Genomic DNA, 70,864 nt, shown 5'->3' on the forward strand with positions numbered 1-70,864 from the left:
TCATGAGGTCACTTTGACAGATCACTGAAGCAAGGCATACCTTTCACCAAACAGGTTTGTTTTCAGAGTCACCTCTAAAGATGGAAGGAGCCTCAAATCCTCCACAGCCTTCAGCTCAGATTTGACTGAGCTTGATGACTTTGAGAAAAAAGTTGGAAGATTTTTAACCGACAATATTGAGGCTCCGCCCCCTCCCTCTTTGCTCTAAAACCTGGTCCTTAGTTTCTTTCTACCTATTTAAAGAAAGCAGGTTCATCTCAGACGAGTCACAGGGTTTTTTCCTATCATCCCGACCAGAACCTGAAGCGGATCTCCAGATGTTTGATTTGCTCCGTCAGGCTGCTTACTGACATTTCTCCTTCATGTTTTGGTGACAACACAAACGGACAAATTCTCAACCAAACCGACTTTTTCTGCGCTTGTGGCCGTGAAACCTGTTTCAGACGACTTTTGCATCAATGTGATGAAGTACCGGTATTGGTCCAAAAACAGCTGCATCCAACGATCTCCTCTGGCCTGTCTGCAGTTCTTCTACAGGGCAGAACACGTGACAGTTTGAGGGACTGATCTGAAGAGTTGAAGCCAAGCATGCACTGCTCTCAGAAGGTTCAGATGGGAAATAAGAAACAATATTCCTGATGCAACAAAGCAAAACCTCATAAGTCATTGAGCTGTTGAGCCGACCAGCTGGAAAGGAAACAGACGTTTGCTAACAGTCTCCATGTTTTCCACCTGGGCCAGTCAATATTAACTATTCATATGTCAAACTTCTACAATTTATTACATTATACACGTAAAATATTTCCTGAAAGGTAAAAAGTCTGTGATTCTGTACAGTTTTTTTAAAGCACTGATCTTCTGTTGACAAACATTTGTGACCCCCCCCCCTCCCGTTCTGCAGGAAAAAGTAGAAGGCGGTAAACATGATGTTTGCTCGTTCATTTCCTGTTTGATCCAAAAAATAAGTCTCTTCTGGTCTCGTCATTTTATCAATAAATACTAGTCCTCTGTGGATTTACTATGTGGATTCTCTTTCTGCTGTAGAACGGAGCGTTCAGAGGCACCGGCTCGTTTCTGGTATCCGAACAGTCATGCTGAAGTCAAGCTCTCCACTTCCTGTTCACTCTTTGTCTCCATCCTCACTGCTTCCTGCAAAACAAAGCAGTAATACCGTTTTAAACATGAAAAGCATCATATATGCAGATGACACTCCGATGTAAACCAGTTATTCTGTCATGCTCAAACACTGAAAACACTGATCAGAAAAAACACTGCGTGTGTCATTGGTGTTTAAAGAAAAGCTCCAAGCTGAAGCTGAAACCAACCTCCAGCTGACTCCACATCCGAGTCAGAGATGTGGGTAATGGAGAAGCGTGAGAAACGGGACACACTGGACGGAGACACCGTGAAGCGGGACAACTGCACGGGCGGTTTTGGGTCTGGGGTTTTGGTGAAGGACTGCGGTGGGGGGGAGTCATTGACGGTGGAGGATGTCGGCAGAGGGTGGAGGGTAAAATCATCATCCCACTCAAAGCCTCCGCCTGACAGAAAAACGGTGAGAACCGGCCGATGTTTCAGAAACCTTTACAGTGAAAGTGAAAAAGTACTCACTCTCCTCGGAGATGTTTCCGTCTGAGGAGTCATCAGAGGCGTTCAGCTTCTCCTGGGTTTGTCCTCCAGAGCTTTGGTCCTCCGTCCCTGAAGTGAGGATGTGCTCAGTCAGCTCTTTCGTCGGGCTCTCCTGGTGGTTCCACAGTAGAAAGGTTGAGTTTGAGCAAAGAAAGAAGCATATAAAAGATGCTAACGGACAGAAACTCTTCATTTTTTCCAAAGTCTTCGGTCTCACTCAAGATCAGTCAATTTATCCATAAAGTCAGAAGAAAAATAAGTGTTTGGAAACCATCAGTGTGGGGCTGCATTTACTGCACAAGAAGAGAAAAAAAAAAGAAAAACAAAAGGTTGCAGTTTTCCCAAAGACCACTAGAGGAAGGTTTCACAATACGACAAAACTCCTTTGTGGTGTTTGCCTCTTGCTTGAACATTTTTTGCTGGAATATTCATGTAATACATGAATCATTGGCTCAAGCTGAAACTATATGACATACAACATGGAAATATTTGGAATGTGGGCGTGGTCAACAAAAACAAACGTCCTTTGCCAAGGTGATGCAAAAATATACTTAGCAAGTTCTTCTAAAAATGACATAGACCTGTAAATAAACCAAGGTGAGCAAAAAGTAAAATGTTGCAATGAAGATAAAACTAACAGAAAAGCCGTTGGTGGGGGTGGGTAGCGTCTGCGATGCAAAGCCACTTACAACTTTAATTTGTCATTGTACATTCCTATTTTCTCTACTCCCCACTACTTATATATTTGTTCCAACCTGTGTGAGATTGTATACTTATTCCACCAAAAAAAAAAGAAAATAGCACAAAGGCTCTGTACTGCCTGATGCCAAATACATGGAATACAAGCTTTGTTTCTAATGACAAATGTAGTTAAAGTAGTGTGCTCTCACCTGGTCAAACAGGTAGACGGTAACGTTGTCAAAGAAGGTCACTGTTTTCGTCTTGCGCGCCAGCTCCTCCTCCAGGTTGTCTGCTGTCAGCGGCGTTGGCTTCCTGAGGAGGCTGCGCAGCCGGGCCTCGCTGCAGTCGCTCACCACGATGGGCACCCTATGGCACTCGTCCTCGCTGTCCTCCCCCCCACTCTGCTCCTGCACGCTGTACGTTCGTAGCTCCTCGTCCGACTCGTCGCTGTCTTCCGTGTCTCCGTCCTCCTCGTCAGCCTCTTCTCCTTCAGCCGGACACGTTCTTCCCTCTGTTGCAGGAGGAGTGGACGGTGGCGGCGTTGATGAACAGAGGAACCGTCTGGCATGTGCCGTGTGCTGCAAGGCCACCTCGTCTTTGGGCAGGACGTGGGGGTGTTCACCGGATGTCCCCGACGGCCTGTTTTGACTTGATTTCACGGGTGTCTCCTCGTTTGTTTCTGAAGCTTGAATGGATGTTTTATGCTCCTCTTTCTTTCTGTCATCAGCTTTAAAAGCAGTAGAACAGTCTCCGTTCAGGGCGCCGATGGCTTCCTCCATGGCTCCAACGACCTCTGCTGCCCAGTCTCCCATGGACGAGGTCTCCTCGTGGGACGGCCATTCATCCAGTAATCCCTCTGCTGAGGAGTCAGAGAGCCCCTGAGGGGACCCCTCTTCTTCATGCCGGGGGTTTTCCTCGAACAGTTGTTCCCGGATCTCTGGAGAAGAGGATTCTGCTTGGAGCTTCAGGTCAACATCGACTTTGGGTTCCTCCTCTTTTATTTGCCCCCCCTCTTTCTCGCTGTCATTCTGTTCACTCACCTCTTCCTCCTCTCTACTTTGTCTATCATTCTCGTAATCTGAGAAGTAGGCAGAGTCTCGGTATGGAGTCTTATCGCTTAGTGGTTGAAGAGCGCCTGAGGCTTTCAAATCGTCATCGTCGTTGAATAAAGCGTCTTCTGGGTCATGCCCCTCTTCATCCTCCTCCAGACTGGTTTCAAGGGCTGGCTTTCCCTGAGATGAAGGCCATTGTTCATGGGACTCTTTTGGGACGAACTCAGGACTCTCGTTATTCTCGGTGTCATAGCCGCTGTCCATGGCTTTAGGTGAACTAGAGGGACGAGAGGATGCAGGGCTGAGACCTTCACAAGAGCCAGCAACAGACAGCAGGTCCATGGAGTCCATGGAGTCTGGAGTTCCGATTTGCTTCTGCAGGGACTTGATGGCAGGAGAAGAATTCAGCTCTGAGCATTCGTCGACAAAGATGCCGGAAGTGACATCCGTGATTTCATCCGTGGTGTCATCTTCATCGCTGCAGTCCAGGATGTCAGCAAGGCTTACAGTTGAGCCCCGCCGCTCCATGCCGCTGTCCGCACTAGGACTGATCTCTGACTGAGGATCCATAAGGGCCACCATCACATGCATGTTGTCTGGAGGAGGTGGAGTAGCTTTGGTCATGGTCAGGGCCACCTCCTCTAGTCTAGGCTCTGGTGGTTTCTGCATTATCTTTTCTTTGATTGGTCCATCCCTATTCTCTTTGAGCGGTGTTTTATCAGCTGAGAGATCAGCGTATTGCTCTTCACTGTCCTCCGGCTTCTTTGGGGCAGGTTTAGACACAATGGGACCTCCAGGAGCCGGTGACAGATTGATCAGCTCTTCGTTGTTTGGGATGTCCGTGGCTTTATCAGTAAGGTAGCTGCTGTGACTGTAGCTGGGACAAAAGCTGTTGTTTCTCACCAACAGGCCAGTGAGAGGGTCTACAAACTGAGGGTGGCAGCAATCTCTAGACTCTGGCTGAGTGTCCACTTCACGGCACAAGTAGATGTAGGCGTTACAGTTGTCAGATGGTACCATGGGGTTGGTCAGACTCAGGCAGGCACTGTTGTCTTTCACCTGATGCGGCTCAAGGTAGTCGATGGGTTTTGGCAGAGAGTGGAAGACCAGGTTGTGGTCCTCCGGCCAGGAGTCTTCGATGTCCGTACTTGGCATGGTGTAGTGGAAGTCGGCATAGGCGTCCTGTCTGCAGCTGTGACTGGCTCGCCTGTGGTGACTCGCACTGGAGTGGCGGTGCTTCGAAGGCCAAGTGTTACAGCTGTGTCTCTCGATGAAGATGTCATCCTCGTCCTCCTCTGAGTCACTCTCCCTGTGTCCAATGAAGAGAGCCCCCTGGGTCTCCATGTTGATGCTAACAGAGTGGCTGTTGTGCCCGGTGTGGCTGGGCATGGTCTTCCTCAGAGAGCCCATCATGTCGTAGTAGCCCCCCGTCACGGTCTTTCCCAGGATAGACGTCTGACTTGTGTCCAAGTAGGAATCTCTGTAAGTCCGTTGGCGTGAGCTGACAGGTGAGGACTCCATCTCACCCAGAGCCTGACGGAGACTTCTGGACCCCCAACTTTCCTGATGATGCTCATTTCCAAGCAGATAGTGGTCTACTCCTAAAGGCGGTGAGGGCTCATAGTAGTAGCCCCCATCTTGGTTTTTGTAGGACACATAGTGACTGGACTCCCAGGGTTGTAGGGGGCTGCTGTCGGACACTTGTCCTAAAAGTGGCTCCATGGTCAGGGAGATGGCTGGACTTGAGTCGTTGGAGTCGTACAGATCGGTTTTGTGGACCTCTGAAGACCAGTATGGACCCATGTTTTCTGTCTGCAAGGGGCAGGTCATGCACTCACCTGACTCTGCACTGCCAGTCATGAAGCTCCCGGCACTGCCTGGATAGTCTGGACTGTAAGAACCCATGGTATATTCCGGATCAATGTTGCAGTCTACCGGCTCCTCAATGCGGATGTAATATTCACTGCTCACAGAGGGGCTGTGAGCGCTGAGGACCGGGAGCACACTTGGAGCATGGATGTGTTTGGCTTGATAGTAAGAAGGAGAAATTCCACGGTTAAGGCTCTCCAGAGGACAGCCTCCAACTATGCCCCCTGGTGGGTAGAATGCCTCCTGACAGTGCCGACTTGCCAGGCTCAAAGAACTGGAGGAGTGGGAGGCTATGAACGGCTGCTCTGCTCGAGCTTGTTCCCATTTGTACTCAAAGTTCAGGCCTTGGCTGGTCTCTGTGACTGTCAGGACGTCGTCTCCTGACTCGGAGTGGTACCCGTCACCCGACACAAACTGCTCCAGCAGAGGAAAGGAGGAGGAGTTTGACACACAGTGTTCTCGGCTCATTGCAGAGGTGCTTCTGCTGCATCCAGTATTGGGGCGCATGGAGTTCCAGCGTCTCTCAAAGTCTTCCTCGGCCTCGTTGGCCCCCTTGGCACACAGGTAGCTGAGCAGCAAGTGCACTTCCTCTGCATTTGGTCTCTGATCAGGCTGAAGCCAGCAGAACTGCATCACCTCATACCTGGGGGGCCAAAGAACGAGACACTCAAAAGGTGCAGATTTATTTTACAATAGGACACCTGAAAGATCACAATCATTAAAGTTACCCGGGTTAGGTTTGTCAGACTATGTGTTTCTTCTCAGATGTCAGCGTGTGACTCACCAGCGCTCGGCTAGCGGTACTTTGAGCAGCGGTTTGGGCAGGCGCAGCTGCTGGTCCCTCACCACGTAGGTCAGCACCTGTCTGTCCGAGTAGTGTCTGTAAGGCTGGTTTCCCAGTTCAAACATCTCCCAGAGGGTCACGCCAAGAGACCTGGACATACCATCAAAAATGGACGAGTATGCGTCAATCAACAACGATGCAAACATTTGACTCAACGGTGGCCTCTAGCATGTAACGATGGTACTGCAGCACCGTTTCCAATTAGCAGCATGCTTTGCTCCTTTATGAATGCTGGTTAACACTGTTTATGTTAAAATGAGCGGACGAGATCACTCCACAACTGTATGTGTTTTTCTGTTCAAACACCGTCTGATGAGATGTTTGCCAACATTGGTTTAATGTTAGCCAGACTAATCTGACTGAGAAAAACAGAATTGTTCGCATTTATACAAAGAAAAGGCCTTCAAAGCTCAGATCAAAACATTTCCTCTGTCTACATGATTGGCGTGTGGCCCGTGTACCAGATGTTGCTCTGTTGGTTCTGATCAGCCACCAGCAGGTTTCCATGAACCTCGTCCAGCAGCTCTGGAGCGATCCATCGCAGCGGAACAAACACTTGATCCGATGTCACAAAGTAATCGTCCTGAGGAAACATTTATGGTTAAATATGAACGTAGAGTCAAACGTTCTAGAAAAGCTCATCAGGTCTACCTTGTACTTGCTGTGTGCCAGACCATAATCTCCAATCTTCACAGAGACGTCAGCAGTCAGCAGGCAGTTCCTGAGGGCCAGGTCGCTGATGAAGCAGATACAAACCAGTCAGCACCTCCTCACTGTTTGCAGAGCATGTTTATGGGATGTAGATGCAACAACAGACTGACTTCAGACTAAACTAACTCCTGTGTCTTTGGTGGACCTGGAACGGAGGCGTGGCCACCGCCTGCAACAAAATCACTGATGCTGGAGTCTGTGAGCCGCACTCGGGCAGCACCAGGATATTGTTTCAGGAAGTGGCCGTGAAGTTCCCGGGTTCCCGCCTCACCTGCTGCAGTGATGTTGGCGTGTGAGCAGCTACCTGTGGGTGAAGTTGTGTTTGTGCAGATGCAGGAGTCCCGCCGCGATGTCGCACGCCATCCGCTGCAGGATCAGCGGCTCCGGGGCCATGCTCTCGTTTGCCCTGCAGCTCCGGAGGTAACCCTTCACGTCGCCCTGGAAACCAGAGGACAGGAGTGAAAGCTACCACCTCTGACCACTAGAGGGCAGTGTTTGCCAGGACTTCATGAAAGAGCAGCAGGTCCTCTGATCTCTAGCATCAGTTTGAAGACAAACGGTGTCATCGGACCATCTGAGCCGGTCTGTCTCCCAGCAGAGCCTCCATGTCCGATCGGCTTTAACACGGAGGATCTCACTCATAGTGGCTAAGCTGCTTCTCCCCCATCTTTTTAGAGGAACTGAATGCTGAACTTAAAAACTCCTCCAGCTCCAAAGAAGAAGCTCAGACTGGATTCTGAAAAAATGGTTTCATATCGTCTCCTCCTCCTCTTTTCTCCGTTCTTCAATAAGATGCAGGAAGACTAAAGGAGTTCATTAAATGTTTTATGGTTCCCATTGTTATATTTCTGAGCTGGTCTCAGTGCAGGTCCAGATCTAGGCCGTTAGAAGCAGCAGACCCCTGACCTCCATCCCTCTGTGTGACTTTAGTAAAGAAACAAATGGTTTCCAGTTTGACCATTGAAACAACAGAGTTTTAACCTTTTTCTGAAAATGATCTCAAATCTGATTCTATGAATGTGAACAAAAAACTCTCAACTGATTCAAACCTCAAAGGGGAAAGTATTCCGATTAATTTATGGACAAAACTTCCTTAAAGGCAAAAAGTAATTGTAGTTGTTCCACTAAAAAAGATTTTTTTTTTTGGTCTGTGATGTTCACACTAACTGTCAGAGACAAAACTGAAAAAAGAATTCAGGAAATCCCATCATTTGATTTAGAATGAATGAATTTGTTGAATGGAGCAGAAAAGAAGGATTTGCACCTGCAAACAACAAAGACCAGCTTCTTCTTCTTTAAGAAGTTCTTCTCTCCTCCACTGGTTACCTGGACAGAGACACCTGTCCACAGCCTGAACAGTCAGACTGTAACTTCTCCACTACAACAAAAACCAAAGAGCTGTCTAAGGACACCAGGGTCAGATTGGGATGAACCAATCTACAACAAACCAACAGTTTGGAGAGAAGAGCTCAACCATCTGAGCAGTTCTTAGAAACGAAAGACCTCACCTGCTGGAACAAATGATCCGTGAGGAAACAGACCAGAACTACACGGTGGAACTGATCAATGACCGGATAAAAGCTGGAACCACAGCAGCAAAGGTTACTATGGTAACGCATATCAATCATGGATTCAAACCCTGCAGAGCTCCAAAGGTCCTCTTGCTTAAGCCAGCTCACCTCCAGACCGTCTAAAGTTCTCCGGAAACAACCCAGATGATCCAGAGGAGGATATGGAGAAGGATCGGCTGTGATCAAATCGAACTCTTTGATATAAACTCCACTCACCATGTTTGGAGGAGGAAGAAGGCTGAGCTGCATCCCAAGAACACCATGCCCATTGTGAAGCATGGGGGTGGAATCATCATGGTTTGGGGAAGTTTTTCTGCAAAGGGGGCAGGACGACTGATCTATGTGAAGAAGAGGATGAACGGATCCATGGATGGAGAGATTTTTGACAGAAATCTCCTCCCATCAGTGAGAACACAGAGAATGGATCTCCCAGCAGGACAATGATCCCAAACACATCGCCATGACAACGAAGAAGCGGCTACATCAAAAACATTTCAAGGTTCTGGAGTGTTTTAGCCAGAATCTGGACCAACAGAGAATCTGCAGAGGGAGTCAAGAGTCCCAAAACATGCCAGCCCTGGAGCAGATCTGCATGGTGGAATGGACCAAACCTGCTGAAGGAGACCTTTGACCTTTGACACCAGCGTAACTTTACAAAGCATCGAGGTTAACTTTTGTTATATTTTCTGCTCCATCAACTGTATAAATCATTTAAAAACCATCACTGGGATTTTCTGGATTCTTTTTTCAAATATTCTGTCTCACAGTTGAAGTTGACTGACTGGAGTGGGCGTGGCCAAAGAGGGGCCATGAGTCAGTGGTTGAGTTGGGATGTGAGTGGAAGCTCACCAGTGGGCAGAACTCCATCACCAGCAGATATGGCGTCACCTCAGTGCACTGGGCCAAACACTGCAGCAGCGCCGGGTGCTGGAGGGCGCTGTGGAGCGGACGACCGGGTTTTTACACAAAACCAGAAAACACAGGAGGCTGAAATCTGAACCGTCTATGAAAACTTCCCAGCTCAGGTTTTTACACCAAAAAATATAATCCAGGTTTTCCTTGATTTTCTTTAGCTCTAAAAGTCAAATCTGCATCTGTGAGTTTTGCAGTGTCATCTGGTTAAAGTCACGAAAAGTGTACCGATACGGCTGAGCTTCATCCAGGAAGTGCATCTGATCGTGCACGCCGGCACTGGCTTTCAGCTCCTTCACCACCACCTGAGTGGTGGTCGGGCCGGAGGTCACCTCCCCCAGCAGAACCTGTAGAGAACACACAACGTCTGCTCTGGATCCACTCCATGGTTCCTGCTGGTTCTGCCCGGTTCCAGACCCAAAGTCCCAGGTGGACTCACCTTCCCGAACCAGCCATGTCCGATCTCCTTCAGGTACAGCAGACTGTGGCGGCCCACGTCTGCGGACTTCAGGAGCTGAACTGGAGACGAGAACAGAGCGGGAAGGAGGTTAGCGACCAGATTCACGTCTGAAATGATCAAAGTCTGAAAGAAACAACAGGATTTGGAGCAAAATAAAGTTAATTAAATAGAAAAACAACAGAAGAAAAGCAAGAAAACAACAGTCAAAGATAAGAAAGATGCTTTAGATTATTATTATTTTTATCAGTCTTCATTCAAAATTCATGTTCAACAAGTTAAAAGGTCATAAAATGTATGAAAATTGTAAAACAGAATAAAATATTTAATTGTTAGGTTTCCTAGTGATTTAAATATAAATACATTTGTGAGTAAGAACTAGAAGAATATGAAGTAAAAGTTTAAAAGCATCTCTGCAGGAACCAGAAGCACAAAAATCCACCATTTGGTTTTTAACCTCTGAGACAAATGAGACCAAAACCTCAGAAACTCAGATTTTTGCTCAAAACACCTTTTCCTGCAATAAATACCTAAAGACGGAAATCATCTCTGAGAACAAGACGATTGTGAAAAATAAAACTTACAATTTTTTACCTTTCTAAGCCCCAAACATCCATTCACCTCCGTCACCCTCAGACCTTCAGACCTCCAGACCTCCAGACCTTCAGACCTCCAGACCTCCAGACCTCCAGACCTTCAGACCTCCAGACCTTCAGACCTTCAGACCTCAAGACCTTCAGACCTCCAGACCTTCAGACCTCCAGACCTTCAGACCTCCAGACCTTCAGACCTTCAGACCTCCAGACCCTCAGACCTTCAGACCTCCAGACCCTCAGACCTTCAGACCCTCAGACCTTCAGACCTCCAGACCCTCAGACCTTCAGACCCTCAGACCCTCAGACCTTCAGACCTTCAGACCTTCAGACCTTCAGACCTCCAGACCCTCAGACCTTCAGACCTTCAGACCTCCAGACCTTCAGACCTTCAGACCTCCAGACCCTCAGACCTTCAGACCTCCAGACCCTCAGACCTTCAGACCCTCAGACCTTCAGACCTCCAGACCCTCAGACCCTCAGACCCTCAGACCTTCTGACCCTCAGACCTTCAGACCCTCAGACCCTCAGACCCTCAGACCCTCAGACCCTCAGACCTTCAGACCTCCAGACCCTCAGACCCTCAGACCCTCAGACCTTCAGACCTCCAGACCCTCAGACCTTCAGACCCTCAGACCCTCAGACCTTCAGACCCTCAGACCCTCAGACCTTCAGACCTCCAGACCCTCAGACCTTCAGACCCTCAGACCCTCAGACCTTCAGACCTTCAGACCTTCAGACCTTCAGACCTCCAGACCCTCAGACCTTCAGACCCTCAGACCTTCAGACCTCCAGACCCTCAGACCTCCAGACCTTCAGACCTCCAGACCTTCAGACCTTCAGACCTCCAGACCCTCAGACCTTCAGACCTCCAGACCCTCAGACCTCCAGACCCTCAGACCTTCAGACCTCCAGACCCTCAGACCTTCAGACCCTCAGACCCTCAGACCTTCAGACCCTCAGACCTTCAGACCCTCAGAACCTCAGACCTTCAGACCCTCAGACCCTCAGACCCTCAGACCTTCAGACCTCCAGACCCTCAGACCTTCAGACCCTCAGACCCTCAGACCTTCAGACCTTCAGACCTTCAGACCTTCAGACCTTCAGACCCTCAGACCTTCAGACCCTCAGACCCTCAGACCCTCAGACCTTCAGACCTCCAGACCCTCAGACCTTCAGACCCTCAGACCCTCAGCTGTTGGAGGCGTTTCGTTTGAAGAGGATCTAACCTCCGGAGGACAGAACCGGCGTCCACCAGCGTCTGTCCTCCTCCCCCCACGGCGTGCTCCCATCCCGACTCCTCCCTGCTCGAGCCCCCCCCCCCCGCCCTCCACATCTCCTGCAGCGACACTCTGATTCCAGCTGCACCCCAGCAGACAGGCAGCTCTTTGTGCCCCCCCCCCCCCCCCCCCCCCTCCACACAGTCCAGTCCCTGTGAGGAGAAGATGCTGGACGCCTCGTCCTTCTGTCAGACTGGTCATTCCTCACCCCCCCACACACATTGTCCGGCCCGAGGCAGAATGGAGCGCATTGTCCGGCAGCGTGGGCCGGCACGGCACCAGTTTGGACCGGTTGGTCTGAACACACTGAACCCATTCTCTCCCCCACCCCCCACCCCTCCAGAGACATGACACAGGGACAAACAGTGGCGGGTTCCACCCACACTGCCGTGCTCAGCCCCCATTCTCATGCCGAACAATGACACTGGGGGGGGGGGGGGGGCAGCCAGAACATCGGTTCTGGAGCCGAAAACCCAAACAGGGAGAGAACGTCAGCAGAAAGACGAGACTGAAGCTCCAAGAAAACAAACAAAAAGAAAGTATTTTCACTTTCAAACTACAGAAAATCTGTATGAAAGGAGGGGCGGGGGGGGGGGGGGGGTTGCCTGTCGTTGCCCTCGACCCCAAAACTCCTCAGGTCCACCCCTGCATCGGAAAAAAGTCTCTTTTTTATCTGTTTAAGTGTTTGAAGAACGTAAATAAACAGTTTATCATCTATTCTGAGGCGTATTTAAGAACCGGATGGAGACGAAGAGCAGAAAGATTTCTCTGGTTTGGACTCAGAACCTCAGAACCTAGAACAGCAGCAAAAGTCATTCAGTCACTTTTCCAAAGGAGACCAAAGCTCTGCAAACGGGACAAACGCTGCTTTCATGATGATAAATGCTGCAGAGCGTCTCTGAGGTCAGAGCTTTGGCCCCGCCCCCATCATGAAAAGTCGAATATTTGATCGGTGCTAAACTTTCCTCACCTTCGCTGCTTTCTGCCAAACAGAACCAGAACTAAAAACAATTAATACAAGTTTGCTCAAAAACAAAAACGGCAGAAAAATGATTCAATATTAGTCGGTTTCTGTTTTTAAACCGTTTAAAATGTGTTTTTTATTCTTCAGGGTCACATAAAGCAGCAGGAACTCATTTATTCAGAAGCTAAAGGCTTTTTTTCCTTTCCTGGTTTTTGTTAATCTCTTGTTTTAATGAGCAGAACATCTCTACGTGGTTTAGATCTTCGTCCAGGTTTCCACAGATGGACTCTGGGATTTTAAGACGTTCATATTTAATCCTCAGTTTGCTTTCAGCAATAGTTTCAGATCCTAAAGGTTTTATTCATATCATATTTGTTGCTGATTGAAGGACTGACTGAGAACGTCTCAGCAGACGAGGAGCAGATGTGGAGATGGGGGGTGGGGGGGGTTGGACAGGAACCTGGGATGATGGGAGCAGTCGGGAACGAAGCAGCTGAGATGTTTCCTGTTGGGTCCGGAGCCTGGAAGGCGTTTGGGCTTTTGTGAGAGAACAGCTGCATCAGGGCGGCTCCTCAGAACCGGGCCTCAACAGGTCCCACTGGACACCCCACCCACCCACAGGAGCCCCCGCCCGAGCACGGCGGGACGGAGGCAGGAACGCCGAGCTGAGACCCAAATGGATGACTGGTTTCTGCACTTGAGTTGAATCTTCTCTGTTTAATTTTAAAGCTTCGAACTGAACTGATGAAAAAAAAGAGTAAAAATGCAGTGAAGGAAAAAAGTTTCAGGTCTGAGTGTTCTAGAAAGGCCTGTGACAGGCTGACGACCTCCAAGGTGAACTCCGCCTTCACCCACGAGCAACCGGGACTCACTCTGGCAACCCAGTGACCCCAAAAGATTACAGCGGTTAAGAAAATAGAGGGAAGGATGGAAGGATGGATGGATGGATGGATGGATGGATTGTTCTTGACAGATCTATTAGTCAGTTTTTAACTTTTCCCTGTAAAGTTTGTCCCGCCCATTTTTTTGCCATTTAACTGTCATAATTACAAGTTCATGTTCAGATCATTGACCGTATGTGAGAACTGGACTGAGAGACCCCGCCCACCGGCGTTCCAAACAGGAAGTGCCTGCAGATCTCATCAACTTTTATAGAAGAAGAAACAGCTGAGTCATTCCATTGGTCAGAATAAACATTCTGACTCTGATTCCTGTCCATCAGGTGCCTCAGTAAAAGTAGGTGGAGCCTGCTGGCCCCCCATCTCCAACAGTCAAAACCTTTGACAGATTTTGTGTAGCCCGCTTTCAAGCTCACTCCTGATTGGTGGGAGTGGTTGCTATAGAAACTCAGACCAACATCGTAAAGAAATGGTGACTGAATTGACTGGATTTGGTTTGATCCGGAATAAACCATTTTCTAGGGGCGATGTGATCTTTTCTGACCGTACCGTTTATTGACTTTGTGAGCTTTGAGAGGAGAAACGCTTCCAGCCGACTTTTCTAGAGACAAAGATCTTTGGATCGAACGTGATCCACAGAGTCAGGATTAACCCCAAAAGAGTGACCTCAGGAAGGTCAGAGGTCAAGTTCACAGCTGAGATTGTGTCTGGTCTTTAAGTGAAGAAGGTGGATACCAACTATAACTGTTAGATGAGTAAAGTAATGCCCACAAACATTGAAAAAAATGCTGTTGCTATGGAAACAGCTTTGAGGGGCGGAGTTTGGGTTTATTTTTGCAGTTTTGCATCGTTTTGTCATCATTTCTGTTCTGAAGTTTGGATCCAGAACTTTTGTCATCTTTGCAGACAAATAACCGGCTTTATTTTTCTCTCCAGAAACATGGATATCTCCCGGATGATGTCAGTGGGCGGAGCCTCCCTGAAGTAATAGATCTGTGGACGCCACTGCTGCTCTGCCACATGTTAGCCATTAATCACTGACGGCTCCGCCTGTTTTCCTGGAGGTAAAGACTCCTTTGTCTCAACCAGCGGTGAACAGATTTGGCTTTTAAACTTGTTTTGTGGTTTTTTGGCGTCTCACATCAAACGCCGGAAGTGAACATCTGCTTTTTGAAGTCCATCGAACACACAACAAACGCCACTGTTCCACAGAGCAGGCAGAGACGGCGGGGCTGTGGAGGAGCGGCCTGCTCTCTGGGGTTTCGTGCTCCCGCATGCCTAGCATACCAGCAGACGGCGGCGTGGGCCAGCAGCCTGGACGCCGTTACGCAACCGGCAGATGTTTGTGGGAAAAAGCTGAGGGGTTCATCCTGCAGGGACCTGCAGCAAGGCATTGTGGGAGAGGTGGAGGCCCTGCTGACCAGCAGCAGGGTGGAGCAGACTCCAGGGAGCTGCAGCGCTCACACGCTGGAATCAGCTTGTCTGAGTCAGAATCTGGCATTCTGCAGAAAGGGCTTTGGTTCAGCGGACGACCCGAGACTCGAACCGCAGCAGAAGGAAACCTTTCATCCCATTTTTAACCATTTTGTCCTCCGATGCCGTCTCAGCACAACAATGTGAATGCAAAATCAAAACCCTCACGAGGAAAAAGTTTCCTTTTTCACCAAGGCAACCATTTTTAAAGTGCCCCGCCCACAACGTTAGCCGTTAGCCTGAAGTCTTGTGCAGTTCAAATGAAGAGCAGTGAGAAATGTTTGATTTCAGTTAGTGACAGAAATCTGTCAATCAAAGAAATCAAAGCGTCGTTACGTTTAGAAAAGTCCAGCAGAAACTAGAGGAGAGGCTCGGTTTCTCTGCTGCAATGCCTGGTTTGGCCAGCAGGCGGCACTCTCCATAAAACTCAAAGGTTGTGTCTGTCCTTGTGTCCGAATTCCTTCCCTACTCGCTTCATAATTCACTATCTAGTGCGAAAAAGCAGTGTGCATCGATGCTCACTAGATCGGCCCAAAAAAGTATTTAAATGTATTCTTTTTAATAAACCAACAACGTTTTTATCTTCATAAAACAGTGGACTAATAAATAATCGTCTCAAAACTCTCATATCTATTAGATTTTAACTTTGTGAAATCGATGACGTCATATCCGCCGTTTAAAATAAAAATAGTGAGCTTTAAGTCTGAATTGCTTTTACATGGTGCTTCACTATATCGTCTTTTAGTATTTAGGGGTTTTGGCCGGTATTCGGACACAGTCTGTGATTATTGTATGGCTTCACCTGCCTTCATCACTGTAGCTTCTTCTCGTTGCTGTTGCCATGGCAACATTATGGGGCGGAGTCACGGAAGTGAAACTTTTCATAAATTCTTTTTTTTTTTTTTTTTAATGATCACACAGTAGTAATTTGGTACTGTAATCTAGTAAATAACAATTAATGTAACAAGTCAGTAAATAACAAAACCTAGCGTGGACTCACCGGACCGCGCCGGCTGTTTGGCCGTCGGCAGGGAAACCTCGGTGAGGGGGAGGATGTAGACGTCCGGACCGCCCTGGGAGGCCGGCGAGGCCAAGGTGGACAGGTCTGCGTGGTATTCGTCGCCATCCGCATTTTTGAACTCCTGCAGCACAAAACGCAGAACTCTGAGTCGTGAGAGAAGCTAGCTGAGGCTAACGCTAGGACCTGGAGGGGAACCATCAGACCGGGTTCACAAACTCTAGATGATCATTTCCCCCAAAAAAAAACTCTGTTAGAAGAAGAAAAAAAGATTCTTACTAGATGCGAAAGAATAAATTCTATAAAAACCATTTTTAAAGAATTGGAAATGTATTTGGATCGGTTTACATTTCAGTGCTATTCATGTTCATCATTGAACTGTTGCTTTTTGGCTCCATTTCTTTATGAGACATTTATGAATCACATTTTGAGATTTTTGGAAGTCAAATATATTTGAATGAAGTTGATCTGATTTCAGATCTGCTGCTGAGATTCCAGCTGTGTCCCTAACCTGCATACTTTCCTCTTATTGGCAAAAATGCAGGGAGTCACCATGGCAACACACGACCCAACAATCATTAACGAGCAGAAGATTTCACGCTTTGGTTCTGTTTCTGGTCAAAACCTGAAAGTCAAAGAATTCCATCAGAATCTGCAGACTAAAACCGAAAGGACAGAAGCGGCTTCTGGTGGAGTTTTAAGGTGGTATTTCTGGAGGGTTCCACGTCTGTCGGAACCGGTTCCGGCTTTTGGGTCGTGTCTGTAAACGAAGCGCCTCCAGAATCCAGAGATTAGCGGCTTTAGGTTTGTTTGTTTCGACTCGCCTCAGCTTATCCGCTCAGATGTCGTCTGGAATCAGGCGGGAACAGAAGAGCTGCAGCAGCCAAACCCTCCTGAATGACCCCCCCCCACAAGAAACGGGTTGGGTTTGGTGGAAACATGGAAATGAGTACTGATCACCTGGATCAGGTGTTCTACCGGGCCCTTTAGAACTGGACCAGAACCGATCTGGACATCCCACAATGGGGGCCACAAGTCAGAAAATAAGTCTCTCTGCTGGAAATATGTGACACCCCCCCCACAGCCTAGAGCAACACACACGCACACACACAAACAGACACACACACACTTTCATCCTAATGCGCCCCCCCCCCCTCTCTCCTCGGTAACACCCTTGTTGTCCGGTTTCCCTACAACCCCTGAACGCATCTTTTCATTGGTTTGAAATTAAGATAAAGCTTAAACTTCAAAATCCTCCTTAAAATCGTCATGACCCCCCCCACCCTTACCTTCACTCAGGGCTCATAACTGACCCCCCCCCCCCTTTCAGGTGTGAGGGGGGCAGCTGGAGGAAGAGTCCGGATCCTTCATCCTCCTGCAGACGCTCACAGAAAGGAGGAGGTCTGCAGCTGACCAGAGTCTCCCCAGGATGGAGGGACGGGGGGAGGGAAAGGGGGTCAGGAGGAAGTGGGAGGAGCTTAACCTTGGGTCACCAAGGGAGGGAGAGGACTGAATCTGAGCTGAGAGCGAAAAACACTGGTTTCCTTTTTCTTGGGGGGGGTCACATACTACTGGTGTGACATCAGCGCTCCTCATCCTCCCGTTTCCCAGAGGAGAGCATCTGTGGGTGACCTTTGACCCCGTGGTCTGAACGGACTTGTGGAGGGATCTTGATCTAGAACGGCCGTGTTCAGTCAAAGAACTGTGTTCAGAATGACAGAACGTAAGAACCCCCCCCCCCACCAGTGTTAGAAAACATCACATCGCTGCTGTTTCAGGCAGAGGTGGATTCTGGGAAACCTCCGCCTTATCGTAGGCGTGTCGGTCAGGTGACTCTGTAACTTCTGGAAGGACATCGGATTTTTCTGTCTGTCCGGCGTAAAAAACCAACAACCTTTTCGTCAGAGAGTCACGTGATGATGTCACTTCCCTGACCTCCAAACACGCCTGTCGGCGGCGAGATACAAACTTCACGTCCCACTTCGCTTTGCTCCATTCATCCAGGGCGGAAGCCGTTTTAGGGTGGAGGCCGTTTTAGGGTGGAGGCGGGTTTAGGGTGGAGGCGGGTTTAGGGTGGAGGCGGGTTTAGGGTGGAGGCGGGATCAAAGCTTCAACAGTCCATCACATTTGGTGAAGTTCCTTTTTTAACTGTAGTGAATGGGCGTTTCGGTTTCATTGCAGTGAAGATGAAATGCGTTTCAGGAGCATCAGGTTCTCCCCTCAACTCCTCGTGTCGGACTCGACACGAGGAGTTGAGGGGACTTTAACAGTCCCCCCCCCCCCCCCCCAAAAAAAAGAGGAAACCGTCGACTCTGCGTTTTAGCTTAGCAGAGGCCTCTTCTCTTCTCTTCTCTTCTCTTCTCTTCTCTTCTCTTCTCTTCTCTTCTCTTCTCTTCTCTTCTCTTCTCTTCTCTTCTCTTCTCTTCTCTTCTCTTCTCTTCTCTTCTCTTCTCTTCTCTTCACTTCACTTCCTCTGATGTTCTTCATTCCAGATGAGGCCCCGGGGGGCCGGATGTGCTGCGGACTCTCAGGCTGACCCTTCCTCACGCCCTCTCGCCCCCACCCCCACCCCAGTGCTGCCTCCAGGCTCCTCAGCGTCCAGCTGGTCCCTTCAGCCAGAAACGCACAGCAGACGTGTGAAACGTCCGTTTCCGCTCTGATCTGAAGGAGGTTTCCAAGAAAAATGGATTTACCCCACCAGCTGTGTGTGTGTGTGTGTGTGTGGGGGGGGGGGGGGGGGTCGCAGGGGAGATGTTTTTTCCTCAGAACATGTTTAAATAAAACTCAAACTTCCTACAAACACTGCGGGTGAAGAAGAATCCAAGAAGTTTGTGAAGGGATCAGAAGATTTGAGCTTTTATTGTGAAATTTCCTTTAGTAATTTTCTCAGAAACAATTATTAAAAGTTTTCCTGAATTATTGTTGGTAAAAATAAAAGTCTGCTCATATTTTAAAGTAAAAGGATCTATTTAAACATTTATTTTAATAGTATGTTGGTGAAAAGAAATCTTTTTGCTAACACAAAGACAAATGATGGGCGTGGCTTAACCTCCAAGAGAGTTAGCATTGTTTACCTGCAAGATTGTGGGCGTGGTTAAATGCCAAAAGGATGGGCGGGGTTTGACCCCACCAATAGGGTAGACATGGTTGAGCTAACAATATGGAGGGCGTGGTTTAATCTGATCTATTGTAGGCGTGGTTTAACCTCCAAGGATCTTTCAGTATGTCAACGATTCCAACTCACATTGCCAGGACAATGGCAACAGGAAACGTCTACGTGAAAAGTATTTCACTTAAACAAGGTTCTGAAGCGTTCCAGACCCACCATGATGGAGCCCCGCCTCCACCATGATGGAGCCCGGCCTCCACCATAATGGAGCCCCGCCTCCACCATAATGGAGCCCCGCCTCCACCATGATGGAGCCCCGCCTCCACCATAATGGAGCCCCGCCTCCACCATAATGGAGCCCCGCCTCCACCATGATGGAGCCCCGCCTCCACCATGATGGAGCCCGGCCTCCACCATAATGGAGCCCCGCCTCCACCATAATGGAGCCCCGCCTCCACCATGATGGAGCCCCGCCTCCACCATAATGGAGCCCCGCCTCCACCATAATGGAGCCCCGCCTCCACCATGATGGAGCCCCGCCTCCACCATAATGGAGCCCCGCCTCCACCATAATGGAGCCCCGCCTCCACCATGATGGAGCCCCGCTTCCACCATAATGGAGCCCCGCCTCCACCATGATGGAGCCCCGCCTCCACCATGATGGAGCCCCTTGCTCAGAGGCAGCTGCTGTGGGGAAAGGACGCAGAAACGCACCTTGAAGCCCATCCTCCTCCTCTTGCAGCAGAGGCAGGCCAGCATGAGGAAGACGAAGGTGAAGAGGCCCGAGAAGGAAATGGCCACCACGGCCAGGGAGGAGGACCAGGACAGCTCGCTCAGCGGAGCGCCATCTGCAGGACAGAGACAGCAACACCACATGAAGCTCGAAGAAAAACTGTTTCTGTCCAGGAAGATCCAGAGCAGGTCTGGTTTTCTGTCGGGCTGCAGAACTTCTGCTTTTAGGAGGAAAGAAATGCTTCTGATGGTGTCAATGTTTAGAAAAAGACTATTTTAAGATACTTTGAAGATGTTTTCCTGAAGCTGGAGCTTCAGCTGCTGAACGACGATCTACCCGGAGTCCAGGCTGTTTTCATTTTGACGTTCATTCAACCAGGAAGTTTCTTTTTCAGCCTGGGGGCCTCAGCAGTCCTCCATGGGGGCCACACACACACACACACACACACACACACACACACAACTTCAGAGAACCATTCCACTTATTCATCACAAACTCCTTCTGCCTCCCAGATGAAGCGGTTACCACGGAAACGGGTTAGACAGACAGAACTCCAGCTCCACCGTAAATCTGTCACATGACAGCATCTGCAGCCCCCCCCCCCCCCCCCACACACACACACACACCCAGCGTCCACCTCTGCCCCACACTGGGACGTCCTTTAGCTGCTCGACAGGACTGAGAGGGGGCGCCATTGATCTGACAGGAAGAACGCCATGATGAAGGGAAGTCTGCTGCTAGATGTCAGAGGAGGGGGGGGCTGGGATGGGATGGAGGTCGCGGTGGTGGTGGCTGGGGGGGGTTATTATATTGGTCAACAAAGATTTAGAACTGCAGTGCGTGAAAATTCAGATTTAATAAACCCCCCCCCCATGTCTGGGGAGTCATTGCTGATTCTGTCAGAGTCCTGGTTTATGCCCCCCCCCCATGAAAATTTAAAGAGATACCAGCAAAAGAAGAGAGAAGCTCCGACTTTGAGTCAGAATGTGGAGAAAAATCAGAGCAGAGAAGATTTTTGTCCAAAGAAAAACAGATTTTTTCCACAAATTCTGTTTGTTTCTGCGACTAAATGAGAAAAATCCACAGAAAATATGACGTCCGCCATCTTTGCCCGTGATGCCCCCCCAACACACACACACAACAACAAGAGGGTTTAACCCACTGGGGTCTGCGCCTCTGCTGTCATCACGCCTCAAACAGAACATTCAAGTGGATCCGACTAGAATCCTGACCGTCACGCCGCCGTTCAAGACGCCGTCAGACCTGTGAACGGCGTTTTCTTCTGACGCCGTTCATGACGTTCATGTTCAGTCGCCGGTTATCTCCGACAAAACAAGGTGAAAAACAGGAACAAAGTTCAAACGTTCATTCAGGACCCAGACTCATGAATGACGAGCAGGAAATATGTTCAGAGCCCAACAACAGTCGGCTGAAGCTTTTGAAGCTTTTGAAGCTTTGATGCTTTTAAATTGGTAGAGAGTAAAAAAAATAATAAAGTAATTAAATAAAAGGCGGAATCTGCTTTGAAACAAACCGAAGGTTTCTTCTGAACTATTTTATTTCAAAGTTGAATCATTTTTTAAGTGAATGTAGTGTTCTTAACCTTTCGGTTGCTAAGCAACCACTGTCTCTAAAATGATCAAAGTACCTACAGGCTAGAGAAACCTAAAAGCATGACGTCACTCTTCCCAGATGCTGCAGGGACTTCTGGTTTGGAGATCTGAGCATTGCTGACCTGCAGCGCCGCCTCCTGGAGGCCCGGCAGAACCTCCACTGTCAGAACAAACGGGTTCTGCTGCTGCAGAGCAAACTTCTCTCTCCTGTTCTCGTCATCGATTCCACTCTGGAGGCTAAAATTGGCTGCAGCGTCTGAGCGGTGGAGGAGGGCGGAGCTTAAGACCCAAACTCCAGGGAGGACGTCCAGTCATCATGAGGACATCTGCAGCTTCTGACAGAGACACCCCCCCCAGTCCTGTCTGCTGTTCTCAGCATTCTGCTCCACCTGCCTCCACCTCCTCCGCGGTTTCTCCAGACTTTTTTCCTTCACTGCAGCAGATTTGTCTGCAGCAACCAGCATCTCCATGCGGTCCACCTGCTTCCATGTGAGGACTCCAGCAGGAAGGACCCTCATTGTTTCTGATGCGCCAGGAGATGAGACTCAGACTCTCAGAGGGGGGGCTGTTCCTCTGGAGAGGGACTGATCTTCACCTCAGGGCCTCAGAAGACTTAGCTGGTGCTGCTGACCCCCCCCCCCCCCCTGCAGTCAGAACCCCCCCTACATTCACTCCCATCATTTCTGCTCACTGAAGTTTTATTTTTAGCCGTTTCTGCTGCTGAAAAATGCAGAGATCTTTCACAATAAAAGATTTTTTTTAAAAGTTTCTTCCATAAACCAAAGAGGCGGGGCAGAGCTCCTCTGATTAGGCTCCTCCCCCCAAGTCCATCGTCCCCATCCAGAAAAACAAAACAATAAGGACGAAGTCACGGACACATACACAAAAATATGACAACCCTGAACAAAAACTCTCACAACAACTGCACACATGATGCTTCTGTGCACAAACTTCAGAAAGACTCGACTATCATCACTGACAGAAGCTCACGCACGTTTGGTTCAGCAGCACCTGAAGGTAAACGCCAAGGAGGCTTTACAAGACAAACACCACGACCTGCTGGTTTCCATGGTAACCGCTTCAACAGATGCTGCTGGGCTGAGAACGACTTCCATTCTCCAACAGTTTCATAAATGAAGGGCTGCATCTGCCTCCATCTCCTTCCTGACGTCTTTTCCCAGCATTCCTTTCTTTTCATATTTTCACCCCCCCTCTTTGATGTGTTTTGTAAATATGAGGTTTTCCTGAACCCACAGAGGAAACTGTTGGACTCCTCGTCTGCTACGGCGTGGATCAGCTTCCTGTTCTCCTTCAGGCCCCGCGGATCCGGCTGCTGCGGCTGGAGGCTCGGCGCAGACGCACGGCATTGTGGGTCTTTAAAGTGTTGATGTGCAGCGAGGCACGAAGATGCAGGAGAAAGAGACTCCTCTTCCTCATCCCTGCACGTGCTCAGACATCACATCTCAGGGAGCATTACATAACAAACACCTCCCATGAAGATGGGGGGGGGGGGGTGTCACAGTTTATAATCATATTTCAGTGTTTTTTTTGTTTTGCTTTTCCTCCACCTTTACATCCTCCTCTTCCTCCACCCTTCCTATAATCAGTTCCTCTTTCCTTCTTTTGTCTTCTTTTCTTTGGTTGATTATTTTTCCTCTTTTCTTTTCTTTTGTTTCTTCTTCTCTTCTCTTCATCGTGGATTTCTCTTTCTGCTCATTCCTGCATTTCTTTTTCTTGAACAACCGTGATCTTCACTATCTTGAGTTTTTTCTATTCCTTCCTCGTGTTTTTGTCTTTTCTATCTTCGGCTATGGAGGAATCCTGAGCCGGTGGTTCGTGTTCAGAGTTCAGAGGTCAGAGTTCAGAGTTCAGAGGTCAGAGGAGGCGTTCAGTGGAAACCTGCAGCTGAGAATAGCAGAAGTGACCTCCTCTATTGCTTTTCCTCCTCTGCAGAGCCTCCTGAAGATCTGAGGAGCAGAAACTGGGAGACCGTCTGCAGAACCGCCTGCAGGACCGTCTGCAGAACCGCCTGCAGGACCGTCTGCAGAACCATCAGCAGGACCGTCTGCAGAACAGTCTGCAGGACCATCAGCAGGACCGTCTGCAGAACAGTCTGCAGGACCGTCTGCAGAACCGCCTGCAGGACCGTCTGCAGAACCGCCTGCAGGACCGTCTGCAGAACCATCAGCAGGACCGTCTGCAGAACCGCCTGCAGAACCATCAGCAGGACCGTCTGCAGGACCGTCTGCAGAGACACTCGAGGAGAAGAAAGAATCAAAGAAGTTGATCAGATCTGAGGAGCTGAGCTCCGACCTCCTTAACGTCCGCTGTGATTATGCGGATCACAGCCGGCGGATGTGCTCTAAAGTGCCCCCCCTGCTGTGTGCTGGTTCTGGAGAGCGGTTGCCATGGAGACGCCTGTAGTACATCAGGCCTCCTCGCCTCTGAGTGGCTGCGTGTGAAAGAGATTTCTCCTGGAGAACATTGTGTTTTTGAAGTCATTTTCACCAGAAGTCCGCCGGAGGTTTTACCAAGAAAAAACAGTAAGTGACCTTCAAACCAACGAGGCGGCGGCAGAAAGAGAACATCAACGCTTCTGCAGAAGGTCACGTTAGGACTCAACATCTCCATTATCCGAGCTTGAAGGGCCAGACCTTTGCTGAGGAGATTCCCCCCATCCGAAGCAGAAAAAAATCCCTCATGGATTCAGCAGGTGATGCTGAAAACCAGAGACGAGTCGGTTCTACCAGAGAAACGCCATGGAAGATGACCAGCAAATGCAGAGGCGTGTCTCTGCCAGAGGAGCATCCGTGTTTCCTTCCATGGAAAGGAGAAAAACCAGAAAAACACAACCTCCTGGGCTGAAGTCCAGAGGAGCTGCAGAAAAGAGACAGACGGACCTGAACTGTGGAGGGACCGGTGTTTACTGGCCCTCACACCGATGCTCTGCTGGTCTGAGATCTGAGATCTGAGCCCCAAAAGGTGCTCCTCCCGTCCAGCAGGTGGCAGTCTATCCTTTCTTCAACAACATTTTTTTGCATTGCAGTTAAGTTGTGGTTTTTATGTTGAAACATCATCTGATCAACACCAGAGTTGTCTGCATAGATAGGGGGGGGGGTTGCTGCAGACAAACTGGCGTCCGGACATCAGTAGCCGGAAGCGGAAACTCGCTGCTCCGTTCCGACCTTCAGACTTCCAGACTATGATGTCCGGGCGCCATCTTGTTTCTGTCTTCTCATCTGGACCTCCTCTTCCTCACTTCACTGAGGTTGAAGGCCGAACAATGACAGCAGACAAACCGACCGGACTCTGGGCCCAAACCAACCCGGGTCGGTTTCTCTGCCATCTGCCAAACAGAGCAGTATGCTCTTACTGTGAAAGAGCTGCCTCTGCTGGAGCATCTTCCTGTTTAAACAGAATTTTCTCTCCATGGGGGGGCTGAAGAGGATCAGAGGGAACTTCTTGGGTTTGACTCACTTTGGTTTCCTGTTGGTCAGAACTGGACCAGCCGCACAGATTTTCTATTCATTTCCCTTAAAATAGGCAGAGATTTCAAAATGATGAAAACTTCAAAATATAAATGAATATGAACTTAGCTGCATGAGTGGATCTTTATATCTGTTGCTGATTTCAGAACAATTTCACTTTAAAAAGTCAAATTTCAGTATAAAAATGATCAAAAATATGAATATTTTGAATTTTTAGCTTCTCATTTATCCAAATTTTTACTAAAGAATTCTAAATAAAAGATTAGAAAAAAATCTATGAAACCCGAATAATGTTTTTAGACTTTCTTTAGTTTCTGGACGCTGCATTCCATCACATTGACGTCTTTAGTGGTTAATTTAAAAAAACTCAATGAGCTCATCAGCCTTTGATATTTTCATGACTCAGCAAAATAAATGATGAATGTTGGAAATTCTCAGATATTCTCCAAAGCGAAAGCAGCTTCACTCTTCTGGTCTTTCATCACGTTGCCACGGTAACCACATTCATTTCATGCTCCCCGGAAAAATGGAAATGTAACTTGAGCCTGAAGACGGAGACGCCGCTGCAGGTGGATGAGACGCCGCACATGACGGACCATCGGACTGCAGAGCTGAAAGCAGGCCAAGGAGCAGCGATGACATCACCGATGACATCACCGATGACATCACCCACAGACATTTCTGTGCTATGCTTTCAATCATTCATGTCCCCCTTTTATCTTTTTTTTATCTCAGTTTTAACTATTTATAAAGGCTTTGATATATTAATGGAACTCAGCAGGATTGTTTCATGCAGCCGGCCCGGTTCTGACCCGGTTCAGCTCCAAGACATCGGCGCTGAACTTCATGAAGAAAACGCTGCAAAGGTTTGAGGTGAGGTTCTCCTTAACGCAGAACCGCAGAGAACAGAGTCGTCTTCACATGGAAGGAAAGTCTGTGACCTCAGAACAGAAACTGGAGCAACCCCCCCCCAACCCCCCAGCAAAGGTACCACCAGCACCAATGGCCTGTTTCAGACCCCCCGTGTATGAGCCCATACGTGCACGTGTGCAGCACAATGGAGCCAATAGACAGAACCCTCTGATTGCTCAACATGCTCCTCAATGCAGCGGCGTGATGATGCAGCTGGTTGCTATGGTGACCATCCATCGAGCACGTGCTCATCTCTCCGCTGATGCGTGTGGCAGCGTGTGAAAGTGTGTGGAGGGTCAGCAGTGGTAAGGTCAGTCAGCGAGCATGCCACCCCCCCCTACCCCAAAAGACAACTCAGTCTGAGTCCAGTTCTGGTTTGACTGGTTGACTGGTTCTGGTTTGAACACAAAAAGAATCAAACTACTTTGCAGCAACAAACATTTAACTCAGACTCCAGTCCAGCCAGAGGCCTCAATCCTGGTAGGCCCGGACAGCTGCCTCTGTCCCAGCTGCCCCTCTGTCCCCGCTGCCCCTCTGTCCCAGCTGCCCCTCTGTCCCCGCTGCCCCTCTGTCCCCGCTGCCCCTCTGTCCCCGCTGCCCCTCTGTCCCCGCTGCCCCTCTGTCCCCGCTGCCCCTCTGTCCCAGCTGCCCCTCTGTCCCAGCTGCCCCTCTGTCCCAGCTGCCCCTCTGTCCCAGCTGCCCCTCTGTCCCCGCTGCCCCTCTGTCCCAGCTGCCCCTCTGCCCCTGCTGCCCCTCTGTCCCAGCTGCCCCTCTGTCCCCGCTGCCCCTCTGTCCCAGCTGCCCCTCTGTCCCAGCTGCCCCTCTGTCCCTGCTGCCCCTCTGTCCCAGCTGCCCCTCTGTCCCCGCTGCCCCTCTGTCCCCGCTGCCCCTCTGTCCCAGCTGCCCCTCTGTCCCCGCTGCCCCTCTGTCCCAGCTGCCCCTCTGTCCCAGCTGCCCCTCTGTCCCCGCTGCCCCTCTGTCCCAGCTGCCCCTCTGTCCCAGGACCAGCTCAGACGATGAAGCAGTGGTCCGGGGGTTCTCTGGCAGAGCCGTGCTCCTTTAATGTCAAGCAGGAAATGTTTTTCCTGCTGCTAATCACAGAGAAAATGTCTGTGAGACGGTTTTATTCTGAGAACAAACAGTTTTTTCTAAAACTGACGAGTAAAGAAATTGTTCATGAGAACGTAGCAGGTAGAATCTATTAGAACTAAATCGTGGCCCTCTTCCAGCTCCAGATGTTTATTATGCATCCTGATGACAACTTTCCCACAGTAATGGCAGCACAGTCCCATCATGCTTTGCAGTGACATGTTTCTCATGGAGGGTTAGGATTCATTTCATAGAAGATGCATTAACTAACTTTCAAAATTGCAGGACCGTAACCATGACGACACAAACAACAGGATCTGACGGCGTCCAAAAGCAGTTTGGTGAAAGTGACGGTTCAGATCCATCCAGCCGTCTGGTACTGATCCAGATTCCAGCTCAGACCAGGAAAACAAAGACGCTCACGGGTCTGTTGGTCTGACACATCAGAAAGACACAACTACGATCTTCTTTTACTCTGCTTCTCATTCACAACAATTTGTAGAGAACAAATGTTTAGATAAACATAATCAGAAACACAAAATGATCAACGTACTGAAGTGCTGCTTCCACAGCGGCAGCAGAATCATCATCCTCATCATCATCATCAGCAGCAGCAAACATTTAAGCTTTCATGACATTTCTAGAGGCTCATTTTCATAAAGTTGGATCCGTCTGAGATCTTCTGCTTTTGTCCTTCAGACGATGTGATGTTGACAGTGAACCTGGTGTTTGTGTAGCGTTGTGTGTTTGATCAAACACACGTTGTTGAGTTTCCTCTAAACACACACGACGTCACATGTAGAAACACCTCAAATTCATCAAATGACAGAAAGAAAATCTGAGTTTTTTTCTGCTTCAGTCCAGAATCCGAACCAGCAGCTGCTTTACCCCCCCCCCCCCCCCCCCCCACAGCTCTGTGGTGTGTTTAACTAACAACACAATCATCAGACCAAACAGGACTTCCATGGGGGGGGGGGGCTCGTGCAGCAGAAATCTGAACAGCAGACCGGTGTCACACTCCACCATCCATCCCATCAGGAGGAGGCGGACATAAACTTGCTCAAGGGCACCACAGCAGCAGCAGGGGCAGACCTGCAGGCTGAAGGAGGCGTTCAGGGGAGCCTCAGCATGTGGTAAATCCCAGCTCCAGCAGTCGTCTGGAAGGTTTGATCCAAATTCCTAACAGCTTTTCTGGAGAATCACTAAAGTTCTAAACGTCCATCAAACGGTTTCAGGCTTATTCAGTACTCGAGTACTTTATTCATCTGTTTCTTAGTTACTCCTCCCACATCCCAGGACTACTTTGTACTCGAGTATTTTTTCTTTGAAGCAGTTTTGGCGGCTGCTTTCTCTCCTGAACATCAAATCCGGTTTGGTTTCTTTCACTTTCTGTCTGCAGCTGAGGCATCGCCGTCACTGAGGACGACATGTTCCTCTGGGATTACCACAGGAATCCCAGTTCCTTCAGCGCTCACAGCGTCTGAATCTTGAACCTCGTGAACAAAGGCGGGGAAGCAGAAGGAAGGCGAGATCTCAGATGGTCGCTGGAATCCCATAATCCAACATCTCACCCGCTCTTCAGTTACACCACAACCCAAACTCTGCCTCCTCACTGCTTGTCGTTTCCATGGAAACGGCCCCTTCTAACTCATAGAACGTTTAATTTCACTCAGAATCCCGAGAAGCCTCTGTTCCCCCAACTCCCACCATCAACCTCATCAGCTGTGGTCCAGCGTCTGCACTGCAGGAGACCCGCCCTCTAGTTTTTCTGAACGCTCCCCCGGGTCAGTGAAGGCATCTCAGAGACAACTGATGGAGGCTCGTTATGTTCTGATTACTGATCCCGGTTCTATCGACCCGAACGCTGCAGAACTCCAGGTTCTTTTCAATGGTAAAATGATTGATTCTGGTTCTGGTTCTGGTTCTTTGGAGCTTTTGTTTTTGTATCCTTCACTGAAAACCTGAAAACGTTGATTTTACTTCAGATATTTGCATCAATTTTAAAAAACTTTTTTATGGTAAAAATAAAATACTAACTTTCATGAGGACATAATTCATGTAGAAGATGAAAAATATATTTGAAAGTTTTTGCTTAATAATCAACATCAGAAAAACACGATTAAAACAACAATGAGATGTTTCAGGAAATTGCCCTTAGAATTTCTGTTTGATTTCTTTCTTTTCAACATTTGGTGTTAATGTTCCTGCTACGTTTCTGTGTCTGAGCGAACACAGAAACTGGCTGAAGCTCCTCCCACCATGGCGAGCAACATCAGGGGTTCACTCTCAGGTCTTATCTATATTTCAACTGAAACGCCAGATCTGAATTATCATGGAGCTATTAAATGAATCAATCTGGACCTGCACCCCCATCCGGTTTGTACAGGCGGGGCGCAGGTGTCCGGCCCTTCCCAGCTGACTCAGAACTGGTGCGGATCAGAGGAATCCCGCAAAACAAGGCACAGCGAGGGGGCGTGGTGCTGACCGTGGTGCTGACCATGGAGATTACTACAGAGCTGACCTTCGTGCTTATCACAGAGCTGACCTTGGTGCTGACCACAGAGCTGACCATGGTGCTGACCACAGAGCTGACCTTGGTGCTGACCACAGAGCTGACCTTGGTGCTGACCATGCTGCTGACCACAGAGCTGACCATGGTGCTGACCATGGTGTTGACCACAGAGTCTACCTTGGTGCTGACCACAGTGCTGACCACAGAGCTGACCTTGGTGCTGACCACAGAGCTGACCTTGGTGCTGACCACAGAGCTGACCTTGGTGCTGACCATGGTGCTGACCACAGAGCTGACCTTGGTGCTGACCATGGTGCTGACCACAGAGCTGACCATGGTGCTGACCACAGAGCTGACCTTGGTGCTGACCATGGTGCTGACCATGGTGCTGACCACAGAGCTGACCATGGTGCTGACCTTGGTGCTGACCTTGGTGCTGACCATGGTGTTGACCACAGAGTTGACCTTGGTGCTGACCACAGTGCTGACCACAGAGCTGACCTTGGTGCTGACCACAGAGCTGACCTTGGTGCTGACCACAGAGCTGACCATGGTGCTGACCACAGTGCTGACCTTGGTGTTGACCACAGAGTTGACCTTGGTGCTGACCACAGTGCTGACCACAGAGCTGACCATGGTGTTGACCACAGAACTGACCTTGGTGCTGACCTTGGTGCTGACCACAGAGCTGACCTTGGTGCTGACCACAGAGCTGACCTTGGTGCTGAAGTGATGGGATTTCTGCTGATGCTGCACACCGGCTGCATGCGCTGCGTTCAAGAAGGCGTGACGAGCGTGCATTCAGCTGGTTCACACCGGACCAGCGTCAGACAAACGCAAAAATATATTTTGAAAGCAAAAAAAAGTTTTTCAAAGCAAATATTAAATATTTTCATTTGCAACTTAAAAGGTTTTGTGCGCAAAGTGGTGACAAATTTTACTTCATAGAACATTGGACAGACAATAAGCGCGGACCCCCAGATGTTTATCTTAGGGACCGTCAATTAATGAACAAGTGCATGATAAGGCGAAGATTTTAGATCAACTTTAGACTAAAGGCTTTGTAAAAAGAAATTAATTAAAATAAAACATTTCCCCATGTTGTGTTGAAACAATCTTATAATTTTGCAATCATACATGACGGACAGCTTGCAGATAGCTTGGCTCATCTTCCTCATCCTCAGGTCTCAATCTTTGTCACAATACTGACAAAGATGACAGCAGCAATCTCTGGCAAACATCTGGAGGATGTAAAAACACAAAAGTCGTTCTGATTTCATGGTTTTCTTCAGTCAAATATCACTCTTGACCAATGGGATGCATTTGGACCTTTTGGGTCACATGGTTCAGTAGCTGATGAAAAAAACTGGACAGAATTCATATGCAAACCTCTAAAATTTTAAAATTCGTATAAAATATTCTGCATCTCTGATTACATAACGAAGTGGTGTGTCTGGTGTTGCTATGTCGGCGCCATAATTCGGAATATATTTGGTCACATGGTTTGGGAGCTATAGAAGGAGATACCAGAATATTAAATTCAATCCATTTTTCTTATAAAAATAAATCAGATCTTTTGAACACAACTTGAGGAAATGTTTCATGGTGTTTTTATTTATATTTTATTACACTTTTTACACCACAAAGGGTCCTTCGTCTCCGCATTTGACCCATCCCCTTGGTGGAGGCGGTAGCGTTAAGGGTCTTGCCTAAGGATTCCCACTGGGTGATGTTAATTGCTCGCTATTGATATAGTAATTGCCCCCAGCTCATTCCCCTCCGGGAATCGAACCCTGGTTTCCTGCATGATAGCTTCCCACCTTACCAACCGAGCTAAGAGACATAGCTGTGGTTGTCTGGCAGGGATCCGGTCTGTACACCCCCAGCTGAATGTGAATGGCTGAGACCGCCCAGAGGCGTTCTTGACGCGCCCGGCGTGTACGCGCCTTGGGAAGTGCGGGCACGCGTTCAGAGCCGCGTGAACTGCATCATTCTCCACCAAATATTTGGAACAGCTTGAAGTGCCGTCGGCAGAAACACGCATCAGCATGGATCTAGAAAGACTGACATGTCACGCGTGGAAAAGGCCTTTTGATTTTCAGTTTAGGATCTTTTTTATGTCTTAAATGTATTTTTATTGGTAACATGTTTGTATTTTTGGGATTTCTTCTGCGTGTGGATCAAGCGTTTCGCTCTTGAGGTCCATCGGCAGAAGAAAAGGTTTCTGGACCAAAAGCGACAGTCAGAGTTCAGCTCCACAGATCATCTGCAGGTGGAGGTTCCAGAATGAGCTCTAAGGGGGCGGAGCTTCATCACGCTGATGTTTCCGCCGCAGGTCTGAGAAACCAGAGGAGAAGCTGCAGTTTGGACTTCCGGTGTGTCTGATCCTCCATCAGTGATGGACGTTTGGATCAGAAACATCTGGAAGGAACCGGAATGTGAAACCATGACGAAACTCCCACAATCCTCCTCTTTATATGTACCTGCCCCCCTCCCCCTTTCACCCCCATACCCTAACTCAGACTGAGGTCTTCTCCAGATCAGCTGAGCGCGCTCAAGTGAGTTTTTGTGCGGTTTTTTTTTGGGGGGGGGGTTTGAGGCACGCGCGGGACGGGGGCTCACCTGGGCTGAAATGGGAGCTGAGGGCGAAGCCGGGGCTGAACAGAACCGAGGCCATGGTGACCAGCGGAACCAGCATCTTCACGTCTGGTGCCGCAGAACCGAGAGGCGCGCGAACCGGGAGAGTCTTGACAGGTGCAGCCTCAACCCCCCCGCCGGAACCGGGGCCGCATGACGCTTCGATCCATCAGTCCGGTTCAGATGCTGACCGTTACCGCGGACCGGAGCTCCCGGTCTGCAGGAGATGATGAAGATGATGAAGAGGAGGCGGAGAACACCCCCGTTCCAGCGGTGGTCAGGGTCCGGCTCGGTTCCTCTGTGGTCGGGTTCTGGTCCCGTCTTCCGGTACCGGTGGTGCGGAGTGGCACCTGAAAAAAAGAGACGTGCGGGGGGGCTCAGCCGAGCGGGGGCGCCGCCGGAGCTGTCCGCGGTGCTGACGGGAAGAGCGCCATCTTGGTCCGTAATGCGCATCAGCGGAGTTTCTGGAGCATTTTTGCGCCGTTTCTGCGGGTGGGGGCCGGAGAGGGAGGACGGGCTTCTTCACAACAGAGATGCGGGGGGGGGGGGGGGGGGGGGGGGGCACTATTTTTGCAGTCAAAGGAGGAGGAGGAGGCTGGAGCCTGCAGCCTCCTCTGGCTCTGAGACATGTGAGGAGCTGTGATGTAACACAGATGACTGCCCCCCCCCCCCCCCCCCCACCCAAAATCCTACTGTTCAACCATGCTGTATGCCCCCCCACACACACACACATCTATGTCTCCTCCCATCAGGCTGCAGAAACCAACTTTTCCTTGCTTCGGTCTCCTCATGTTCCTGACAGAAAGAGAGCTGCTGAAAGAACGGAGGAGGTGAAGAAGCAGAGAGGAGGTGATGAAGCTGGGAGCAGAGCCACTCCTCCAGCTCTTCCATCACTTTTGATGCTCCATCATGTTTTATTGAAACACTCAGAGAGCGCTGAGGCCGTGCCGGGAATACAAAAAAATTATTTATGAAGCTCAGTTCAAACTGTTCCTTTCCATAAGAACGATCTGGAGATCATCAGATCTTCAAATGATCAGATGATCTTCAGATGATCAGCCCCATCCAAAGCCTGAAAACACAAACCCCTTAGAAACATTCCTTCCTGACGGCTCCTATTAGAGGCACCAACACTGAAACCAAACGCAGAAAACGCCTCTGTGGTTCCAACCGTGACCTCTGACCAGCCAAGGAACCAAAAATGGACCATTAATCTGCTGTTGATTCGGAAGGAATCAACATTTCTTCTTCATTTTTCTTTTTCCAAACCAGTCATGGCGTTCCGCAGGGTTCTATGCTCGGCCCACTTCTTTGAACTAAATGAGCTAAATGACCCAGAAGAGCAGAAAGACTTTGGATTTCACTACAAACAAACCAGATTATCGCCGCAGATCCTTTGGTTGCTGAACCGGGTTTAGAACCCGTTCAAACTGAAGAACTTTCGTTTTTATTTAGCTCAGAGATTTAAAAAGTTACAAACTTTTGTCCATTTTTCCAGAACGAGTGAATGTTTGTTTGAATGTGAAGCAGAAAATAAACAGAATTAGTTTTTAGGAAGTTCAGACCTTCATGAGATCCAGAGGTTTGAGGGCAGAGGAAGCTCCTCCTGGATGGATCAGGAAGCCCCGCCCTCTTTCCTTCCATCCTCCATGTTTCAGGAAGCTGCAGTGGGTTCCACCATAGAGGCGTCTGCAGGAGAACGTTTGTCTGAGGTGAAGGTTCTCCTCCCTGTTCTGCTCCATCCCATCCTTTCAGAGAGCTTCACGAGTGCGTTGGCCGTTTCCCCGGAAACAGAGTAAAGATTCAGCAGAACCAGGAAATGATGTGGAGCTGGAGATGAAAGCCTCGGTTCTTCTGTGGCTCCAGCTCAGAGGTGAGAAGCTCCTGGGTTCTGCTTCAAAGATGTTCTTCGTTCAGACAGACTCCAAAACAAAAGGAAATGAAGGAACTTCCCTAAAAGTTATTTAAAAACTGGACCTGAAGCTTCAAGCTCCTCCTCTTTTTCAGATCAACAGGAGCTGAAGGTGGAGAACGTGGATCCATGAACTGGGAGAACGTCCCTCTGCTGGTGGAACCAGGATTTACTCCACGCATGTGGAGCTGGAGCAGATGCAGACGCTGCTGTTTGCAGACTGATGACCCCCATCTGTTCATTCAGGGATCCTCCTGAAGCCCCGCCCCCTCCCTGTGGGACTCGTTATGCGTGTTCATGTTTGCTGAGAGTCTCTGCGGTTCCTCACAGAGGAAGAACCGCTGCAGGTTCTTCAGGAAAAACTGTTTCTATTCTATCCAACTTTTTTCACTTTCAAACAATAAAATGTTTTTAGATTGTAAACATTTGTTTTTTTCAGGCTCCGCCCCCCTGCTCTACAGCTGAACTCGGCCTCTTCTTGACCTTTGTAGTGACCCTTGTGATGTGTTCGCTGGCAGCTGGGAACTTTGTCCTTCAAACTAAACTTGTCATTTTTTCAAATATTGATATATTTTGATTTTGTCAAACGACCTGCAGCTTCTGCTTCATTTTGAGATCAGATGTGACTGAAAGTTTCCATCAGAAGCGTCGTGTGTTTAGGTTCTGGTGTTCGGACCTTCATTCCTGCTCCAGAACAGACTTTAAATCAAAGATCTTCATCATCCGTCTCCTCTTCTGCTGCCGTTCTCCGGATCTCTGAGGAGTCGAGGATCTCATCCGTCCTGTTTTAGGGTGTTCTTTGTTCATTCTCTCAATGACACCATGTTGACTTGGACACGACTGTCGAAAAGACGAGTTGGTTGCCAGGGTGTCAGGTTACCATGGTAACCATCCATCATAAGTGGCAGGGTTAGTCATCCTGCTGATCCCGGAGCCGCAGGCCGTGTCGGATCTTCACACGTTTTCTCAGACGCTGACCTTAAGATCATCAGAACCTGGGGGTCAGAGTCTGGAACCGGCCTCCTGATGATGCCGGACGGGATCGAACCGCGTTCCAGTCCAGACCAGAGTCTTTTAGCAGAAAACCTTTTGGCTTCACAGGGATTTTGTTATATTCCATGTAAGTTGTGTTTCTTTGTTTTTTGACCCATTTGAGTTCCCTGGTGTGAATAAATCACCTCTCCCACAGGATGCACCGAGGGCGGGGGTTCGGAGCGCCCCCTGCTGGGCTGAACTGGAAACAAACCGTAAAGGGAAAAAAAATGATAAAGGTGAAAGTTAAGGAAAACGAGTCGAGCGCGTCAGGTTTGATGGTTTTGTTGTTTGACACATTTCACTGAAAGTCTGTATTATTTCCTCTGTTAATGTTTTTACATTTAAAGTGAGAAACGACTGTTGTTGCAGAAATTCTTCATTCGGTTGTCAAAGGTTTTTACTAAATCTCTTTAGTTCAACCTGTGCGCCTCCTTTAAACTGTCTGTTAAATCATAAAGTCCTAATTTGTGAATTTTCTAAAAATATTTTTTATTTAACTGATTTTTAATCTTTGATCTTTTTTTGCTTTCAGAATAAAAAGAAGACTCTTCAGTGAGTGAATGAAACCTGAATTTAAACTAAATATTAGAACGTGAAACATTTTCCCACAAATTTCTGAAAGAAAACCAAATTTACTTTCAGCCATTTTTATGTTTCTAGAATTTTCTGGGAAAAAAGTGACATATTTTTGATTGCAGATTTAAATTCTCTGCATTTTGGGACTAAATAAGTTAGTGTTGATGAAACGACTAAAAGAAGAACAGGAACATTTTTAAAGATCAAAATGACTATTTTCTTTAAAAAAAACGATGTCAAATCCTCATTTTAGATCAAAGTCTCCAGACAAATTAAAATAAGGACTACAAAAGTCTTAAAGACTACAAAACCCAGAAATGACGTTTTGCAGCCTCACTCTTTGGTTCTGACTCGGTTCTGAGGTTTTCTTGCAGATCTGTCAGGTGTCATGAAGGGATTTAAAGAACTTCAGCAAGAAACACAGGAAGACCCAAAAGAACATGTGGGTCAGAACCAGAACCATGTCCACAAACATGAAGGTCATTTACCACAGCAGGTCTGATCAGAAAAGTTCTGTTCTGGCCTGTAAATCCACAGCAATAATCCAGAACCTCAGACGGTCCGGCTCCAGAACCTCCGGTTGTTTTGAACACTCGGTTCTTCGGTGCAGTTCTGACTATGTTCTTCATGTCAAACAGGAAGTCGTTGTTTGATGTTCAGCTATAAACCTTTAGCAGCAAAGTCGTCCGCAGTCCAAGACCGACCCGGTTAGCTTTTCCCGTCCCTCTCAGTCCTCACCTGCAGAAGTTCTCCAGGCGGTTTGAAGGAGCTGCAGGTTCCTCTGGAGGAGCCGGAGTTGCATCTTCTTCTCCAGATGGTTCCACTCCCAAGTCGTTCATGTCATCAGAGCTGTGATCTGAGCTTCAGCCTGTTTCCATGGCGACCTGCTGACTCCAGACTCACCATGAGGATGGAGCCCCTCCATCCAGGAATCCTCAGCGCCGCCTGGAGAGCTGTTGTTCTGAGAGCACGCCGGCGCTCCGACAGGTCACTTCCAGACGAGGGTTTGAGCTCAGGTCTCTAAAGAACAGAGATGCTGCAGAAGAACCCGGTGGTCCAAATAAACAAGTTCCTCTGGTGAAAAGAATTAAGGTAGAAAGCATGTGGAGATCTGCCCAGAGACTGGGTTTAGAAAAAACTGCATCTACAGGAAAACAGCGCTCCCCCTGGTGGTAGAGTTAGGAGCTACACCCACATTTCCTGCTAAGATTTGATATGTTTCATAATCTGGATCCTTCACCGAGCAGAAAACTTTACTCAGAATTTATGAAAATATTTTTCTTTCGTTTTGTTAATAAAAAAATATTTTTCTTGATTTAAGCTGCAGCTTCACTTCAGCTAAAACAGTCAGAACTCTGGAATCAGCCAGAAGAAAATTATATTTCAGATTCATTTCAACTACAAAGTAATGCACGTAAATAATACTTTGGCATTTCTCATACTGGACTTGGCCATACTCAGTTACTGAATGTGCATGAAAGTAACATGAATACATCTTAGTGCACGTGTACAGTGGGACAGCGTCCCGTCACGGTCAGGTTTGAGAGCCGGATCCAAAACTCAAAGTAAAGTCTGGATTTTGGGAAGCAGCGGTTTGGGTTCCGGCTTCGGTAAACCGGACAGTTATTGCTCCGTTCAGACCATCGGAACGTTTTCAGACTTCATTCTGAACCTAAACGAGGTTCTTTTGAGAACAGAAACTGGTTTTATGTCAGTCGTCTTCAGATGTGATTCAGTCGATCCTTGATAATAAAACTACAGTTCAAGGCGGACTCAAAGTCCCAGAAGGCCGCTGGGTGGTGTCATCATCCGGGTTCAGCCCAGGTGGAAGCGCACGTGTCGGTTCAAACTGCCCTGCTGCGTGAACTCCTGCCCGCAGACGCCGCAGCCGAAGGGTTTCTCCCCCGTGTGCACCGTTATGTGCGAGTTCAGGTGAGTTTTGCGTGTGAAGCGTTTGCCGCAGAAGTCGCAGCTGTACGGCTTCTCGCCGGTGTGGACGGCCATGTGCGTCGCCAGGTGCGTCTTCCGGTTGAACCTCTTGCCGCAGACCTCGCAGCCGAAGGGCTTCTCCTCGGCGTGGACCGTCATGTGAGTCCGCAGGTGCGTCTTGCGTTTGTAGCTTTTGCCGCAGACGTCGCAGCCGTACGGTTTCTCCCCCGTGTGGACGGTCATGTGCGCGCGCAGGCTGGTCTTACGGTTGAACCTCTTGCCGCAGACGTCGCAGCCGAAAGGCCGCTCCCCCTTGTGGACGATCATGTGCGTCTTCAGGTTGTTCTGGTGCCGCGCCCTCTTGCCGCAGATGTCGCAGACGAAGGGCTTCTCTCCGGTGTGGATGCGCATGTGCGTCTTCAGGTTGTGCTGGTGCTTGAAGCGTTTGCCGCACACCTCGCAGCCGAACGGCTCCTCCCCCGTGTGGATGCGCATGTGGATCTTCAGGTTGTGCTCGTGTTTGAAGCTTTTGCCGCAGCTCTGGCAGCCGAAGGGTTTCTCCTCGGAGTGGACCCTCATGTGGGACCTCAGGCTGAAGTGGTCCCTGAAGGTTTTCCCGCAGTCGTCGCAGGCGAACTTCTTCTTGCCGGTGTGGACTCTGGACTGCGGCTCGGCGCTCGGCCGCAGCTCGGGCCGTTTGGCGTTGAGCGCACAGCCGGCCGGGCTTTTCTCGGTGTTGCGCCGCATGTGTCTCTTCAGGGACTGTTTGTACAGAAACTGTTTTCCGCACTCAGAGCAGCTGAACGGCTTCGGCGCCGATGGAATGTTCAGGCCGCTCTCGGGCGGCAGGCAGACGCCGCTGTCGTCTTCACCTGCAGGTCGAGCGTCTGCCATCTGTCTGTGCCATTCACCTTCATCGCTGTCTTCATCTTCCTCGCTGGCTTCAGTCGGAGTGGAGTCCGTGGGGGTGTTTGTGCTCAAACGGCTCGGGTTCCTCACCAGCTCCAGCTTCCCAAAGTCTCCTCCATCGCACTCGGTTTTTATCCACTTCATGGAGCTGCCGGCTGCAGGCTCCGCCTCCCTGCAGACCGCACCTCTACTTTGAGGAAAATGGGAGGTGTGGGGCTCCTCCTCCTCCTCCTCACTCTTCACTGTGACGACGGTGAAGGGGAGGCGGCTGTAGTCGAGCGGTCCGTGCAGCGGCTCTGCCGGTGGGCTGGTCCATGGTTCCTCCTCTTCCTCCTCCTCTTCCTCCTCCACCTTGATGTGGAGCGGCTCCGGGAACTGCTGCCCCACACTGGAGGTCCAGGGAACCTCCTCCTTGATCTTCACTTGATGGACATCTGCGGGAAACAGAACGTCCCGATGAGTCATCGGAAGTCACAAACATTAAGGCTTAAAAAAACTCCAACGAAAACATAAATCTGTTTTTTTATGAGAAAAATAAACATTAAAATCGCTCCATTTATAGACAAATAAAAGACGATTTAATGAAATCCCGAATCAAAGCTTTGTGTTTGTTTAGAAGGACGATGCCGAAGACGTTCAAGAGGAATGTGAAGATCAGCTGTTTGAAGAAACTTCCAGAAAAATAAGTTTTTAGATTCAAAATAAGAAAAAAATAAATCATACAGACATTTTTTCAGAATGTAAATCAGAGGCTTTGGAAAAAAGATACAAATAAAAGTTTACCACAGGGCTCCGAGTTCGGTCCCATACTTTCACCTCCATTTTTCCACAAAGTTCTGCTTTTACGCTGATGATCCTCGGATATCAAACAATGATTTATGAATGTCTGAGTGATCTGAAGTCTGGACTGACAGGAAGCGGTACAGTCCGGTACGCCGTGGCGGCTGGAAGGAGATCAGCCATGTGGCCGGTCTTTTTTTTTTTTTTAAACTTGTTCTGTCTAACAGCTGAGCAAACAGATTAGAGCTGAAGGCTTTTTGTGTTGGACAGGTTTTACTATCACAAAAAGAGGTTATATAGCTTGGAGAAACTAGAGTGTAGCTTTGTATAAACCCCTTTTTGTCGTATTATTTTTTTTTTATTTGTTACATTTAGTGTGTGTGGGGAGGGAGAGGGGAAGAATGTGAGGGGAGGGTGGAAGAGAGTAAAAGGAAGAAAGGTGAAAAGGTGGGGGATACAAGCACTGATTTGAATAAGTTATTATTTTAAGCTGTAACAATTATACCAGATCTGCTGGAAAGACGAATGTTACATCAAAGGTGAAAATCTGACACTAAGATGAGCGAAAAAAAATCTGTCCATCAATACACTGTAGGTAAGGAGGAGGGATGAAGCAGACAGGGAGCAGTGTGGCAGTGTGCACGTGCACGTGGGGGTGGAGATACATGCATGCTGCCGACGTGAACCGTGTGTTCATAAAGGGAGCCAGATCCTACCCAGCCAGACCAGCCAGACCAGGAAAGGGGAGGAGAGCCCCCCAGGCCAGAAGCCCCCCCAGCATCCGGACCCAGGCAGCCCGGGAGGGGAGGAGGAGGGGACCGCCCACCCCACCAGCCAGGCACAGAGAGGCACAAGCGAACCCAGTGTCCGGCCCCCAGGCCACAAGACAGGAGCGCTTAGCCGTACAAGGCGGCAGCCATGGGGGCCACTGGGCGCCGGACACCGAGACAAAGGCCAAGGACGAAGCCAGGGCCCCCGGAACCCATGAGCCAGCCACCACCCGACCGGCGCCCCGTCTCCGCAAGCCAGCCCAGGCACGCGACCTTAGCAACCCAGGGATCGCCACACACCCAGAGCAACAGCCACCCCCCTAAAACCCTACGCACTACAACCCCCCCCTCCCCGCCATAATATCTGAGCCCCCCTCCCCAACCCTCTCAGTGCCCTCCCCTCTCTGTGATGGGGAGGGGGAAAGCCCCAGAGGGTCCCAGCGAGCCAGCCCCCAGGTCCGTCCTACCCATGCACTCACACACACATACTCACAATCATCTGGTTACCCTCCCTACCCCCGCCGCCACGCAGTAACCCCCCCCCCAGCCGGCCGACCCCCAGCGCCGTATCCCCGACCCTTCCCGCAGCCGACAGGATACCCATAAGCCCGGCCGCCCTGAGAGGACCAGGCGGGTGAAGACCGGCCGCCCCCCCCCCCCCCCCCCCCCCCCCGACCCCACCCATGTATGGAGGTGTGGGAGTGCTGTGTGTGTGCTGCAGGTAAAATAGGAGGTCACCAGTGTGGGGGGCTCCACTCCGGGGTCCCTCTGTGAGTGGTGTGTATTTGCTGTGTGTGTGCTGCTAGCATGCAGTGTGTGTGTCTACAGAGGAAGTTAAAATTGTGGGGGGGGGGCAGCGAAAGGTGAGCATGGATGTTTCACCGTGCCCCCCTCCACCAGACCCTCTCCACAAGGCCCTAGATCAGGGGTCACCAACCTTTTTGAGACCGAGGGCTATTTCATGGGCAGTAAGTGGTATAAAGGGCGCCACTAAAAACTTCCTCAAAAATGACACTCACATAAGTTAGCGGACAATCATATCTGTCTGTTTATTTTGAACACCCCCACCACCAGCCAAACAGCATTAACCTCAATTCTGCTCACAGCTCCCTCACTTATGGTGAGCGATTTAACACACCAAGATTCCCCACTTCCCATGAGTCTTAGAAGCTGAAGGCGCGGCTAACCCCCAGATCACCACAATATATTGATTTGCTATATGAGCAGTGCTATTTTTGGAGCATTCCCGTTAAATGATATTTAGCCTTCCAATCATTTTTTTACATTCTGGCTTTAACTGAGACAGTGATCTTTGTGTCTTTTGTGGAAATGATGTAGAAACTGTGGAACATCTTTTCTTTGAATGTTTGCATGTAAAAAAGTTTTGGTCTTCTTTTCATAATTGGCTTAAAGCCAAAAATATCATCATTAACCCTTTAAATTGGAATATAATTAAAATTTGATTACAATTAATTGACAAAAATCTGGACTTTCTGATTAATGTACTGATTGTAATTTCAAAGCATTTTATTCATACTTGTAAATTCTTAAAGGTAAAACCTCACATTAATGGATGACTCAACCGTCTCAACCTAATCTCTAAATCTTTATATTACATGAATCATAAGAACGCCCAGACATTGTGTAATTTATTTGATCTATTTAAACTTTTGTAATAGACCCTTACTTTATTATATTTTAAGTTATATTTGTTTTTTTTTGTCTACCTTTATCTCAGAATTGATATTGTTGTCATTGATAGACATGCCGTGGTTGTTTGTTGAATACAGTGATCCCTCGCTATAACACGGTTTACTTTTCACGGTTTCGCTACTTCACGGATTTGGATTGTGCATTGTGTTCTGCATTCTGATTGGCTAAAAAGTCACTCAGCGAGTAGCTCAAGAATGGGACCCTTTGATGAGCCGTTCATTACAGTTCTCCAACATAATCGATGGGGGCATGTCGGTGTATAAGGATCTTATAGCAAAGAAGAAAAAAGAGCGACAACAACTGCCTATCACTATGTTCCTCTCCCGAACAAACACACCTGCAGCTGCACCGCGGGCTTCAAAAGGAAAAAACGCTGCAGAGGATGCAGCGGCTCAGTATGAAGAGCAGTGAAAAAGAAGACCGGAGTCACTATCTGTCCCACTGTACTTTTTTATTTTTTTCATAACCATTTTAAATTTTCTTCCGTTTAATCCACTCGGGTTGCGGTGGGCGGGGCTAATCTCCGCAATTTAAAGCCTTCTGTTCTTATCGATGATTGAAATTATTATTTGACAGCACTCTACAGAAGTTATTTGTTGAAAAAACGTTTCTAAAGTACTTTTATTTGTTAAAAAAACAATTGATTTAGCCTGTTAAATGGTTTGTTCTTTCTTTTCAATGTATAATAGTGTATTTCATTGTATAATAATTGTAAAAAAAATAAAGGTTTCTACTTCATGGGTTTTGCTTATCACGGGTTCTATTTGGAACGTAACCCCTGCGATAATCAAGGGATCACTGTATTTGCTTCAATTAAAAAAAATAATAATTTGGGTGCATTCCCTGCGGGCGCCACAAGGGGTGCTCGCGGGCGCACAGGGTTGGTGACCCCTGCCCTAGATGAATCAGAGTGTCTAATATGCAAGTAAAAAGCGGGGAGGAGGGCGGGTGCCAACGAGAACCCAGAGAGGGGCATCCCCAGTGAGCCCCGTGGTGGCCGGTCTTTTGAGTTACTTAAGTTCAGATCAGGTCCTTTTCTTCATTTATTAAGGTTTTTAGTACAATAACTGATTAAAGTATTTTTCAATAAAGCCCCGTCTTCATATTTTATTAACAGTCAAGATTTAATCTCAGATTGGCAGGTGCTGACTCTCAGCTGGAAACAGTCACAATTTGAGGAGACGAGGAGAAACATCTCATCTGCAAAGAGCAAATTTAGAGATTCAGTCACCAAACTCCTCCATCTGAGAAGTTCTATCCACAAACTGACAGCTGTAAAAGTCACCAGGAGGCAAACCAGACTCGTCAGGTAAGGAACTTACATCCAGAACGAGTCCAGAACAACTCTAGAGAGACTCTAGAGCACATGTGTCAAACTCAAGGCCCGGGGGCCAAATGTGGCCCTCCATGTCCTTTCATGTGGCCCGCGAGAGCATAAAAGCTTTTAAGTAATAATAAAAAATTGGTGTGTATTTATTCATATCTAGGGGGAATCAGACTTGAAGTATCGGATTGGGCAACTATACATTAGAACTTAAACACTGTCCATATAACCTAACCTGACAGAATCAAATGTAAAAGGATTTATGCTAGAATAACAAGCAAACACATGTTTCTATGTAACAGTAACTGTCACTTTAAAAAGTTATAACAAATAGACAAATGAGTAATTTAACATTAAGGAGTAGTTACATTTATTTTCATTACATTTAGTTACATGTATAAGTTATATCTGGCCCTTTGAGGACAGACACTATGCTGATGTGGCCCTCGGTTAAAATGAGTTTGACACCCCTGCTCTAGAGTGACTCCAGAACAACTTTAGAGAGACTCCAGAGCAAGTCCAGAACTAGTCCAGAACAGGTACATAGGAAACTTTAGAACGAGTCCAGAGCAACTGCAAAACGGATCCAGAACGAGTCCAGAGAGAGTCCAGAACGAGTCCAGAGCGACTCCAGAGCGACTCCAGAACGAGTCCAGAGCGACTCCAGAACAAGTCCAGAGAGACTCCAAAACGAGTCCAGAGAGACTCCAAAACGAGTCCAGAGAGACTCCAAAACGAGTCCAGAGAGACTCCAAAACGAGTCCAGAGAGACTCCAAAACGAGTCCAGAGAGACTCCAAAACGAGTCCAGAGAGACTCCAAAACGAGTCCAGAGAGACTCCAGAACGAGTCCAGAGAGACACCAAAACGAGTCCAGAGAGACTCCAGAACGAGTCCAGAGAGACTCCAGAACGAGTCCAGAGAGACTCCAAAACGAGTCCAGAGCGACTCCAAAACGAGTCCAGAGAGACTCCAAAACGAGTCCAGAGCGACTCCAAAACGAGTCCAGAGAGACACCAGAACGAGTCCAGAGAGACACCAGAACGAGTCCAGAGCAACTCCAAAACGAGTCCAGAGAGACTCCAAAACGAGTCCAGAGAGACTCCAGAACGAGTCCAGAGAGACTCCAAAACGAGTCCAGAGCAACTTCAAAACGAGTCCAGAGAGACTCCAAAACGAGTCCAGAGAGACTCCAGAACGAGTCCAGAGAGACTCCAAAACGAGTCCAGAGTGAATCCAGGACAACTCTAGAGCGACTCCAGACTGACTCCAGAACAAGTCCAGTGCGACTTCAGAAAGAGTCCAGAATGACTCCAGAAAAAGTCCAGAGCGACCCTAGAGCAACTCCAGAACTAGGGTCGGCAGTGGCACAGGTGGAAGAGCAATGGCCGAAGGGTCGGCAGTTCGATCCCCGCTCCCCCCCAACCAGCCGTCGTGTCTGTGGGCAAAACATTTCCCCCTCCCAGTCTCCAGTGTGGCTCCACTGGTGTGTGAATGTGCATGAATGATCCTGGTGATGGTCAGAGGGGCCGTAGGCGCAAACGGGCAGGCACGCCTCTGTTAGTCTGCCCCAGGGCAGCTGTGGCTACAACAGTAGCTTATATCACCAAGTATGAATGAGGAGTGAATGAATAATGGACACACTTTAAGCGCTTTGAGCAACAAGAAAAAGCGCAGATGAATCTAATCCATTATTATTATTATTAGAATTAGTCCATGAGCATCCACTCATTCACAGACATTTCACTTTGAAATGAAACAAAACCTTGGTACTGACGAGCAGGTGGGTCTATCAGTGACGTCATTTATGATTGACAGAAACCTGAATCAGATGAATAATCTGAACCTGTCATCCTAATCTGTGTTGAAATCTCCTTTATCTCTGTTTACATTTCAGTGGAATAGAGCGGAACTCCAGCAGGCCGAAAACCTGCAGATTTCACACCTGTTCTCCTCCCACCTGCATAAGGACAGGTGTGCACGCGGCTTTCCACGCGCCCTCAGATCCACTCGGGTCTTTCCGCCAGCAGAAACGAAGTTAACTCGGTTCGGAGAAGCGGCAGCTCTGGCCGCTACAAGCTAACAGTTAGCGGGGTTTTCGGCGGAGAAACTCCGAACTAACGGCGGCGGCGGCGGCATCTCACCGGCGGGTCCTGCTGCACCGGCGCTCTGCGGCGGGTTCACGCCGGGGCGCGGAGCCCCCCGCTGCTCCCGTAGGGCCAGACTCTCGGCGCCACGCCGCCGCGGGAACTCCACTTCGTTCATGGCGCGCGGCCTCGTCTTCTCCCAGGCGGGTCAGGCCGAACCGATCCCCGCTGACCGCCGAGCTGCGCAGCCGAGGGCGGTCCCGTCACACCGGGTCCATGGCTGAAGTGCAGGAGCTGGATACGCCGACAGGCCCCCGGACTTTCTTTGTACTGACGTCCGCTGCACTTTTGATCAGGCATCTGAGCGAACACCCCGTTTATGGTCGCCATAGCAACCGTCGTTTATTCCCCCTAAAAGTTGAGCAGAAAGCCCGAATTTAGTGAAAAATAAATAAATACATGAATAATTATTTATTTTTGGATTAATAATATATATATTTTTTTTTACAAAAGCGAAAAAGTATTTTTGAAATAAATGTAAAAAGACTAAAAAACTTTCACATTTATTTCTTTTAGCCAAACATTTCAAGTGTTTTGGGGTCTGAATCATAATTTCAAATAAAGTTTAGTTGATCTGAAGATGATGTCATTTTGTCATGAAGATGGAATACTTGTCCAGTGACTGATTGAAAGATTCTTTGGACCCACCAGAACCAGAACCACCAGCTCATATTTGGGGTCAAAGGTCAAGAGTCTCGATATTTGCAATTTTCAGGAATAAATGAATAAAAATCTCAGTTGTATGGCAAATATCTACAGAATTATGACTGAACTGTTTACTTTTATTGAAAAGTTGAAGCTTCTCCAGAACTTTTCATTTCCGCCTGCAGATTCAGGACGACGTATGCTGCACATCTGCTCACACATGCACTAGTGATCCACCAGGAGGCGGAGCTTCTGGGTGTTTCCCTGCAGTCCATGCATACATGACAGCTGTCCCTGAATCCCTGCAGCCGCACAGAACTGGTGAAGAAAACTTGTTTTATCAAAAAGATCAAACCACGGTGCTACTCGGTTTTGTCTGACGAACTTAGGTTTCAAGGGGGCAACAACATGGAGTGTACTCCTGAGGGCTTGTAAGGCATCATTAACAAAGTGGTCATTTATACTAGGACTGATACTATGGGAGCTGGTCTCAGAGTATTTTCTCAGAATATCACTAAGTACTGGCTGAACTGTGTGTTTAAACTCAGACACAGAACGGTCAGTTAAGGTTCTTCTAAGCTGTTTCTTATTCACTGGGACAGAAGGATGTTCCAGTGTAAACTGGAAGGTAATCATAAAGTGATCAAAAATGATGGGGTTAAGAGGAAGGACACTCAGCTGGCTGATCTCTATCCCATGGGTTAGAACAAGGTCCAGGGTGTGCTTATGACAGTGAGTGGGTTCATTCACACTTTGGGTGAAACCAACATCATCTAATAAAGCTGCAAAAGCCTTTCCTAGGCAGTCACTGGGGTCATCAACATGAATATTAAAATCCCCTAATATTATAGTTTGATCAGAATCTAAGACAATAGTCGATAGGAAGTCGGAAAACTCAGTTAAAAATTCTGAATATGGGCCGGGGGGGCGATAAATAATTATGAGTAAAACAGGTTTTGGAGTTTTCCTGTTTGGGTGACTTAAAGACAATATGATGTTTTCAAATGAATTCTAAGCATTTTTAACTTTAGGGCTGAGAAGTAAGCTAGACTGTGATATTACTGCCAAACCACCTCCTTTTCCTGAAATCCTGGATTTCTGATAGTTAGCATAAGTGGGGGGGGTTGCTTCATTCAATCTAACATAGTCATCCTGATGGAGCCAAGTTTCTGTTAAGGCTAAAAGACTGAGGTTTTTATCAGTAATTAACTCATTGACTAAGAGGGACTTGGAGGAAATGGATCGAATGTTTAATAAACCGCATTTAATGACATCATAATTCTGCTTGTGAGAACTGCTGTCTGTCACTTTAAGGTTTCTATGACGCGCTCCTTTCATTTGTCTTTCAGCACATAAGCTAAAGCTAGGACCTGCTTGACTTTCCCTGCATGGGTTTTGCACCGGCACTAACCCTAAGGGAGGCTCAGAGGAGCGTTTTACACTGCTGCTCTGCGCCCGGGTCTCGTCTCTGGATTGTCAGGTTAACAGACTAAGGCTAGCAGAAATGTTTCTAGAAAGAAGAGCGGCACCGTCCCGGGTGGGATGGACGCCGTCTCTCCGCATGAGACCGGGCTTCCCCCAAAACGCACTCCAGTTATCCACAAAACCAACGCCGTTTTCTGGGCACCATCTAGAAAAGCCATGATGATGATGAAATGACGATTTATCGTATTTCGGGCAGATACTCGCTGCAGTGTTTTACAGGTAAATACTCTAGGGCGGTTCAGTTAATTAACTCACCTGCTCAGCGTCCTATTTAAGCCAGGTGCGGAGTTGTTCATTCTTTCTTACCTTCAGCGCTCATTCTTCGCCCCACCCTCCTCCCCGGCTTCCACCTGTGGGCTCCGTAAAGGGGGGTTTTGTTACCCGAAAAGTTTTATGGAAATTTTATGGAATTTTATGGAAGTTTTATGGAATTGAACGGAGCCTTATGCCAAACGAAAATATGTGAATGCCAACTTAAAGAATGTGGAAAAATGTCAAATAAATATTTCTTACTGCAAGAGTTGTCTGACTGAAATGATGAAAAGCGGCTGTACATTTCATCACTGACTAAGTTCGGCAGGGGGCCAGAGAAAATTACAGTGTCGGACATCGTCTTAGCCAGTTTACACACCGAAGTTACGTTTAACTTAACCACCTCTGACTGTCTCCGTCGGGCATCATTACCGCCTGCGTGAATCACGACTCGACGGAACCTGGACTTACTCTGAGCTAACATCCTAAGGTTCCCCTCGATGTCACCAACTCTGGCCCCACGGATAACACCTGACTGTAGCCGCTGGGAGCTCCACGTTTCTAACTTCAGAAGAGCCGATAACCAGAGTTGAGTGTTCAGCGGGTGTGTCGCAGAGGGGGGAGAACCTATTACTAACGTGGAGTCTCGGGTGCTCTAAGATTTTGCGTTTAGCACTATGTTTCCTCCCAACCGGTACAAACCCCTGACTGTCTCCCGGCTGTTGGGAGGGCGCTGGGGTGCTAGCTAAGTTAGCCCTGGTAGCGCGGCCCGCGCTACGAGTAACGATCTGGCTAGCCGGCTTAGCTTCCACTGCGCGGAGCCGCGCCTCTAACTGCTCCAGCCTGGCCTCCAAGTCTAACACAAGACTACACTTAACACACCTACCCCTATCTTCACTAAAGGAGGCAGGATCATCACTAAACATATGGCACATGGGGCAGGAGAGAGGAGGAGAGGCGGAAGGAGTGGTGGTGGCCATGCTAGGTTTTAAGCTAAGGCTAGCGGTGTTTAGGTAAAGAGAAGTGGTTTATTTAGCAAAATGAGAAAGTGAACAGCAAGCGGTTTAACAGTAGTGTATTCGCTAATAAAAGGTACTAGATGTGAATATTAACCCAGATAACCCTTAGAGTAAGCAATAGTAGTAAGGCTAATGCCAAACAAGAGGACAGCAGTCACACAGCTAGCACTGGAAAAGCTCACCCGGAAATGACGTCACAGGAAACCGATGATGATTGGAAAGGAGAAAGGAAGCAGAGATCACATCACTCCTGTGTTAGTTTCGCTCCATTGGCTCCCAGTTGATTCCAGAATCAAGTTCAAGATCCTCCTGTTAACCTATAAGGCCTTACATGGAATGGCCCCGTCCTATATTAAGGACCTCATAGTCCCTTACCAACCAATCAGAACACTTCGCTCGCAAAATGCAGGACTGCTTGTGGTTCCTAGAATTAGTAAAAGTACGGTTGGAGGTAGAGCGTTTAGCCACCAAGCCCCTGTCTTATGGAATAAACTCCCAGCTCATGTAAGAGAGGCCGATTCAGTTTCTACATTCAAAGCTAGACTGAAAACATTCCTCTGTGGACAGGCTTATTGTCAGACTAGTTAGTATTCAGAGATTATTTAACTTAATGTTAATTTGTTTAAATTAAACTTAATAATAACTATTTCTTTTAAAAGGCTGCTAGAAGTTGAAGCTGGGGTAACTATGGTGCACTGGGGTTCTGTCCTCTTTTCTTTACTACTTCTACCCTTCCTCTCCTCTATTCTTGATCATAATTTACCATTTAGTTCTCCATGCCTCTGTTTGGTGCAGTGCGATTCATGTATTGTCCCTCTTTTCCTCTCCCCTCCTGGAGAGTGGGAGTGCTTCCAGACTCCAGTTGGCTCATCCGTGCTCCTGTTCCTGACCGAGTACCTCGTCTTTGCTCCTGCTCCTACACCTGGCTGTGGTTCCTGTCTCCGGCTCGACTCTGGCTCGTCTCTGCTCTGTACCTGACCGAGTACCTCGTCTCTGCTCCTGCTCCTACACCTGGCTGTGGTTCCTGTCTCCGGCTCGACTCGCGCCTTTGACTGTCCCGATAACCACGGCTGGATGAAGCTCGTCTGCTGGACTTTTATATATGTAGTTGTAGATTTAGATAAGTTAATTCTTCTCTAAGATTTCTGGTAAATCGCCTGTCCGTCCTGGGGGAGGATCCCTCCTTCATGTGGGCACCCCTGAGGTTTCTTCGTTTTTTCCGGAATCCGGTTTTTTTGGGAGTTTTTCCTTACCGCGAAGGGGGGTCTAAGGGCAGGGATGCCAGTATAGCTTAGTCAGTTTGTTAGTTCATTTTAGTATTTTTCTATTGAACTCTTTGTATTCGTGATCCTTTTGATTTCATGTTTTACTTCGAAGCCCATCGAGACGACTGTTGTTGTGATTTTGGGCTGTACAAATAAAATTGAATTGAATTGAAAATTGAATTGAAAAAGTATAAACTAAAACTAAACTACATTTGACCAGAGTTACTGCAGAATGTACAGATGAGTTAAAGCGACGCCTTAAGGATGGAAATTCTGCAGACGGATCTATTTCAGTGGATACAAACATCTCAACAGATTATCAGTTTTTAAAAGTATATCATGATATTTAGGTTAATCAGGAAGTCAAAGTCTGAGGAACATTTCTGTCCTGAGTGAGAAGTTTATCCATCTTTCTCTGTAGTTTATGTTCCTGAAGGATTCTTCATGAAGGTAGTTTTAAAATTCTTACTTTGAGTTGAAGCCTAAAACTTTATCATCTAAATTTAAAAAAAGATTTTTTTTGACAGAATTATTTTTCTTTTTATTACATTTCAGTTCAATTTCTAGTATCTGCTGTTGAAATTGCTCACTCCAGGGGCCTCATTTCTAAAACTTTGCGTAGGATTTGCGTCAGAAGTGGCGTACGGATGAAACATAGGACGTGCGTACGCACAGAAATATTCGGATTTATTAAACCGTGCGCACGCACATCCTACGCATCTTTCCCTTAATAAATCACAACCAATTCTAAATGCAGCGCAGCTTTTGCGGCTTCATGACACGCCCATAGTTGCCCATAAATAGTCCGTGAAACGCCCACAAATGAATATTCATTGATTTCGAAACCATGGCAAACACAGAGAGGAAAGGAAAAAACGGAACTTCACTCAATGTGAAGTAGAAGTTATCGTTGGCGAGGTGGAAAAGAGGAGAAAAGTGTTGTTTGGAGGGCACAGTGTGGGCATTACTAATGCCAAAAAGGCACGTGAGCGGCAAACGGTGGCAGACGCCGTTAATGCTGTAGCCTCAAAACCTCGGACCGTGGCCGAAATAAAAAAGAAATGGTCGGACATCAAAGTCGAGGCAAAAAAAGTCTAGCGCTGCATCGCCAGTGTGTTTGCCACGGGGGGAGGGGGGGCACAGGAGCTGACCCCTCTTGATGAGAGACTGGCGGCAATTATTGGGGAATCCCTTTTAAGTGGAGTGGTGACTGAGGCGCAGGGGGACACCGACGCGCCAGATGCACCGGGTGACACACCCCCAAAAGCCCGCAGAGGTCCAAAAGGACAGCTGGAGGAAGTCTGAACCGGCTCATAAGCCACTCGTCCTCGTTTGCCAACAAGTCTCCTTGCTGTCTAAAGATGCGTTCACTCCCAATTCTTCCATTTGCCACATCTTCTAAGATCAGCCATTGTGCGTCATTACGCATTGTGATGGGACATTTTATTTCCCTCCATTTAATTACATCTGACAAGCTACAGATGTCGGTAATAATCCACGTGGAAATGGGAAATTGATCAGCAAATGTAATTTCTTGTTGCTTTCTGAATGGTTGAGACATACGCCATACATTGTTTTATGAAAAATAAAACAAACTAAAGGCATATGCATGAATACCATAATTCTGTAGCTTATGAAGAAATGTTTTACTATGAAAACAACTTTCCCCAGTGGACAATTAATATGTCTGTCCGTTCGTCCGCACCTATAACTGCTCCGCCAGACGGACACATTAACGAGAATATCAGTTTTGTACATTATTTCGTTCTGTTAACTATATTATTTATGAGGATGAATTGCACAACATGCCAATATTGCAGAACATATTTCACTTTTCTTTTTGCAAATAAGTGTTCCTTTGAATTTCTGTTGTAATTTGTTTGATTTTTTTGTTTGTTTCACTGCTGATCGATCAAACGGGTGTTGGTGTAGCTGTTAATTGTAAGACTTTCTTTGTGAAGTCTTCATGTTATTTCTGAGAGGCAGTATTGTCATTTTCACTTTCACGTGTTTCTTCCATCTGCCGACGGTGTCGCCGTTTCTCATTTCACCCGTTTTTGTGCGTACGCCTGGGTCAGAGCTTGCGTGAAGGACCGCACATTTTCCTGTCAAGTTTGCTTTTTATAAATATCAACTATTGCGTAGAGAGTGGCGTACGCCTTCTTTTGTGCGTACGTAACGTTTATAAATGAGGCCCCAGATCTCCATGTGAAGGAGGCAGAGACCAACACTGACCTCTGCTGTTCGGTTTGTGTCATTACATTTTGTGTCTGCAGCTCTGATTTCTTCACGTGATTCTTCTCAAGAAGTGAGAAGTGAGGAGAAGTGTCCCGACATTAAGATATAAAAATATATCTTGTTCCCACAGGTTATTATGTCGTTCGCACGAAATACTATTCCGTTCCCTCGAAATGATTAACTCGTGCGAATGCAATAATTATGTCGTGCGAACGCAATAATTAATCCGTTCGAACGCAATAATTATTCACGTCATAAGTCATACACGCGGATATGCTCTCTGTACGCCGGCAAAAGCCGCTTTCAGCGGTAACTTCCGTGTCTCTGTGACCCATATTTGTTCAAAAAAGGAACATGAAAAACAAAAATGATCACTTTATTACCGTCTCAATGAATATAAGAAAAATATCAAAAGATTTATGATAACTAGGCTGCTTTGTCATACGATAGCTCCTGCTAGGCTACTACTAGCGCCGCCGCAGAGCTCTTTGATGTATGCCGGCATTTGGGCAACTGGCTGGTCTGTTGTCAGACAGCTGATATGGTAGTTTAGGGTCGAACAGGAATAATAATATTCAGGACTTGTCTTTTATTAACTTTAACAGTCAGTTGCTTTACATTCGAAGGCCATTAGGCTACATGCTAACTGACTAGCCGATCATTGATCCTGTTATTAATTTACGTCATAGATTTACAGCAGATACCTTCACATTTCTGTCTGTGTGTGTCTCATTACATTGCATTGAAGACACGGAGGATGTTTAGAGAACAGATTTATTTATTTTAAAAAGCACAAAAGCATCCATCGTATTCACGTTCATTCACATGGTGATATGGTACGCCCTCCGGTCATCTTGCTGCAAAAGCCGCTTCCAGCCGCTACTTTCGTGTCTCTGTGAGCATTCAATAGGGTTAAAAATAATAGCAAGAATGGTCGATCTGTTATTGTCTCGATGAAAATCTGAAAAATATGATATTAAGCTGGCTGCTTCGCCAAAAGCACTTACCTTTAGCTCGTAGCATAACAACAATAGCAGTACGTCACGTTTCCCAGCATGCTTTGCTGCCAATCAATGGCCAATCACCGTGTCCCTGTGACCAAGGTCTAACAACAAGACCAATGATTGGCCAGTGATTGGCAGCAAAGCACGCTGGGAAACGTGACGTAGTGCTATTGTTGTTATGCTACGAGCTAAAGGTAAGTGCTTTTGGCGAAGCAGCCAGCTTAATATCATATTTTTCAGATTGCATCACAGCAACGCCATCGTGAAGTCTACTGGTGACACCACAGTGACGGGGCTCATCTCTGACGGGGAAGAATCTGCCCACAGAGATGAGGTGGAACGGCTGTCTATATGGTGTTCAACCAGCAACCTCCTCCTCAACAGCAGAGACCAAAGAAATGATCATAGACTACAGGAAAAAGAAGATGGACACACTGCCACTCTTCATCAGCGGGGGGGGGGCAGACGTCCACTTCCATCCATCCATCCATCCATCCATCCATCCATCTATCTATCTGGGAGATCTCAGAGTAGAGCCGCTTCTCCTCCACATCCAGAGGAGCCAGTCGCTCTGGCATCTGGTCTGAATGCCTCCATGGGGAGGTGTTTTGGGCATGTCCCACTGGACGGAGGCCCTGGGGAAGACCCAGGACACGCTGGAGAGAGTCCGTCTCAAGTGATCCGTCTTGGTCGTTATTACACACAGAGGCACTAGAGTTCCTTGCTCTGCTGTTTAATGTGTTACTTCTTTCTGCAGACTTTACACCGCATCAACATCGTAGAACAAAAACCAAAGTCATGATTAACTATAACACATGCATTGCACACCTTCACACAAATAATGCACAAAAGAAAAAACAAACATACCACTTTGGCTGCTAAAATCAACCGGATGGATGATGAATGGATGGATGGATGGAGGAAAAATGGATGGATGGATAAATGGATGGATAGATGGATGGATGATGGATGGATAGATGGATGGATTGATGATGAATGGATGGGTGGATGGATGGATGGAAGGATGATGAATGGATGGGTGGATGGATGATGGATGGATGGATGGATGATGAATGGATGGGTGGATGGGTGGATGGATGGATGGATGAAAAAGGGATAGATGGATGGATGAATGAATGGATGATGAATGGATGGATGGATGATGGATGGATGGATGGGTGGATGGATGGATGGATGGATGGATGATGAATGGATGGATGGATGAATGAATGGATGATGAATGGATGGATGGATGGATGATGGATGGATGGATGGATGGATGGATGGATGGATGATGAATGGATGGATGGATGAATGGATGATGAATGGATGGATGGATGGATGGATGGATGGATGGATGGATGGATGATGGATGGATATATGGATGGATGGATGGATGGATGGATGATGAATGGATGGATGGATGGATGGATGGATGGATGGATGGATGCATGGATGGATGGATATATGGATGGATGGAACATCTGCAAAAAAACCTGAAAAGTAAAAAAGATACTTGTGTTGTAACCAAATATCATTTAATTTTGTGAATGAATGAAGCTTTATTTCTACTCTCCAATTCCTTTAGGTGCACCAAAGTGCTTAACAATAAAAGACAGAAGACATTTTAAAAATAAGTAAATTAAGAATAAAAAAAAACAATAAAATTACAAAAGGCAGTCAGCAATAAAAGACAGATAAAAACACAATAAAACAAATAAAAGAAAGTGAAATCCCACCAACCACTGAGCACTAAAAGCCACGAAAAGCTTTAAAAACAAGCAGAAAAAGTTTCTATAGAATTCTGAAATGAACAGGAAGTCAGTAAAGTGAACAGAGTCCAGAATGATGAGTTCTGGATGTTCCAGTTACCAGTCATGCTGCTGCGTTCTGGACTGACTGCAGACCAGTGTGACATTGTGATGTTCTCTTCTACTTGGCTGATAGTAAATCCTATCTTTTTGATAGGTGTAGTTGATTTTTCACAATGTTTCATGAGAACATTTGGAAGAAATCAGAGTGGCTCCAAAATGTCCCATGTTTTCCAATGAACTTCTTTCCAACCTTCAGGGCATCAGAAACATTTTGAAAACCAGTTTCTGTTGTTTTTCTGAAGAACAAACTTTTTTTCACATTTCAACGTGATTCTGTTTTACTGTTGTGCAATGCAAAGAAACAGACGTTGCTGTTTCATCAGTTCCACAGAAGACCAAACGTCTATCCCGAACACAGATTACAGTCCTGTGACGTCAGGAAGTCTTTGTCATCACGTTGGAATAAACCAACTGACAGAAAAGTTTAAAAACACAAAGATTTAATCTTTTTTCTTCTAAAATGGGGTTTAAAGTCTCAAAAGAGTCTACTTTATGTCTCTGGAATCATTAGGAATCATCAGTGAGATCCTGCTGGACTGAAGAGAGTTGAAGTGAACAGATTTGAAACATTTGAACAAGTTTAGTGATTCAACTTTCACTAATGAAGCCTCAAGCAGCAACAGAACTTGGTTTGACAGAAATCCTACTTCAGCAAATGTTAAAAAAACATTCTTATGTCCTGAAATGAAATAGAACTTTTAAAGTTGTGCTTTTAAAAAAAAGCTTCATTGACTTTTTCAGCATCAAAAATATTCCTCCAATTTGTCTTTAAGGTCTTTTGGGACGTCGTCATCATCTGTATGAAATGGACTCTTTCGGACGGATTCATCCTTTTAGTTTATTGAATGAACTTCAACATTTGATTGAAGACCAGAAAACACAGTTTTTAAGAAGAAAACATCTAAACATGGATTCAGGGATTCTTTTCAACTAAAAACAGAAATGACAAAAATAGCTTTATTAAAGCTTCACTTAAACAGAATATCCATCCATCTTCTTCCTCTCATCCAGGACTGGGTCACGGGGACAGCGGTCTAAGCAAATATCCACAGACTTCCCTCACCCCAGCCACTTCCTCCAGCTCCTCCGGGGGGACCCCGAGACGTACCCAGGCCAGTCCAGAGATGTAGTTTCTCCAGCGTGTCTTGGGTCTTCCCTGGAGCCTCCGCCAAGCGGGACATACCTGGGACACCTCTCCAGGAAGGCGTCCAGAAGGAATCCGGACTCGATGTCCTAGCCGCCTCAACTGGCTCCTCTGGAAACTTTTCTACTCTGAGCTCTCTCCGGGTGACGAAACTCCTCTCCCCTTATCTCTAAGGGAGCGTCCAGCCACCCTATGGAGGAAGCTCATTTCAGCCGCTTGTGTTCTGGACCTGGTTCTTTGGGTCATGACCCAGAGCTCATGTATCGGAAGGAAGATCGACCGGTAAATTGAGAGCTTTGCTTTTTGGCTCAGCTCTCTCTTCGCCATAATGGACCAGTACAATGACCACATAACTACCGACGCTGCCCCGATCCGCCTGTCAATCTCACGCTCTGATATTCCCTTACTCGTGAACAAGACCCCAAGATATTGAAACTCCTCCACCTGGGGCAGGGAGACTCCACCCACCCAGACATGGCAAACTACCTTTAGAAAAAAATCATACGAGGATCAAACGGCTGACATTAGGTTGGTCCGAGAGTGGACAATGAAAGAAATGTAATGAAAAGGGATGGAATAAATGACTGGATGACTGAACGAGTAAATGAATGAATAGAGTCGGGTCTCCCTCCACCTGCAGCCTGGGCTCTGGATCTCAATCCCTCCAGACGGGTTGGATTTTCCACATTCTGGAGTTGCTGCAGGTGTGAGGGAGCTGTCTGTGTGGTCTTACTCTCCAGCCCCCAGTTCAACCATGTGGACTTTAATGCCCATGTGGGGAACAACAGTGGCGGCCAGAAAGATGTGATGTGAACGGCCTCCCTGCTCTGAACCGGAGCTGCGTTCTCTTGTTGGACCTCGCCATGGTTTGTCCGTGAACAGACACCATGTTTGACCCCAAAGGTGTTCAGGTCATTACAGGTGGCTCCAGGAGTCATGGTCTACTTTGGAACTGATGAAAGAGGAACATCTGGATACGATATTGCACAACATAAGACAGTGAGGAGTCTGAACAAGATTTAGTTTTACTGAGAAAAACAGAAACTGGTTTTAAAGAACGGACCTGATATCTTGACGAGATGGAACAAAGTTCTCTGTGAGCCCCGCCCACTTTGAGTCTGATTTAAGGATGAGACTCAGCCTCAACCAGCAGAACTTCAGCTTCAGCTGCTCTGGTGAGTTTTCTTGATGTCATGCTTTCATTCATTTGATTTTTTCATCAAACGTTCTTCTAGAATGTCTCCATTTCTTTCAAATGATGCTGTGGTCTTTGTCCTGTTTTAGTTCTTTAGAAAGTTCTTGGTTTTTGTGTATTTTCTACAGACAAATGTTAGGATCTTGGTGTGTTTTAGGCTATGAGTTGGTTAAGATTGTTGGATTTTCTAATCTTTTTCAGTCTGGTCCTGCTCCAGACCGTCTTCAGAGGAAACAACTTCTCCCAGAAGTCTAAGGGAAGAAACTTTTGCTCCTTTTGCAACAAGCTCAGGTTTGTCAAATGGATCAAGTTTGAAAAAGTCATTTGGTTCTGCTGTGTTTTTATAATGAACAAAGCAAAATATCTGCTTCTTTATCTTCATTAACTGTCATTCTAAAAGAAGACATTTTTTTTCTATTTTAGACGTTTCAAGTCAACGACAACATGCCGTACGTAGCACCTATTGCCATTGTTGGTGGACATGGAGGATACCCGTTCAGTTTTAATGGTGTAGATACTGGAGCTCTGCTTAAAAAGCTGGATGCGTGGGTTGGACAAGGTCTAGTGAGAGGTATACAGATCCTGATGACTGACGGTATTCAAAAGACATATGGAACAGCCGGGGTAGACGGTGATAATCATTACTCTTTCACTTTTGAGGATGGAGAATATTTTTCCACCCTTACTCTTTGGCCCAACAGTACTGGAGATCGCCTGCTTGCCATTATATTCACAACATCCAAGGGCCGATATTGTGAGATCTGTGTAACGATTGAAAAGCCTTCGGTTACGGAAAAAGAAATAGATGTTGGCTCTGGAATGTGTGTTGGAGTTCAGGGCAGGTCAGGAAATGAAATTAATGCATTTGGGTTCCTGTTCATCAAAGTTACTAAGTGAACCGGTTCTAGAGGGCTAGATGGTGAAACAACAACCTGTGTGGGTTCAGCTTCTTGATGAGAACAGAAATAAATGTGTCTGACAGAAATGATTTCACCTTCTAGCCTCCAGACAAAGACAACAGCTAATGATATCTGCTGTCATGAAAAGGGTTTGGTTCTTTGAAACAATCAGATGACATCTTTGAACAGATGTGTTCATGCTGCATCTGTGGCTGATGGGGACAATCACCTCTTTGATGGTTTTTCTTTTCTCTTTGATTTCTTCATCTGGTTTGTGGTTTTTTCTTTGGACTTTTACTGCAGTTTTCTGAATGTTTCCATCAGATTTTTGGATTTGCTGTCATTTTTCCTGCTGTACTGAGAAACTCCTGATGATTTTCCTGTTATTGTCACTGGAATCCAATGTTTCTGTTGTCCTCATCATCTCTTCTGGAAATGGCATTCTATCAGTAAATCTTGTTGGTGTGGACGCTGGAAAAAGCCCTTCAGTTCATGTCAAATCACTGTTTGTGCTCATCTAGTTTGTATGATTTGGAAAATAAAAACCTCAACCAAACCAGGAGTGCTATGAATTCTTAGACTGAACACAAATACATGTTGAAACATTTCTACCAGTTTGGGAGCATCCCTAAAGATGTAGGGGGTTTAAGCCCCTCCCACAAGGAAGGTGACGGCAACACCAATGTCACGTCTGGATGATGCCGATGCCGACCAATCACAGGAGGCGGCAGCTCAACAGCTCCAGAACAATAAGGAGGTCAACAGAGACGTCTTTCAAGAAAAACCTCTTTGACTTTAGCTTTGCCTTCACACACAACCAAAAACACACTAGTACACACACACACACACACACACACTAGTACACCCACACACACACTAGTACACGCACACACACAGTAGTACACACACACACACACTGTGTGTCTGGGAAATTTGAAGCTGGGAGCAAAGTGAGGTCCAAACGCAGCGTTCTGAGCGCTCCACCGACCCCAGAATCCTGAGAACTTGATGATCAGAACACGTCAACCTGTTGAGCTTCTCAACAGTCAAATATAGCAGAAAAGAAAAAACAAACAAAAAACTTTCAAAGCAACAATTGGTGAAACATGAGGAACCCAAAGCAGAAATAAAGACAAGACAAAGAAGAGATCAGACCAAGTAAATATGAAAGTTTAATGTTAATGTGGCCCGCCAGTTTGTATGAATGACACGTTTTTCAGTGTTGTGCGTGGAGCTGATGAACCAACCAATCACAGTGGAGTATATGAGTCTTGGGGGTGTGACATTGACCAGGGTTGAAAGCAGGAGAACATTTAAGGCAGGACACCTGACAGCCCCCCCCTCACCAGACCACATTTTTATTTTTATTTTTAATTTTTATTTTATTTATTTTTTAACTTGTTCTGTCCAACAGCTGGGCAGACGGATGAGAGCTGAGGGCCTCTTGTGTTGGACATATTTTACTTTAACAAGAGGGGTTATTAATCTTCTGACAAACCAGAGGTATGTCTGAATAAACCCCTTTTGTAATTGAGGCCAAACTTTATTAATTTCAATCGTGTTTGAAAATCTTTGGTGTTGGACCAGACGGAAAAGGAAAGAAGGGAAGAAGAGAGAGGGATGTTAGAGGGGGGGGGGTGTAAGAGGGTGATAATAGGAGGGGAAGGGGGATAAGACCATGAAGCAGCACAAAGCAACAAGTTTACTGGTTGTTTATCATTACGGTACGGTTCAAATGTAGTACAAAAAGGGCGGGGCCTGTTCGCACACACTCAAATGTTATCAACACACCTGCTAGCTGCAAAAAATGTCCACATGTCAACATGTCCACAAAACAGATAGTGTTCACACACGCATACTTATGCCTTAAAACCAACTAGTGTGAAATATTTCATTCATTCTATCACGCAAACTATTAATGCAAAGGTGAGCTAACACCTGTGCTCAGGTGAGTGTTTATGTTCTTCTAAAATGGATGGTGGAATGTGAAAAGAAGGAAGGAGAGTGCCCAGCCATCCCCACACCAAGACCCCCGCCGCAGCAGCAGCGGCAGCCGGAACCCCCCAACGCCACACGGGAACAGGCAGGGGACAACCTTCCCCCGGGCGACCAAATCCGCCACCCAGGCCAGGGCCAGCATGACCGCCGCGAGGCCCCCAGAGCCAGAGAGCAGGGAGGCATGGGGGGAAAGAGAGCGGCGCCCCAGCCCAACCAGGAGAGCAGCACCCCCGCCGCGCCGGGAGAGCCCAACGCAGGGCCCCACCGGAGAAAGGCGCCCACAGCCCCAGCCGAGCATCCCATCACCACCCAGGAGTTCCGGGCATCCCCCTGCACCAACCCCAGGTACGAGCCATGACCCCCCAAGGGAGACCCGCTCCGCACTCCAGGCAGCCACCCACCCGGCCCACGGTTGGTCCAGGGAGGAGCAAGGCAGGGGCCCGCCGCCCCCGCCCAGGAGGGGGGAACCCCGGGGAAAAAAGGGGGCCCACAAGGGGTGTTGTAAACATGGCCCGACCAGGCTCGGCCACAGTTGGAAATTTGGCGGGGCCCAGCGCTCAGGGGCAAGGACCAGAACCCACCCCCCAGGGACCAGACACCCCCGGCTCAGATGTAATGTGAACCCCCCCACCGCGCGGAGAGAGCACCGCCAGGCCCAGGAAACAGCACCCAAGGGACACGGCCGCCGTTGCCAAGGGCCCCGTACCCCCCACCAGGGAAGGGGTAGGGGACAGATGGTCCTAGGTCCCACCTTCCTTGCAAAATGTGTGTCCGTGTGTTTGAGAGGGTGTGTGTGTGCATGTGTGTGTGTTTGTGTTGGGATGTATTGTATTGAGGGGGGAAGGGTGGGTGTACTAAGGGGGGGGTGCAGTTAAAATTGGTGGGTAGGGCACTAAGGGGACATCTACTGATTACTCACAGTGATGTGAGTAATCTTTTTGTTTATAAGGATGTCTGGGTTGTTCATGATGGGTGTCATTTTGCACGGTTGAATTGATGATTTTGATATTTTAAGAAATTCCCACCAGGCTGTTAAAGTGGTGTTAATATTAATACTTTTGAAACAATCCTGTTTTTTAACTGTTTGGCTAATAAATGGAAGATCTGACAGGTTGATCTTTCCACATAACGCCTGTTCCAAGTCTAACCATGAGTTGGTTTCTGGATTATTTTTTAACCATTTTAAGATGTATTGTAATCTATTTGCAAGAAAGTATTTGTGGAAGTTAGGTAATTCTAATCCTCCACAGCTTTTTGCAGATTTTAAAGTTTTTAGACTAATTCTTGCAGGTTTATTGTTCCATAAAAAGCTTGATATGGATGAGTCTAATGTTTTGAACCATTTTATTGGCAGTTGTGTGGGAATCATTGATTCATTTGCAGAGTTTAAATATGTGTAAGAATCCTTGCATTAACAGAAACTAAAAATGTCGCAGACAGAGAGCCAGAGTGCATCATACATCCTCTGCACTAAGCCTCAGTACCGGCTCCCCCAGGGTTGTGTACTGAGTCCTCTGCTCTGCTGTACACATACGACTGCACACCTGCATCACAGCAACGCCATCGTGAAGTCTACTGGTGACACCACAGTGACGGGGCTCATCTCTGACGGGGAAGAATCTGCCCACAGAGATGAGGTGGAACGGCTGTCTATATGGTGTTCAACCAGCAACCTCCTCCTCAACAGCAGAGACCAAAGAAATGATCATAGACTACAGGAAAAAGAAGATGGACACACTGCCACTCTTCATCAGCGGGGGGGGGGGCAGACTTCCACTTCTATCCATCCATCCATCGATCCATCCATCGATCGATCGATCCGTCCCACTGAGGAGGAGGCGGAGGCCCTGGGGAAGACCCAGGACACGCTGGAGAGAGTCCGTCTCAAGTGATCCGTCTTGGTCGTTGTTACACACAGAGGCACTAGAGTTCCTTGCTCTGCTGTTTAATGTGTTATTTCTTTCTGCAGACTTTACACCGCATCAACATCGTAGAACAAAAACCAAAGTCATGATTAACTATAACACATGCATTGCACACCTTCACACAAATAATGCACAAAAGAAAAAACAAACATACCACTTTGGCTGCTAAAATCAACCGGATGGATGATGAATGGATGGATGGATGGAGGAAAAATGGATGGATGGATAAATGGATGGATAGATGGATGGATGATGGATGGATAGATGGACGAATGGATGGATGTATGGATGATGAATGGATGGATGGAAGGATGATAATAATAATAATAATAATACATTTTATTTATAAGGCGCCTTTCTGGGCACTCAAGTTTGCCGCACAGCATGTATACAGTATAAAATACAATAAACACTTAAAACAACAACAACAATTTAAATAAATACAAAATTAAATAAAAATATATAAAAATGTGAAAAGTTTAATGTTAAAGTGAAGAGGCCATTTGGAAAAGATGAGTTTTTAGCTTTGATTTGAAATGTGGGAGTGTGTCAGTGTTGCGGAGGTCAGGGGGGAGTGAGTTCCAAAGCCAGGGAGCAGAGCAACTGAATGCCCGGCTCCCCATGGTGACAAGACGGGCAGAAGGGACAGAAAACTGGATAGAGGAAGAGGAGCGGAGGGAGCGAGCAGGTATGGAGATATGAAGGAGGTCAGAGAGATACGGAGGTGCAAGGTTGTGAAAGGCTTTGAATGTGTAGAGAAGATTTTGTATTGAATGCGGAATGGGATGGGTAGCCAGTGAAGCTGTTGAAGAATAGGTGTGATATGGTTGATGGAGGGAGTGCGTGTGATGATACGAGCTGCTGAATTCTGAACCATTTGAAGTTTATGGAGGGTTTTTTGTGGGAGACCAAATAGAAGAGAGTTACAATAGTCCAGGCGGGAAGTAACAAGACTACGTACCAGTACAGCAGTGGACTGAGTAGTGAGGGAGGGACGTAGACGTTGGATGTTGCGTAGATGGAAGTAAGCTGATCTGGTGACGCAGACCGGGTGATGGATGATGGATGAAGAATGGATAGATGGATGGATGGATGGATGGATGGATGGATGATGGATGGATGGATGATGAATGGATGGATGGATGGATGGATGGATGCAAGGATGGGTGGATGGATGGATGGATGGATGGATGATGAATGGATGGATGGATGGATATATGGATGGATGGATGGATGGATGGATGGATGGATGATGAATGGATGGATGGATGGATGGATGATGGATGGAAGGATGGATGGATGGATGGATGGATGGATGGATGATGAATGGATGAATGGATGGATGATGGATGGATGATGGATGATGGATGATGGATGGATGGATGGATGGATGATGGATGGATGGATGGATGCAAGGATGGGTGGATGGATGGATGATGGATGGATGGATGAAAAAGGGATAGATGGATGGATGGATGATGGATGGATGGATGGAGGATGAATGGATGGATGGATGGATGGATGGATGATGGATGGAAGGATGGATGGATGGATGGATGGATGATGAATGGATGGATGGATGATGAATGGATGAATGGATGGATGAAAAAGGGATAGATGGATGGATGGATGATGGATGGATGGATGGAGGATGAATGGATGGATGGATGGATGGATGGATGGATGGATGGATGGATGATGGATGGATGGATGGATGATGAATGGATGGATGGATGGATGGATGATGGATGGATGGATGGATGGATGGATGATGAATGGATGGATGGATGGATGGATGGATGGATGCAAGGATGGGTGGATGGATGGATGGATGGATGGATGGATGGATGATGAATGGATGGATGGATGGATATATGGATGGATGGATGGATGGATGGATGGATGATGGATGGAAGGATGGATGGATGGATGGATGGATGTATGGATGGATGATGAATGGATGGATGGATGGATGATGAACGGATGAATGGATGGATGAAAAAGGGATAGATGGATGGATGGATGCATGGATGGGTGGATGGATGAATGGATGGATGATGGATGGATGGATGGATGATGAATGGATGGGTGGATGGATGGATGGATGGATGGATGGATGATGGATGGATGGATGGATGGATGGATGGATGATGAATGGATGGATGGATGGATGAATGATGGATGGATGGATGGATGATGAATGGATGGGTGGATGGGTGGATGGGTGGATGGATGGATGGATGGATGATGAATGGATGGATGGATGGATGGATGATGGATGGAAGGATGGATGGATGGATGGATGTATGGATGGATGATGAATGGATGGATGGATGGATGATGAATGGATGGGTGGATGGATGGATGGATGGATGGATGGATGAAAAAGGGATAGATGGATGGATGGATGCATGGATGGGTGGATGGATGGATGGATGGATGGATGATGAATGGATGGATGGATGAATGAATGGATGATGAATGGATGGATGGATGGATGGATGGATGATGGATGGATGGATGGATGGATGGATGGATGGATGGATGATGGATGGATGGATGGATGGATGAATGAATGGATGATGAATGGATGGATGGATGGATGGATGGATGGATGGATGGATGGATGGATGGATGGATGATGAATGGATGGATGGATATATGGATGGATGGATGGATGGATGGATGATGGATGGATGGATGGATGGATGGATGGATGGATGGATGGATGCATGGATGGATAGATATATGGATGGATGGAACATCTGCAAAAAACCTGAAAAGTAAAAAAGATACTTGTGTTGTAACCAAATATCATTTAATTTTGTGAATGAATGAAGCTTTATTTCTACTCTCCAATTCCTTTAGGTGCACCAAAGTGCTTAACAATAAAAGACAGAAGACATTTTAAAAATAAGTAAATTAAGAATAAAAAAAAACAATAAAATTACAAAAGGCAGTCAGCAATAAAAGACAGATAAAAACACAATAAAACAAATAAAAGAAAGTGAAATCCCACCAACTACTGAGCACTAAAAGCCACGAAAAGCTTTAAAAACAAGCAGAAAAAGTTTCTATAGAATTCTGAAATGAACAGGAAGTCAGTAAAGTGAACAGAGTCCAGAATGATGAGTTCTGGATGTTCCAGTTACCAGTCATGCTGCTGCGTTCTGGACTGACTGCAGACCAGTGTGACATTGTGATGTTCTCTTCTACTTGGCTGATAGTAAATCCTATCTTTTTGATAGGTGTAGTTGATTTTTCACAATGTTTCATGAGAACATTTGGAAGAAATCAGAGTGGCTCCAAAATGTCCCATGTTTTCCAATGAACTTCTTTCCAACCTTCAGGGCATCAGAAACATTTTGAAAACCAGTTTCTGTTGTTTTTCTGAAGAACAAACTTTTTTTCACATTTCAACGTGATTCTGTTTTACTGTTGTGCAATGCAAAGAAACAGACGTTGCTGTTTCATCAGTTCCACAGAAGACCAAACGTCTATCCCGAACACAGATTACAGTCCTGTGACGTCAGGAAGTCTTTGTCATCACGTTGGAATAAACCAACTGACAGAAAAGTTTAAAAACACAAAGATTTAATCTTTTTTCTTCTAAAATGGGGTTTAAAGTCTCAAAAGAGTCTACTTTATGTCTCTGGAATCATTAGGAATCATCAGTGAGATCCTGCTGGACTGAAGAGAGTTGAAGTGAACAGATTTGAAACATTTGAACAAGTTTAGTGATTCAACTTTCACTAATGAAGCCTCAAGCAGCAACAGAACTTGGTTTGACAGAAATCCTACTTCAGCAAATGTTAAAAAAACATTCTTATGTCCTGAAATGAAATAGTGACTCGTCGCATTTCGGGCAGACACTCTGCAGAATTACAGGTTACTCCCCTAGGGCGGATCAGTCAATTAACTCACCTGTTTAGCGTCCTATTTAAGTCAGGTGTACAATTGTTCATTCTCTCTTACCTTCAGCGCTCATTCTTTGCAGTTCCCTGTGCTCGCTGTTCTCTTTTCACTGTCCCACCGGTCCTTGTCGGATCTTGTCGGATCTTCATCCTTTTCGCTGCAGCGCTGCGTTCCTCTTCGCCGATTCTTCGTTTTCACCGTTCTCCTTCTGCGTCATGGTGTTCTCCCCCGTTCTTCTGTTTGTTGGTTCCCCCCTTCTTACGGGGGGGGGGACATCCGTCTCCCCGCGTCTGCCCCTGTGTTTCGGCTTCCGGCTCGTGGCGCGTCTTCGGAGCCGCGGGTCTTGTGTCGCGTGTCGCGTGTCTGCGTGTCGCGTTGCGTGTCTACGGAGCGGTGTCCTGCCACAGTCGGGTTGTCTGTGGCGATCGATCGGGAGTTGTCTCAGCGTTTTTGGGTGCCGTAGTCGCCGGAATGTTTGGTGAGCGGCGTGCGTTAGCCTCGGCTTCTGTGCTGTGTTTTCTTCCGGGGTTTTTTCCTGTTTTTCGCTGTCATCTGTGACGTCACGCTCCTAAGGACCCTGGGACTTGCAGTTCTCAATAAGGCACAGTGCGTTTTTAAACTCTGGTCCGGTTTCTGCTGTCTGGGCCATTATTCAGTGGCGGCTCTTTGTTTTGCTTTCTTTTAAGTTGTGTACAATTGCTAGTTGACCTGTATTTGGATTGGTTGGTTTATGGATAGGTCTCTTTTGTGAGAGGGAGAGAGAAGGAAATGTGAAGTGTGTCCCCCTGGCTTTCGACTTAACTAAATTCTGCCCCGTTGTGTGTGCGTCTGTCAGTTTGCGCGTGGCCCTGTCTTCTCACGCACACTGGTGTTTTTTTTTTTTTTGGCATTCTGGTTGTGTGTTCTTTGGTTGTTTAGGGATTTGTCGTTAGGGGGGGGGATTCATGATGGGCTTTTCCCAGGGGCCGTTTTCTGTTTTGGATCGGCACTAAGGTGACACTCGGACGTTCAGGTTTTTATTTTTTATTTTTTTTTATTTTTTTTTTAACTTGTCCTGTCCAACAGCTAGGCAGGCAGATGAGAGCTGAGGGCCTCTTGTGTTGGACATATTTTACTTTAACAAGAGGGGTTATTAATCTTCAGACAAACCAAAGGTATGTCTGAATAAACCCCTTTTGTAATTGAGGCCAAACTTTATTAATTTCAATCATGTTTGAAAATCTTTGGTGTTGGACCGGACGTAAAAGGAAAGAAGGGAAGAAGAGAGAGGGATGTTAGAGAGAGGGGGGGGGGGTAGTGAGAGGGGGGGGGTAAAACAATGAAGCAGCATAGAGAAGACAGGTTTACTGGTTGTTTATCATTACGGTACGGTTCAAATGTAGTACAAAAAGGGCGGGGCCTGTCCACACACACACTCAAATGTTGTCAACACACCTGTTAGCTGCAAAAATGTCCACATGTCGACATGTACACAAAACAGATAGTGTTCACGAACGCATACCTATGCCTTCAAACCAACTAGTGTGAAATCTTTCATTCATTCAATCATGCAAACTATTGGTGCAAAGGTGAGCTAACACCTGTGCTCAGGTGAGTGTTTATGTTCTTCTAAAATGGATGGTGGAATGTGAAAAGAAGGAGGAGGAGCGCCCAGCCACCCCCACACCCAGACCCCCGCCGCAGCAGCAGCGGCAGCCGGAATTCCCCCAACGCCACACGGGAACAGGCAGGGAACAACCGCCCCCCGGGCGACCAAGACCGCCACCCAGGCCAGGGCCAGCAGGACCGCCGCGAGGCCCCCAGAGCCAGAGAGCAGGGAGGGGGGAACCCCGGGGAAAAAAGGGTGGCCCACAAGGGGTGTTATAAATATGGCCCGACCAGGCTCGGCCACTGTTGGAAGTTTGGCGGGGCCCAGCGCTCAGGGGCAAGGACCAGGACCCACCCCCCAGGGACACGAACACCCCCGGCTCAGGTGTAATCTGAACCCCCCCACCGTGCGGAGAGAGTACCGCCGGGCCCAGGGAGCCGGCACCCAGGGGACACGGCCGCCGTCGCCAAGGGGCCCGCACCCCCCACCAGGGAAGGGGTAGGGGACAGATGGACCCAGGTCCCACCTTCCTTGCAAAATGTGTGTGCGTGTATGTGTGTTTGAGAGGGTGTGTGTGTGCATGTGTGTGTGTTTATGTTGGAATGTATATATTGAAGGGGGAGGGGTGTGTGTACTAAGGGGGGTGCAGTTAATATTGGCGAGTAGGGCACTAAGGGGACATCTCCTGATTACTCACAGTGATGTCCCCTCACCCTCCCCACCAAGGGGCCCTAAATGTCTAAGGTGCGGTTAAAATTGGCGGGTAGGGTGCCAGGAGGACATCTGCTGCTTGTTTGCAGTGATGTCCAAGCACCCCCCCTACCAAGGACCCTACATGTCTAAGGTGCAAATAAAACCGAAAGAGGGGGGGCCCACTCCATACGGCAACCATAGGAGGGGGGCCACTGCCAAGTAGCCCCCCCCCAAGGCGTTCGGACGTTCAGGTTTGACGCGATTGTGCTGGAACTGTCGCGCCTCGGTTCCTCTGCTTTGAATTTGGCATCGGCGGCTTTTTCCTTGTGTTCCTTCTGGTTTTCGTTTGCGCTCGGCTGACTGTGCCTTCTCTATAAGCTGTTCTGTCAGACACTCGTTTTGGATTTCGGTTCCGCTTTATTCAAGGAAGACGGATGGGTCTCCGCCGTCCGGATTTGTTTCTGCTCAGATCTTGGTTTATGATGCGCGCCTCTCTGTCCCTATGTAATCTTTCGCGTTATGCTGCACGTCGTTCATCCCGTCTTTGGAGTATCCGGACGTCCTTGGTTAATTCATTTCAGTGGTCTGTGCTTTGTTTTCCACCTATTCCAGAACCTCTATTATCAGATGCAGGAATCAAATCCGGCCGAGCCGCACTCCGTTGCTACGTGCGATGTTGACCTTCCTCATCTACAATCTCCTTGGTCCTCGGTTATACTTCCCAGTGCCTGCTCCTCGGTGACCTTCCGAAGGTGCGTCCCTTTGGAACTTTTGAAGGTTACTTCTCTACCACTGGTGTACATAAAATTTGGTGTTAAGCTTTCGTGCAGGTTCTGTATTTCACTGTCAATTCTCTGTTAGAATTTGTGATTCTGGTGGTTTCTATTGTGCGTTGACTCCACAATGGGACTTTTCCTTAACTCCTACCGAATTTCACTTCTCAGAATTGTTCTTTTAAAAGCAGTGTTATTCCATTTATCTCAAGCATTTTAAAACTGATCAGTTTCTGGGTTATTTATATGTTCTTTGCCAAGACTAATACTGGTTTTGTCTTTATCTATGCATCGCATCCTGAGCCTGCGAACGCCTACTCCCCGGTCAGCTGCTCCATTTCTGGCGATTGTCACCCCTGCATTCCCTGATCTGGTGCTGCAACGATGACTGCTCAACGTACCTATTGCTGCACTGAAAGTGAAGGGGTGGTGGACCTCCTCTGCGTTCCAAGGATACTTCTGTTTTGAATCAGTCTATGTCAGCGGCAGAATGAGTGTGAAATTCTTGGATTATGAATGTTGAAAGAAAATTATTTGTCAGGTGGAAGCCTAAAAAAAATTAAGGATGTTCTGGGTTTGTATTGGTATGCGATGGAGCTACACAATTGGTTCGTAAGTTCATTTATATGTTAGTGTATCAATGACGCATAGTAATACTAGCCGTTGAGCTCGTTCCTAATATTTAGATGGAACTCGATTACATGGAGGTTTGAGGGCGTTTAATTGGTATGCCAAATGGAAGAAAACTTTGTGGCCGTTAAGCTCGTTGTGGTATTGTCGTCGGAAGTTTGTAATAATGGAAGTTACTAAGCCTGCGTGAGTAGCATGCATAATGGTTGTTATGGCGTCGAGCCCGTCATAGTGTGATGGCAGCTTAGAATAATGGATGTTACTGAGCTTGTGTGAATATTATGCCAGATGAAATGTTTATGGCCGTTAACCCCGTCATAGTATGTGATGGGAGCTTCAAATATGGGGTTATTTCAGCATGGCATAAGATGTCATCGGGAGCATTGTATTGGATGTAAGTTTGTGTCATCTTAGGGTCGTTCATGGCGGCTGAAATTATAGTTCCGCACAGCGTTTTGCGGACGTGGGCTTTACGTTCTAAGATCAGGTATGAGTACTTCTTATGTCGGCTCCCATTTCATTTCTTTCCCTCTCTCTTTTAGGTAGTATGCTCCCCTGGTAAACGGGAGCGGCCCAACGGTCAATGGTGCCGTGGTAAACACATAGCAGATACACTAGATAGCATGTTCCCTTCGTAGAGTGGTTATCGAACGGGAGCGGCCCAAACGGTCAATGGTGCCGGGTAAACACATAGCAGATACGCTAGATAGCATGTTCCCTTCGTAGAGTGGTTCTCGAATGGGAGCGGCCCAAACGGTCAATGGTGCCGGGTAAACACATAGCAGATACACTAGATAGCATGTTCCCTTCGTAGAGTGGTTATAGAACGGGAGCGGCCCAAACGGTCAATGGTGCCGGGTAAACACATAGCAGATACACTAGATAGCATGTTCCCTTCGTAGAGTGGTTCTCGAATGGGAGCGGCCCAAACGGTCAATGAAGCCGGGTAAACACATAGCAGATACACTAGATAGCATGTTCCCTTCGTAGAGTGGTTCTCGAACGGGAGCGGCCCAAACGGTCAATGGTGCCGGGTAAACACATAGCAGATACACTAGATAGAATGTTCCCTTCGTAGAGTGGTTCTCGAAGGGATCGGCCAAACGGTCAATGGTGCCGGGTAAACACATAGCAGTCATACCGGAAAATGAAATGAAGTGAAAATGGAATGCCGCCGAAACA

The 70,864-nt window shown here is 47.4% G+C and overlaps 2 protein-coding genes, 2 long non-coding RNA genes and 1 other non-coding gene across 13 annotated transcripts; 1 reads left to right on the forward strand and 4 right to left on the reverse strand.

Moving 5' to 3' along the window:
* Positions 1-762: 762 nt before the first annotated feature.
* aatkb (apoptosis-associated tyrosine kinase b) lies at positions 763-36,483 on the reverse strand. Of its 9 annotated transcripts, none has more exons than XM_078937146.1 (14): positions 36,308-36,483; positions 19,777-19,910; positions 15,936-16,077; positions 9,709-9,788; positions 9,498-9,616; positions 9,207-9,294; positions 7,091-7,224; positions 6,727-6,811; positions 6,537-6,658; positions 6,016-6,165; positions 2,520-5,874; positions 1,612-1,741; positions 1,326-1,541; positions 763-1,149 (listed from the first exon to the last, which is right to left on the reverse strand). In XM_078937146.1, exons 1-14 carry the CDS (start codon positions 36,369-36,371, stop codon positions 1,121-1,123), a joined length of 4,848 nt encoding a protein of 1,615 aa, XP_078793272.1. In that variant the 5' UTR covers positions 36,372-36,483; the 3' UTR covers positions 763-1,120. The 9 variants fall into 9 exon arrangements, with proteins under 9 accessions (XP_078793272.1, XP_078793271.1, XP_011471764.1 ...); XM_078937145.1 differs by lacking the exon at positions 36,308-36,483 and adding an exon at positions 33,612-33,788; XM_011473462.4 differs by lacking the exon at positions 36,308-36,483 and adding an exon at positions 32,032-32,667.
* Positions 6,940-7,040, reverse strand: mir338-3 (microRNA mir-338-3). The gene has a single exon (NR_107227.1). It is a non-coding gene; the product is annotated as a microRNA mir-338-3 (primary transcript).
* Positions 10,419-10,634, reverse strand: LOC144987778 (uncharacterized). The gene is made up of 3 exons (XR_013651447.1): positions 10,565-10,634; positions 10,493-10,516; positions 10,419-10,452 (listed from the first exon to the last, which is right to left on the reverse strand). It is a non-coding gene; the product is annotated as an uncharacterized LOC144987778 (long non-coding RNA).
* A 447-nt stretch (positions 36,484-36,930) lies between the features above and the next one.
* LOC101175064 (uncharacterized) lies at positions 36,931-45,415 on the reverse strand. The gene is made up of 2 exons (XM_023949307.2): positions 45,138-45,415; positions 36,931-38,841 (listed from the first exon to the last, which is right to left on the reverse strand). Exons 1-2 carry the CDS (start codon positions 45,256-45,258, stop codon positions 37,385-37,387), a joined length of 1,578 nt encoding a protein of 525 aa, XP_023805075.1. The 5' UTR covers positions 45,259-45,415; the 3' UTR covers positions 36,931-37,384.
* An 11,748-nt stretch (positions 45,416-57,163) lies between these two features.
* Positions 57,164-58,716, forward strand: LOC105358449 (uncharacterized). Its single transcript, XR_002872087.2, has 3 exons — positions 57,164-57,241; positions 57,463-57,552; positions 57,685-58,716. It is a non-coding gene; the product is annotated as an uncharacterized LOC105358449 (long non-coding RNA).
* Positions 58,717-70,864: the final 12,148 nt, after the last annotated feature.

Source organism: Oryzias latipes, chromosome 19, assembly GCF_053564925.1.
Source record: "Oryzias latipes strain Hd-rR chromosome 19, Olatipes_Hd-rR_3.1".
Classification (NCBI taxonomy): domain Eukaryota; kingdom Metazoa; phylum Chordata; class Actinopteri; order Beloniformes; family Adrianichthyidae; genus Oryzias; species Oryzias latipes.

Bases quoted from the DNA above. Each gene is read 5' to 3' on its own strand.
- aatkb (XM_078937145.1), bottom strand. From the start codon at position 33,690: ATGGAAGGAAAGAGGGCGGGGCTTCCTGATCCATCCAGGAGGAGCTTC. The intron at 19,911-33,611 runs GTCTGAACTTCC...TCTGTCCTGCAG, and splicing joins AACCTCTGGATCTCATGAAG to ATGGCGCTCCGCTGAGCGAG. The intron at 6,166-6,536 runs GTACACGGGCCA...TGGTATGTCCAG, and splicing joins AACCAACAGAGCAACATCTG to GTCTCTTGGCGTGACCCTCT.
- LOC101175064 (XM_023949307.2), bottom strand. From the start codon at position 45,258: ATGAACGAAGTGGAGTTCCCGCGGCGGCGTGGCGCCGAGAGTCTGGCC. The intron at 38,842-45,137 runs GTGAGATGCCGC...TGTTTCCCGCAG, and splicing joins CGGTGCAGCAGGACCCGCCG to ATGTCCATCAAGTGAAGATC.